We start from the raw sequence: 72,089 nt of genomic DNA, 5'->3' as shown, positions 1-72,089 counted from the left end.
AAGGACATTGACTACAAACTACTTTCTAGTTCGGTTATATGGTAATTATGGATCAAACACTGTTTTTTAGATTACTTCATGAAGTTCATGAGGTTCTTATGAAGTTTTTCCTAAAAAACGCATGATAGAGCAAGAAAAAGTGTTTTGCAAAAACACCCAAAACAAAGTAAGAAAACAAGGAAAGCAAGATAAAGGTGCAGTGCTTACCAGATGAAGAGGCAAGAACTGGAGATGAGAGCAGCAGCAATGGAGAACACGAGCTCAGAGGTTGAAGAAGCAATGGAGGTTCAGAGAGAGAAGTTGAAGAATGAATGGCGTAAGTGATTCTCTAGCCAAGGGTTGTTTTGTGGAAAGAGAAGGGGCAAAAGGCGGGAACTGTTCAAATTGTGCGAAGTACGAGGGTGGCGTGACAGCTGCGATAGGCTAGTAAGGGCGTGCCACGTGTCCTGGGAAGGAGAAATGATTCAGTTGCTGTGATTGAAGAGACGTTTTGACCGGACAGCTAGAGCCCGGCGAGAATTTAGCTCGGTTGGATAGGCTAAAGGGTTTTTTTGCTCGGTTGGATAGGCTAAAGGGTTTTTAGCTCTGTTAGAAAAGCTAAAGGGTTTTGCCTCGGCTGGAAAGGCTTAAAAACCTTAGCTCGGCTGTGAAAACAGGTAATCCCTATCACGCTATGCAGATGAAATTAAGGGGCAATTGAGAGGGTAATTTATATGAAAATTGGGCCGAGCTGGGTAATGGGCCGTCATGGGCCGCAATACAAAGGGCTGAGTAAAAAGGCTGTAAAGTTAGTCCGGTCCAAAAGCCCCAAAGCTAGTCCGGCCCGGAGGAGACTTGAAGTTAGTCCGGTCTAAAGACACTTTGAAGTTAGCCCGGTCTCAGAGTTAGCCCGGTCGTGGTGTATTGTGGCTAGAACGATCAGAACCTACTATTCGGTAGCTCGGTCTGATCATACCATGGTTTGTACATGAGAGAACCGAGATAAGGTGCAGCGAAAGGAAGAACCGAACTAAGGATAGTTCGGCCTACTCTGCAGCTCAGCATAACCATGATTACTTCGGTCATATTGGAGTTCGGCCATGGTAAAAACCATCTCACTTGGTTTAAGCAGTGAGGGGGGTGTTGAAGGATAAGCGTTATCTTTCAGGAGTATGAATCCAATGAGGACTTTGCATGGAGGAGTAGAAGTCCTACTAGGATTGTGCAACACAAAACCTATAAAAGCTCACAAACATCACCTTTGGAGAGATAAAACAACTTTGCTTTCTGAACACACAGAGCTTTTGTCTATTTGTCAAGCTTACTGACTTAGGCATCGGAGAGGTTTCCAACACACACCCGCTGACTAGCTCACGTTTGTATTTTCAGGTGATAAAGCGACGACGTACAGAGGAGTGCAGACTTGATCAACAGGATTATACGAGAAGGTTTATTCCTTTCCCGTACAGACCCGTATTGATAATTTGAATTGTCTATCTCATAGGCTCCGCAATGAATGCAAAAAATTAATTATTACTGGACAACCATAACAGATAAACGATACAAATAATCTGTACATATATAGATTGAAACTTTTTTTTAAAGCCCATTTTAAAAAGTAGGTTAAAAGTTAATCTTTTAACTTTAAAAAAAATAGAAAAATAATGTGATAAAAAAAATCAAAAAACTGATTTTTAATTTAATTACAAAATGGAGAAATGAGATAAGAGGTAGGTTATTATCCGTGCATGTGAAACATAAATCTCAGTTATGCCGAATTTGCAGACAAATCTATAAACATAAATCTCATTCACTTTGCTTATTTTTAGTTTTTCAAAGACACTTTTCAGAATAGACAAGTGATATAGATAATTTATACATGTATAGATTGAAACTTTTTTTTAAGGCCATTTTAAAAACTATGTTAAAAGTTAATTTTTTAAGGGATTTTTATTGATAAATCCCATTTAGAAGTGTTTTAACCCAAGAAGTCCATGAAGTAATTTTTTAACCCATTTAGTCTCATGTATGTATAGTTTTATTCCATAAAGTTTTTTTTCTTAATTTACACTATTTTCTTGGACACTTATGCCCCTTATATTTAATTTTGATACCCTTGTAAATATTTTTTGAACGGTTAACAATTTTATGATGTGAACATTCATATTTTAAACTTCGCATTGGTAGGAATGTAAAATTGGCCCGTGGGCGGCCCGAAACCCGCCCGCGAGCTGGGGTGGGCCCGGCCCGTTGACAATGTGAATATTCACATTGACATGTTAACATTCATATTAATAGGAGTGTAAAATTGGCCCACGTCCCGTGGCGGCACGAAACCCGCCCTCAGCCCATAAACAGCCCGGGGCGGGCCTAGTCCGGCCCGTTCACAATGTGAACATTTACATTGATATGTTAACATTTGCATTAATAAGAGTATAAAATTGGCCCGTGGCCCATAGACGGCCAAGAGCCCACCCGCGGCCCGGCCCGCCCTGTTGACAATGTGAATATTTACATTGGCATATTAACATTCACATTGATAGGAGTGTAAAATTAGCCCACGTCCCGTGGCTGCCTGAAATCCGTCCACGGCCCGTGGGCGGCCCGGGGCGGGCTTGGTCCGGCCCGTTAACAATGTCAATATTCATATTGATATGTTAACATTCACATTGATAAGAATATAAAATTGGCCAGCGGCCCAGGGCGGGCCCGACCCGGCCCGTTGACAATGTGAATATTCACATTGAGATGTTAACATTCACATTGATAAGAGTGTAAAATTGGCCCACAGCCCGTGGGCGGCCCGAAGCCCGCCCGTAGCCCAAGGTGGGCTTGGGCCGACCCGTGACATTGTGAATATTCACATTGACATGTTAACATTAACATTGATAGGAATGTAAAATTTGCCCGATGCCCGAAGCTTGCCCGCGGCCCGGGGTAGGCCCGGGCCGCGGGCATGGCTCGACCCGTGACATTGTGAATATTCACATTGACATGTTAACATTAACATTGATAAGAGTGTAAAATTTGCCCGCTGCCCGAAGCTTGCCCGCGGCACGGGGTAGGCCCTTCCCGGGCCGTTGACGATGTGAATATTCACATTGACATCTTAACATGCACATTGATAGGAATATAGAATTGGCCCGCAGTCCGTGGGCTGCCCGAAGCCTGCCCACGGCCCAGGGCAGGCTCGTTTGGGTCCGAGCCCGAGCCTGAGCCGATGGGTCGAGCCTCGGGTCGGGCCGATGGACCTAGGCCTAGCCTCAGGCTTGAGTCGAGCTTGGGCGGGCCTAGCCATTTTTTTTTAATTCTTTTTAATTTTTTCTACAAAAATTTTATTATTTTCTACAAAAATATTATTATTTTCTACAAAAAAAGACACTAGGCCTTGGCGTGGGCCGGGCCTCGGACCAAGCCTTGAATGGTCTTTAACCGTGTCGATGGGCCGGGCCGGGCCGAGCTTCAAAGTGATGACCCAGCCTTAGCCTAGGTGTTATCCCAGATAGGCAACCCAAGAGGGGGGGTGAATTGGGTTATTAAAAATTTCACAATATTAAAAATAACACAATATTCAGAATTTTAATAAATAAAAAAAAAACATAATAATAATTATCAATATAAAAGTAGAAGAGATAGAGAGAGAAAATCAAACACTGCGATTTATAGTGGTTCGGCACGCCAGGCCTACGTCCACTCCCCAAGGAACCTCCTTGAGAATTTCTTTACTATCAATTGAATAAATACACCACCAAGCTTGTGGATTTGGCACAGGACTTACTCTTATCTATTGAGCCTCACTCAACAATAAATGCCTTACCCTTACAAAATCTCTCACAAAAATAAGGAATAAGAATAAGTGGTAATTGAACCCACTTTTACAATAATTCTCTCACAAAGAGTAGATATGAAAGTGTAAGAACAAAAGCTAGACTTAGATCTGAAAGTGAAGGAGAATAATACAATTTGGAGCTCACAGAAAATTTTCTCTTCAAGTTGTTTTTTTCTTCTCCACATCCAACACTTCTATTTATACATAAAAATATACCCGTTGGACGCTCCTTGCTGACGTCATGGCTTACATAAGCACGCTCCTGACGTCATGGCTTACATAAGCACGCTCCTGATGTCATCGCTTACATAAGCACACTCTTGATGTCATCGCTTACATAAGCACACTTCCTTGATTTTGAATAGTCAGCAAAAGATAAAAAAAAAATAAGACTGATTTTTTTTTTTTGTTATTTCAAACATGGAGCCACCATTTTTGTAGACAATTTAATACAAAGTTCACAACTTTCAAACAAACAAATAATTTTCTCCATCTAGTTTATAATATATATATATATATATACACATATATATATATAACTCCATCTTTTTCTTCTTGTTTGATTATAATATGATATAATCAATGTAAAAAATTTAATAGCGCACGTGATGTATTCTATTTATATTATATGCAATATATATAATGTTATATATGTTCTGATCAAATATTTGCACACACAGAAAAATCCCTTTAAATAATATTTATGATGGATCTGAAAATATATGCCCTCTTTAAAATATTGTATATGTTGTAGAGATTTTAAACTAAATATATTCTACCACTCCATATTAATTTTGTCAAAAGAAGACAACTCATTAATATCATATTTGTCAAGATAATACAACCAATCAATCATTTTAATCAATTTTAATTTTGTCAAAAAGTGAATAGTGATCAGCCTAAATTTTCAAAAAGTGAATAGTAAAGTTTTCAAAAATATTTTTATTTTAATTTTGTCAAAAGGTGAATAGTGATCAACCTAAATTTTCAAAAAGTGAATAGTAAAGTTTTCCAAAATATTTTTATTATAATATTTAACAAATATATATATTTTTAAAGAAGATAATATTTTGTGTCAAATAATATGTATATTAAAAAAATCTAAATTATTATAAATAATATTTTAGACATCATCAAAATTAAATAATATGATTAACAATCTCCCCCTTTTTGATGATGGCAATATTTGTATGGATTTGATACAAAATAAAATTGACAAAATATTTGATAACCCTGCAACATATAAGTTTCAAAATCACATATAATTTTCAAAATCATATTTTTTTCTCCCCCTTTGACATCATCAAAATAAAGATGAAGATAAGAAACAAGCACATTTGATACAATAATCTGAATGGCCAAAAATAAAATAAGGGGCCGTCTGTCTTGTCGGAATCATTGTGGGGATTTTGGAGCATCTCGAGCGCAGGAAATATTGACAAATAAAAGATTTGAGCAGATATAGCAGATATGCATCGAGTAATGGATCAATGGAGTGTATAAAAAGTGACACAGATCATATACAAAATCATCAAGTGTTTGAGAAAAAGAATTGTTTTAGCTTCTTTTGTAATCATGTCATTCCTTACCTTGGTTATCAATGAGTCGGACCTGCATGAGGTGCCTGTAATGCAGGCAAATGAGAGAGTACCAGTGACGCAGGCATATGCTATGCCTGTAAATGAGGGTTCTAGTGTTATTGGTAATCGAAATGATTTCGATGCTATTAATAACACTATGGCTCTTAGTACACAGGCTATGACTGCAGTTTCCAATATGGCACGACGATTACAAGCAAGAGTACAAGAAAATCAGCAATGGAGAGATGATGTGTGCTTGTTAAAACAACAAGTAGTGAATATGTGTAAGGAGAAGAAAGAGTTAAAAAGGAAAAATGCACAGTTGGAGAATGCAGTGCATTATTATGCAACGGTGATAATGCCAAGACTCACAGAAATCGAAAATAGAGAAAGGCATGTAAAAGAGGCTCATGAAAAATTATTGAGAGAAGTGAAAAAGAAAAAATCTGTGAAGCCTTCTGAAAATTTACATGTAATCGAGTAATATTTTCTTTTTCTGAAATAAAAGTGTGAGCATTTCTTCCTTTATTTATTTATTTATGTAATTTTTATTTATTTATTTATTTTTATTTATTATTATTATTTTTTTTTTAATGCTGTCGTTGCACACAAAAAATTTGTTTGTTGGTGCAGATAAAGAGTATGGCAGATAAGGAGTAAGAAAAATATGTATATATACTCCCCCTAAAATTATGCACAGAATCTACACATGCCCATTTTTTTTTTTTTTTTTATAGTTTTATAAAGAAAATATATGAGTCTCCCCCTGAATTAATGCACTAAAAATTACATAAATTTGAAGAGACAAATTACCAATCTATAATACCAAGGGCCATTAAGACCCGGCCATAAACAATTACACAAAGTGCATTAGCATAAAAGGAGAAAATAAAAATAAAAACAATTTCTTCAGACAAGGTAGAGGCAACCATTATTAAATTCAAGAGAATTTGGAGCACATACAACAAGTAAAAAAATATAACACAGTGCAACAAGAATTTTAACATGTTGATCGGTGATAACCTTGATGAACGGAAGAAATTGAGGTGATTGGATAGATCGGTGACGAATTTGTGTAGATCGGCAATGGATCTTGATGGATCAGTCACGGATCTTGATGGATCGGTGATGGAACTTGATGAATCGGTGAAGATGGTGTTGCAGATTTCCGGTGGAGAAGTGATGGAGTTTGGAAGATTGGTGAGGGATTTGGATGGATGGTGATAGTGATGAAAGTGATTGATGATTTTGTGGATGGTGGAGTTGGTTGTAGGCTATGGTGAGGGTGGAGATGGAGTCGGCTAAGAGTAGAGGAAGAAGGGGAGAGCGAGACAGCAAGAGAAGGAGAAAAAGAGAGAGTAAGGGAGAGAGTGGGTGAGAGATAGAGACGGAACGGGAGAGAGAGAGAGAGAGAGAAAAATTATATATATAAATATATGTATATTATTATTGTTATTATTTTTATAATAATAATTATTATTACAATATTTATTTTATTTAATTATTTTAAAAAAATCATTTTTTAATATAAACATTATATTGGAGTATTCATCATACCAAGTTCTGTTCTAATATAACAAAATTGTTCTTCATTTAGAGGCTTGGTAAATATGTCAGCTAATTGACAATTTGTAGGCACAAATTCGAGTTCAATGTCACCTTTGAGTACATGATCTCTTAGAAAATGATGCCTTATCTCAATGTGTTTAGTGCGTGAGTGCTGAATAGGATTTTTTGAAAGGTTAATGGCACTTGTGTTGTCACATTTTATTGGAATATGATCATAGTGAAGTCCAAAATCGTGAAGTTGTTGTTTCATCCAAAGCAATTGTGCACAACACCCAACGGCGGCAATGTATTCTGCTTCAGCAGTTGACAGAGCCACTGAGTTTTGTTTTTTGCAAAACTAAGAAGTGAGTGAGTGTCCAAGAAAATGACAAGTGCCACTAGTGCTTTTTCGATCAAATCTACATCCCGCAAAGTCGGCATCTGAGTAACCAAAAAGTTCAAAGGTAGTTCCCGTAGGATACCATAATCCCAAATTTTGAGTGCCGACAAGATATCTGAAAATGCGTTTGACTGCGGTGATGTGTGACTCTTTCGGTGCGGATTGAAAACGTGCACACATACAAACACTAAACATTATGTCGGGCCTACTTGCAGTAAGATAGAGTAAAGAACCAATCATACCTCGATATTTCTTTTCATCTACAGGTTTACCTTGCTCATCTTTGTCGATTTTTATCGATGTGCTCATTGGAGTTGCTGCAGGCTTTGAAGATTCCATTTCAAACCTTTTGAGTAGATCTTTGATATATTTCGTTTGATTTAAATGGATTCCATCATTAGTTTGTTTAATTTGTAGACCAAGGAAGTAATTTAATTCCCCCATCATACTCATTTCAAACTCACCCTGCATGTCTTTAGCAAACTCTTTACACAAATTTTCATTAGTAGCACCAAAAATAATATCATCAACATAAATTTGAACAATTAGCATATCTTCCTTTTTGATTTTTATAAAAAGTGTTGTATCAATTTTTCCTCTACAAAAATCTTTGTCAAGTAGAAAATTACTCAATCTTTCATACCATGCTCTAGGAGCTTGTTTCAAGCCGTATAAAGCTTTTGAAAGTTTGAAAACATGATCCGGGTATTTATGATTTTCAAAACCGGGAGGTTGTTCAACATAGACTTCCTCTGAAATGTACCCATTTAAAAAGGCACTTTTAACATCCATTTGATATAATTTAAAATCTTTAAAACACGCAAAAGTAAGTAACATTCTAATAGCTTCAAGTCTAGCAACTGGTGCAAAAGTTTCATCAAAATCAATTCCCTCTTCTTGATTATAGCCTTGAGCTACTAATCTAGCTTTATTTCTAGTAACAACTCCAGATTCGTCCATTTTATTTCGAAAAACCCATTTTGTACTAATAACGGGATGATCCTTAGGTCGAGGGGTCAAAAACCAAACTTCATTTCTTTCAAATTGATTTAATTTTCTTGCATTGCTAAAATCCAGTTTTCATCATTTTCAGCTTCTAACAATGATTTTGGTTCAATTTGTGAAACAAATGCTAAGTTACCACAAATATTTCTAACAGAGGAACGAGTTTTTATACCTTCCGCCGCATCACCTATGATGAGGTCTTTGGGGTGGCCATGAGCATACTTCCATTCTTTAGGTAGATTTGAGTCATTTTTTGGAAGAGCATATATTTCTTGAAGTTTCTCCATTGTCATTTCTTCGTCATGTTCGCGTAATGGATTTTCTTCATTTTCCTTTTTGTAAATGCTTTCCATGCTTGGTTGATTTTCCACAATATCATTACTTACAAGATTCTTGGAAATAATATCGTTAGATTCATCAAAAACAACATGCACAGATTCTTCAACAAGTAGAGTTCTTTTATTGAATACTCTATAAGCTTTACTAGACATAGAATAACCAAGAAATATAGCTTCATCCGATTTAGCATCAAATTTTCCTAAGTTATCTTTATTGTTATTTAATACAAAGCATTTACAACCAAAAGCACGCAAGTGACTAATATTAGGTTTTCTACCTTTCCAAAGTTCGTAAGGAGTTTTCTTAAGAATGGGTCTAATCATGGCACGGTTTATAACATAGCATGCAGTGTTTACAGCTTCCACCCAAAAATATTTAGGCAAATTATTTTCACAAAGCATAGTACGGGCCATTTCTTCAAAAGTTCTATTTTTTCTTTCAACCACACCGTTTTGTTGAGGAGTCCTAGGGGCTGAGAAATTATGATCTATTCCTAAGTCATCACAAAACATAATAAAATCCTCATTTTCAAATTCTCTACCATGGTCACTTCTAATACTACAAATATTAAGATTTTTCTCATTTTGAATTCTTTTACAAAGTTTTGAGAAATTATAAAAAGCTTCATTTTTGTGTGCTAAAAATAATACCCATGTATATCTAGTATAATCATCAACACAAACAAGGGCATAAGATTTTCCTCCTAAACTTAATGTTCTAGATGGTCCGAATAGATCAATATGCAAGAGTTGAAGCGGTCTAGTAGTTGAAACGATATTTTTGGATTTAAAAGAAATTCTAGTTTGTTTTCCAAATTGACATGCCTCACAAAGTTTATCTTTTTCAAAAACAATTTTGGGTAAACCTATGACTAACTCATTTTTTGAAAGCTTGGAAATTAAATCAAAATGAGCATGTCCTAATCTTCTATGCCAAAGCCAACCATTATCATTTATAGCAGATAAACATTTAATGTTAAAATGAGAAGATAAATCATGTAAATCAAACACATATACATTCTCATGTCTATAACCTACAAATAAAGTTTTGTTTTCTAAGGTATTTTCAATAGTGCAATGAGTTTTCTCAAAAATAACTCTATAACCTTTATCACATAATTGACTAATACTAAGCAAGTTATGTTTTAAACCTTCAACAAATAAAACATTTTCAATAATAGGAGAGGGATTTTTACCAATACTTCCTACACCAATGATTTTACCCTTACTATTGTCGCCAAAAGTCACATATCCGCCATCCTTTGGTTGGAGTGTGGCGAACATAGCTTTATTTCCAGTCATGTGCCTCGAACATGCACTGTCGAGATACCATCTATCGTTACTGGATTTTGTCTTGAAACATACCTACAAAAATTTGATTTCTCTATTGGTACCCATTTTTTCTTGGGTCCATAAAAGTTAGAATTTGATACCCTTGAGATATCCTTAGGAACCCACATCTTTTTTATTTTAGCAAAAGGATTTCTTTTAATAGGACATGAAGGTGAAATATGACCTTTTGTTCCACAAAAATGACATGTGAGATGAGAGTGATTAGAAGATGCATATACAAAACCATTTTTGGCAGTTTTTACTTTTGAAAAAGGTTTATATCCAATTCCGGCTCTACCAAAAGTACGGTTTTGATTTTTAAGAATTTTATCTAAAGTCTCTCTACCTTGAGTGAACTTTGAAAGAGTAGTTTTCAAGTCTTCAATATTTTCTTTCAAAATAATTTGCTCATTTTTTAAAGACTCGTTTTCTTTTTGCAATACAACTAAATGTTTTTCAGAAATTGAAGACCCTTTTTGAGTTAAAATCTCATTTTCCTTTTTCATTTTCATGGCTTCATTTTCTAAAACATTTATCTTGGAAGTCAATGATTCATTTTCTTTTGATAAACTTGAAATTACTTTCTTTTGACAATTATTTTTCAAACTAAGTTTCTTAAATTCTGCATGTAATTCATCAAAAGCTAATTGTAATTCATCAAATGTAAAGGATTCGTCATTTACCTCATTTTCATTTCCAAGTGCCATTAAACATAGGTTAGCAACCTCGTTTTTGCAAACTTCTGTTTCTGTGTCGCTTTCATCACTATCTTCTCCCCATGCTGCAATCATATCTTTCTTTTTGTCCTTCTTGAATTTTTTCTTAAGTTCTGGACATTCTGATTTGTAGTATCCAGGTTTGTTGCATTCATAGCAGGTTACTTCAGATTTTTTGTGATTTTCTCCTCTTTGAAAATCCCTGTTGTTGAAGTCTTTTCTGAAAAAATTTCGTACACCTTGTTTCTTTCTCACAAATCTTTGGAACTTTCTAGTGATGAATGCCATTTCCTCATCCTCATCTGAATCATCTTCCTTATCCTCTTGATGCTTCGAGGTGGATTTGAAAGCTATTCCTTTTTTCTTGTTGTTGTCCTCCTCTTCCTTTCCTTCTTGCATTATGAGCTCATGAGTTAAGAGAGATCCCATTAACTCATCTAGACTTAGCTTTGATAAATCCTTGGCTTCGGTAATGGCAATGACTTTTGTCTCCCAACTTTTTGGCAATGACCTAAGCACTTTTCTTACAATTTCAGCATTAGTATATATTTTGCCAAGAGAAGTTAAACCATTAATAATATCAGTAAAACGAGTAAACATTTGAGGAATACGTTCATCAGGCTTCATTTTAAAAAGTTCATAATTATGGACTAGCAAACTGACTCTAGATTCTTTAACTTGTTCGGTTCCCTCATGAGTCACTATAAGCTTGTCCTAAATTTCTTTAGCGGTTTTACATGTGGAAATTCTATTGAACTCGTTGGCATCTAAAGCGCAGTACAACATGTTTGTAGCTTTGACATTAATTTGGGCCATTCTAGTATCTGATTCATCCCACTCATCTTCAGGTTTTGGTACCCTAAGTCCATCTATAGTTTTGGTAGGAATTTTTGGACCATTACAAATAATTTTCCAACATTCATAATCATTAGATTGAATATGTATGGTCATCCTAGTTTTCCAATAGCTAAAATTTGTGCCGCTAAATAGAGGTGGCCTATTAGATGCTTGTCCCTCGGGTAAGGAATAACTAGGGGTTGCCATGATCTACTCTAAGACGGTTAAGTCACAAAAACTAGAGTCTAGGCTCTGATACCAATTGTTATCCCAGATAGGACACCCAAGAGGGGGGGTGAATTGGGTTATTAAAAATTTCACAATATTAAAAATAACACAATATTCAGAATTTTAATTAAAAAAAAACCAGAATAATAATTATCAATATAAAAGTAGAAGAGATAGAGAGAGAAAATCAAACACTACGATTTATAGTGGTTCGGCACGCTAGGCCTACGTCCACTCCCCAAGGAACCTCCTTGAGAATTTCTTTACTATCAATTGAATAAATGCACCACCAAGCTTGTGGATTTGGCACAGGACTTACTCTTATCTATTGAGCCTCACTCAACAATAAATGCCTTACCCTTACAAAATCTCTCACAAAAATAAGGAATAAGAATAAGTGGTAATTGAACCCACTTTTACAATAATTCTCTCACAAAGAGTAGATATGAAAGTGTAAGAACAAAAGCTAGACTTAGATCTGAAAGTGAAAGAGAAGAATACAATTTGGAGCTCACAGAAAATTTTCTCTTCAAGTTGTTTTTTTTTCTCCACATCCAACACTTCTATTTATACACAAAAATATACCCGTTGGACGCTCCTTGCTGACGTCATGGCTTACATAAGCACGCTCCTGACGTCCTGGCTTACATAAGCACGCTCCTGATGTCATCGCTTACATAAGCACACTCTTGATGTCATCGCTTACATAAGCACACTTCCTTGATTTTGAATAGTCAGCAAAAGATAAAAAAAAATAAAACTGATTTTTTCTTTTTGTTATTTCAAACATGGAGCCACCATTTTTGTAGACAATTTAATACAAAGTTCACAACTTTCAAACAAACAAATAATTTTCTCCATCTAGTTTATAATATATATATATATATACACATATATATATAACTCCATCTTTTTCTTCTTGTTTGATTATAATATGATATAATCAATGTAAAAAATTTAATAGCGCACGTGATGTATTCTATTTATATTATATGCAATATATATAATGTTATATATGTTCTGATCAAATATTTGCACACACAGAAAAATCCCTTTAAATAATATTTATGATGGATCTGAAAATATATGCCCTCTTTAAAATATTGTATATGTTGTAGAGATTTTAAACTAAATATATTCTACCACTCCATATTAATTTTGTCAAAAGAAGACAACTCATTAATATCATATTTGTCAAGATAATACAACCAATCAATCATTTTAATCAATTTTAATTTTGTCAAAAAGTGAATAGTGATCAGCCTAAATTTTCAAAAAGTGAATAGTAAAGTTTTCAAAAATATTTTTATTTTAATTTTGTCAAAAGGTGAATAGTGATCAACCTAAATTTTCAAAAAGTGAATAGTAAAGTTTTCCAAAATATTTTTATTATAATATTTAACAAATATATATATTTTTAAAGAAGATAATATTTTGTGTCAAATAATATGTATATTAAAAAAAATCTAAATTATTACAAATAATATTTTAGACATCATCAAAATTAAATAATATGATTAACACTAGGGTCTCGCACTAGGCTTGAGCCCGGGCCCAAAAGAGCCTTTCCCGGGTTGCGGGCGGGCTTCGGGCAGCCTATGTTCTTTTTTACTATTCCATTAAGTCCTATTTGAGGTAAGAAGACCAAAATAGGGGTGAGCATGGTCCGGATTGGACCGGATTGGGGTAAAACCAGGACCAATCCGTTATTTACGGTTCTTGAAAATTTGGAACCAATCCAATCCGTTTAAATCATGGAACCAATCCGAACCAACCCATTTAAATACAAATTGGATTGGTTTAGGACCACGGATTCACATAATTAAATAACAAAAAAAAAAATATATATATATATATATATACATATAACACTTTAATTTCATAAAAATATAAACATACAGCTATATTAGTTCCACAATAGCAACATCTTTTTCTATAATAGCGACATACTGTTCCAGAATTTAAACAATCATAAGAAAACTGGTTTCACCGTAAGTATTTAAACCATTACAAATTAAAACTAAAAATTAACAAACAAAAGTAATAAAAGAAGATATTATACAGTTTTAGGTTTGAGTTTAGATTTTATATAGAATAAGAGAAGATATTATGGGGGAGGATGTATAATAAAAATATAGACTATTGGTATACGGTTCGGATTGGTTCCAATCGGGAACCGTGGGGTTCAATCCGGAACCAATCCATGGACTACAGATTTTTAATTCTTCAATCCGGAACCGAACCGCAGATTCAAAAAATCAATCCAAACCTATCGGATTGGACTGGATTGGATCGGATTACGGATTTCACGGATTCTTTGCTCAGCCCTAGATCAAAATATCATTTTCATCTACTTATATTCCATTTAGTCCACATTATTTTCTTATGTTTCAATGAGTCCTATTGGAGACATAATTACCAAAATACCCATAATGTGAATGTTCACATCGTCAATTTGAATGTTCATATTATCAATGCGTAGAGGCCCGGGCCGGCCCATATCGAGCCTCGTGGGTGTCCGAAAAAATTTGAATCGGGCCGGACCGGGCCACGGGCCAAAAAATTAGGCCTAGGCCCTGGCACAAGGGTATTCGAGCTTTGGACGGGCCGATGGATCGAGCCTCAGGTTGGGCCGGTGGGCTTGGGCCTAGCCTCGAGCTTAGGTCGGGCTTGGGCGAGCCTGGCCATTTTTTTTTAATTCTTTTTAATTTTTTCTACCAAAATTTTATTATTTTTCACAAAAAAAGACATTGCGCCTCGGGCGGGCTGGGCCTTGAACCGAGCCTTAAATGGGCCTTAAGCGGGCTGATGGGCGGGGCCGGGTTTCAAAGTGATGGCCTAGGGTCTCGAACATGCTCGGGCCCGGACCCAAATGAGCCTGTCCCGGGCCATGGGCGGGCTTCGGGCAGCCCACGGGCTGCGGGCCAATTCTATATTCCTATCAATGTGCATGTTAACATGTCAATGTGAATATTCACATTGTCAACGGGCCGGGCCTACCCCGGGCCGCGGGCAAGCTTCGGGCAGCGGGCAAATTTTACACTCCTATTAATGTTAATATTAACATGTCAATGTGAATATTCACATTGTCACGGGTTGGACCAAGCCCGCCTCGGGCTGCGGTTAGGCTTCGGGCCGCCCACGGGCTGTGGGCCAATTTTACACTCTTATCAATGTGAATGTTAACGTGTCAATGTGAATATTCACATTGTCAACGGGCCAGGTCGGGCCCGCTCTGGGCCGCTGGCCAATTTTGTACTCTTATCAATGTGAATGTAAACATGTCAATGTGAATATTCACATTGTCAACAGGCCGGGCCGGGCCCGCCCCGGGCCGTGAGCGGGTTTCGGGCAGCTACGAGGCGCGGGCTAATTTTACACTCCTATCAATGTGAATGTTAACATGTCAATGTGAATATTCATATTGTCAACGGGCCGCGGGCCAATTTTATACTCTTATCAATGTGAATGTTAATATGTCAATGTGAATATTCACATTGTCAACGGGTCAGACCAAGCCCGCCTCGGGCCGCGAGCGGGTTTCGCGCCGCCACGGGACGCGGTCTAATTTTACACTCCTATTAATATGAATGTTAACATATCAATGTGAATATTTACAAGGCCCGGCCCGACTCGAATTTTTCCCGGCACCCACGAGGATCGACATGGGCCGGGCCCCTACACATTAACGATATGAGCATTCACATTGACGGTGTGAACATTCACATTAAGGGTATTTTGGTAATTACGTCACTCATAGGACTTATTGAAACATAAGAAAATAATATGACCTAAATGGAACATAAGTAGATGAAAATGGTATTTTGGTCTTCTTATCTCAAATAGGACCTAATGGAATAGTCAAAAAGAATATGGGTTGGATGGAATAAAACTCTTAGAAAGTGGATTTATCAAAAAAGCTCCCATTTTTTAACTTATTTTTAAAATATTTTTTTTATAAAAAATAGAAAAATAATGTAATAAAAAAATTAAAAAACTGAATTTTAATTTTAATTACAAAAGAGGCCTTAGTTTGGAGAAATGAGATAACAGGTAGGTTATTATCCCTACATGTAGGGGTGCAACTCGGGCGGGTTCGGTCGGGTTGGGAGTCTGCCCAAGCCCGACCCGAATTGTATTTGGCAGTGCCCAAGCCCGCCCAAGCCCGACCATGAACCCAAGCATTGCTGCCCAAGCCCCGCCCAAGCTTTGTATTTTGAACTCGGGTTAGCCCGAATTGCCCGAGTCCAGAAACCTGTAGGTAGATCTAAGGGTAGACATAAAAGATGCTAATCTAATGGTAGAAGACTAACCAAAAATAAATAAAAAATAAAAATTAAGACTAACTCTTTTACTTAATAGAAGACTAACAAAAAAAAAATAAAAAATAAAAATTAAGACTAACTCTTTTACTTAATTTATATATATTATATAATTTATTAAATTATATAATTTATATAATATATTAAATTCAATTCGGGTTGCTCGGGTTGGCCATTGGTTCTGCCCAAGCCCGGCCCGAATTGCAATTCGGGCATCAAAAATTTGCCCAAGCCCGTCCAGATTACAAGATATAGTTGCCCAAGCCCTAAAAAAACTCGGGCTGGGCTCGGGTTGCTCGGGTTGAGCCCGCCCGAGTTGCACCCCTACCTACATGTGAAACATAAATCTCGACTATGCCGAATTTGCAGACAAATCCATAAACATAAATCTCATTTTGTGTATTTGGTTTGTGTTTTTTAGATTAATTTTTTAAAAATTGAATTTTTTTCTACATTTTTTTTAGTAAATATTTTTAAAATTTTAAAGATTTTTTAAATTTTTTTTAGATGTCCTTTATTTAGATGTATCTAAAAAATTAATAAATACAAAAAAATATACTAAATTCTCATATTTTTGATATTTAATGAATTTTTAAAATTTTTTTTTCACATAATTATATTTTTTATGTATATTTATATTAGGAGATTGTTTGAGAAGTGCTAAATTAGTATACTTTTTTGACTTTTTATGAAAACATGTGAAATATAGGATGTGTTTGAAGTGATGTTGTAGAGAGTTGATGTGATTCAAATAAGAAGTGATGGATAAAATAATTGTGACTCAAATAAGATAATATGTTAAAATAACATGTACTATTTTAGCACATACCAAACAACTTCTAAAATTTAAAAAAATTAATTAAAATATTTAAAAAATTTAATAAAAACAAAAAAAAGTAGGAAAAAAAAATCTGTAAAGTGTTTTGAAAACCAAAAACAAGGTTAATTTTCAACTGATTTATGTTGGAAACCCTCACGGCCCTCGGCGGCGGCGCCTCCTCCGTACACGGGTGCTCCTCTCCTGCAACATCTTCTCTCTTGGAGTTTCTCTGTGTTTGTGTGTGTTTGGAGTTCCTCCTCTATCTTCACGTCTTTCTCTGTCTGTATAAGTACTGTATCTGATCTGGAGAAGTGAGTCAGTAGAACATACAGCTGAACTGATCGATCAAGGGCCAAAACTTTGTAAGTGTCTACTTTCATGACGAAATTTGATTCCTTGTATGCAATGCAATTGCGAAAATTTGTTTTCTTTTCTGTATTCTGGACGTGCATTAGGTAATATATATATATATATATATATATTGTTTTGTTTATGAAGTTAGGTTTTTGTTTCTATTGTTTTAACATAAGTGTGTAATGTGGTGAACAAAGTAGGGGTTGTGTGATTGATGTATTAATTAGGGGTTTTGTTTCTATTGCTAGTTGAATGAATTATGTAGAATTGATGTAATTTTGTTTTATGTTTTTGGTGTAGTTACTGCAAGTTTCAAGCTTTATTTAGAACTTTAGAAACAACAAAGAGTCAGTACTTGCTGTGAGATTACACTGGTTTATTTTTTTTAAACTTTCTTTTTTCCAGGCCTTTTGATCGAATAATTTCTGCGCAAACAAATACTATGGCTTGCATTTTGTATAACGTTGGGACTTCAGTGAAATTTTTTGGCAGTCATCACCACTGTTCATCGAGGCCATTCTGGGGCATTCACCGGTGCTGCGACTTCAGAAATTCATCATCACTTTTCTATGTGAAGCCACTTAATTCGAGCTCTGTGAATCTTCATGGTCCTAGGGATTCTCAACTCTTCAACAGCTCGCGATGCTTCTCTACTGTCTTCCGCAGCATTTCTTCAGATAACGGCATGCCTGGTAAGAACAAACCCTAACAATTCTCTCTAGCAAAGTAAATAAAATCAAAACATAACTAAGATAGATTATTTAAGGATTGTTTATGCTTATTGTTCCCTATTTTCCCTTCATTTTGTTAGAAACCAAACAAAACATATTAATTTAGACCCATTTTCTCCGCATTATTAGTGTTTTTTTGGGAGGTCAGTATGTTTTGGCTGGAGTTGGTTATTATTATTATTATTATTAGTGATGGAGTAATTTTTTCTGTTTTATTAGTTATGCTGATGCTGAGCGGAAAATGTCAAGGACTCTTGAATTCATGGCTCGGAATTTGACTCCCCTAGAAAATGCATTTTGGTCAAGAATTTTTGTTGCTTTTTGTGTGTGTGTGTGTTAAATATGAAATGCATGAAGAAGTTTGAAAACTAGTGAAAATATACAATGGAGAAAACTTTGAAGTTGTTTGTTAAAATTATAAGAAGCAAGTTTTGGTTACAAAACTTAGATAAAAGATGCATCTTTTGAAAACAATAGATTAGATCAGAACGTCTGTTGTGCTAAAGTTGTGTATGTATACATAATATATGCTTTCCATTTCTTGTTTATCTTTGTGACTGTTTCTATTAGTAATCAATCTACCGTTAACTGCATTGTGTTCCTTCTCTCTCTCTCTAAGAATAGGGGTGCACAATTTACTAATGATGGCTTAGCTACTTGGCCATGTCTTGCCATTTACTTATCCATCTCTTTAAAATTGGTTTTTGCAGAAGAAAGGATGGTTGTGTTGGTCATTGGTGGAGGGGGAAGGGAACATGCACTTTGTTATGCCTTGAAGAGGTCTCCCTCTTGCGATGGCGTCTTTTGTGCACCAGGAAATGCTGGGATTTCCAGCTCAGGGGATGCCACTTGTATTTCCGACCTTGACGCCTCTGATAGCTTGGCTGTGATTTCCTTTTGTCAAAAATGGGGTGTAGGATTGGTTGTGATTGGACCAGAAGCTCCTCTTGTTGCAGGTCTTGCAAATGACCTAGGGAAGGCTGGAATTCCTACTTTTGGCCCTTCAGCAGAGGCTGCTGCTTTGGAAGGTTCCAAGAATTTCATGAAGAATTTGTGTGACAAATATGGAATTCCCACTGCTAAGGTTGCCCCCCATTTTAATCTTAAAGCAAAATAGAAGATATTGTTTGCTTCCTTTCTTTGTCTTTCGTATAAAAATCTAATCAAGCATGATTTACCTTAAGTAGTCACACTACTTTGTCTAGTATGCGGATGCCAGAATTTTATTCATTTTATATGAAAATAGACAACAAAAATGATCCATTATCATTATGGTGTTGAAATTTTGCTATCTAACATTGGAAAAGGGGTTGATTATTATTGGATAGTAACAAATGATCCCGGTCTCTACTGAATTACCCATGTTGCCAGCTGTAGGTGGTAACATTTTGTTTTAACAATATAAAGGATTTTACTTCAACATTTTTGTGATTTGTCTGTATAGATTGGAAAATTCTTTTACATTTGCTTTGATTGATTTGGTGCAGTATCAAACTTTTACGGATCCATTTGCTGCAAAGAAGTACATAAAAGAGCAAGGTGCACCTATAGTCGTCAAGGCAGATGGATTGGCTGCTGGAAAAGGAGTTATTGTTGCTATGACGTTAGAGGAGGCTTTTGAAGCTGTCGACTCAATGCTTGTAAAGGGTGTTTTTGGATCTGCTGGTTGTCGTGTCATTGTTGAGGAGTTTTTGGAAGGTGAGGAGGCATCGTTCTTTGCTCTGGTTGACGGAGAGAATGCCATTCCTTTAGAATCTGCTCAGGACCATAAACGAGTGGGAGATGGTGACACGGGGCCTAATACTGGTGGAATGGGAGCATACTCTCCAGCGCCTATCTTAACAAAAGAACTCGAGTCTTTGGTCATGGAATCTATAATTCTTCCTACAGTAAAAGGAATGTCTGAAGAGGGGTGCAAATTTGTTGGGGTTCTCTATGCTGGACTCATGATTGAAAAGAAGTCCGGATTGCCTAAGCTAATAGAGTACAATGTTCGCTTCGGAGATCCAGAGTGCCAAGTGAGTAAACTTTAGTCTATTGCTAATTGACATTCCATTTATAATAATTTTGTGATTTAAAGAATGCTGATGACCTGTTGCCTACTTGTTTGACACTTGTGTAGGATTGAATCTGCATTATGTCACGGCCTTGGTTATTTCCAAGCTATCCGTGTGGCACTTAGACAATCTCAAGCTTTGCTTGCTGATGCTAAGTCAGCCTAACTCACAAACTTATAGGAAAGAGAAGTAAGAGGAACACAGGAGAGTTTGAGAGAATGCCTTGTATTCACTTATGAGAAAGCTTTACAATTCTTGGATGGTTTGGAGCAAATGAGCTCCTCCCCTATTTATAGGCACTCTTGGCCTTTCCTAGAACACTCTAGAAGCGACGAGGAAATACATGGAGAGGCTTCCCTTGGAAGCCTTTCTTACAAGCTACAAGAATATTCTAGAATTTTATAGAAATATCTATACAAGATGTTTACAAGTGTCTTGAATACTCAAGGATGTTCTAGAATTTTTCATGTTCTCTCAAGTGTTGGAATGAGCTAGGAAGTTCTAGATCCTTCCATTGATCTCCATGCTCCCAAGCTCCCATATTTTCTCAGCTTCCAGAATATTCTATTAGCCTCCCTTCCTTGAGATTTCCTCTTGGTAGGCAATTTTGTGTAGGTAATTTGGTAGGACGTGAGACTTAGCTGGCATTCATTATTTCCCATAAGTCTTAGTTCTCATATATGTATACACTTAACAGTTTGTTGGGCCGTGTTTGTTGGTCATATAGGAAGAGTGAGTATTGTTTGCTTTGATCGTCGTCCAACTTCAAGAACATTTCCTTGAATTCTCTTCATTTAATTTGGGTAAATTATACTTACCACCCTTAAACTTCACCCTTGAACATGTGGTCTCTCTAATTTCAATTGTGACGATCAAAACCAAATATATCAACTAAATATATAGTAAAATACCTTTTTTACCCTTGTATAAATGCATTATTCCATCCTCATTAACTAAATATAGCAATCCAACCACTTAATTTGTGTTCTCTGTATAACACTCTCTCTAAAGTAAAAAACCACCACAACCACCCATTTTCTTTTTGTGAGGTATGACTACCACCACCACCTTCTCCACCTCCATCTCCACCTATACCTACTCTTCATCTACAGGGTTACCTACCACCAACTTCACCCACTGTCTACAATAAAACCACACCACCAACAATTCCGACATTCTGTTTATAGTAAAACAACCGACGCCACCACCTCCCCTTCCTTCTCTTACTATTTTCAGTCTCTACAAAATGACCTACCACTGCCTTTAACCACTTTCTCTTCGACAATAAAATCCCTGCCACTACCTTTATAATAAGAAAACTACCATCACCCTCAAGAGAATCATGATTGAACAACATTTGGGTCTATGGAATGGACCATATTTTGGTAGACACATATATTTGATGGATAGTTTTTATGTTAAGCATAGATATTGTTATGGTATATTTGACCCCGGGTCACTAAATTATGTTGGTGGACTTTGGTCATCATGGATATTAATTTATTACTCATTTTGCTATTTTCCAAGCATAATAGACTTTTTTATTTCTTTCTTTTGTTAGGAAAGGGTTAGTGTAGAAGGGTTGGCGAGGATGGTGTACTTTTAACAGGATTAACTTATTTCAAATGACATGGGAAAATGGAATGGAGAAGAACTTCTTTGAACAGTAAAGAGGGAAACAAATAAAGATAGGTCGGGTCTCCCTTATTGTCCATCCAGGGTGTTTCTCCAGTTTTCAAAATGATATTTTAAGCATGATGATGCCATTTCCTGTTAGCGATATGCAACTGTAATTTTGAGGCTTCATGTAGCGGCCGTCTATTGGGTGCATTCACGTGACCATGTCTACATTAAAAAAAGAAAAAAAAGAAAAAAAGGCACACAGAATTTCATTGTGTTCATCATGTAGCATAGGCATATTTACTCTTCAATAGAACAGTGGTCATAATAACAAAAATTAATCCAACCTTTTTAGTAAACGTTTGCTTTTTATGATTCACAGGTATTGATGGTTCGTTTGGAATCTGATCTGGCACAAGCTTTACTAGCAGCTTGTAAAGGTGAACTGAGTGGAGTGTCTTTGAACTGGTCTTCGGGCTCTGCCATGGTAGTGGTGATGGCAAGCAATGGCTACCCTGGGAGCTATGTGAAGGGAAGCGTGATTCAAAACCTTGAAGAAGCAGAGCAGGCCGCTCCGTCTGTTAAGATATTTCATGCCGGTACTGCACTTGATTCAGATGGCAACTTCATTGCCACCGGGGGACGTGTTCTTGGAGTCACTGCCAAGGGAATAGACCTTCAAGAGGCCCAGGATAGAGCTTACCAAGCTGTCGAGGAAGTGAACTGGCAAGGTGGGTTCTATCGCCAAGACATTGGTTGGAGGGCGCTTCCACAGAAACAATTTTCCCCGAAAACATGACAATAGTGTTTTATGTGTTTTGCGAGTATTTACGATGTGAAATGAATCGAGGTTGTCCCATTTAAGAATCAAATTGTGTATTGAGGAATATATGAAAAAATGGTTGTTCTATCTAGACACTGCCAAAAATCTTTGCGAGGAAGATCTGTTTCATTTATAAAATTTTGTTTGTTTTGGAAAAAAGTAGAGAAAGTGATGTGATAATTTATAATAATTTTTTTATTATTGGTTATTTTAGTTTATTGACAAACGAGGTCTTAGTACAATACAATACGAAAGAAAAATGAATTAATTTGAAGGGAGTGTGAGAAAATTTCTTCTTTTTTCCCTGTCTATTCAATTTTATTAAATTGTTCATGTAGTTAACAAGGTGAGATTATTGTTGGAATTTTTTTATTTAAGAAGGTAGAAAGACAAAACTAGAAACGGAAGGAGTTCAGCAAAAAGAAAGTCTTGTTCGATATGAATTTTTGACATCAGCTAGTTCAGAGAGAGGGTGGTGGCCACCTCCTTTGGTTTGAAGCTTTCCGTTGTTTTTGTCAAATATTATCATTACTTAGAAAATATGAGGAAGAAGAACTCCGAAAATATGAGGAAGAAGGAATATATTTCTGTTATATTCAAAACTTCTTATCTTACAAGACCAAATGACACTCCTTATATAGGAGATATTACAAACATCATTATAACCCATTATATGCCACTTACATATTATATATTACCACTATCTACCACTATCATATTATATACATGCCACTATCTGCCACCAACACCACTATCATATTCTATACATGCCACTATCTTATTATATACATTAACACAAATTTCCAGCACTCCCCCTCAAGCTGGTTTGAAGATATCTTCCATAGCCAGCTTGCTAGTCAGCTTATCAAATTGCTTCTTGTGTAGTCCCTTCGTTAGCACATCAGCTAATTGTTCACCTGTTGGAAGGTAGGTCATACAGATTATGCCAGCATTGATTTTCTCCTTGATGAAATGTTTATCCACTTCTATATGTTTTGTGCGATCATGTAGAACTGGATTATGAGCTATAGATATAGCTGCTTTGTTGTCACAATAGACCTTCATAGGTGTCGGGTGAGAAAGCTTTAATTCTTCAAGAATTCTTTTAATCCACATTACTTCACAGATTCCATGGGCAACAGCTCTGAACTCTGCTTCTGCACTACTTCTAGCTACCACATTCTGTTTTTTACTCTGCCATGTAACTAGGTTCCCACCTACAAAGGAGCAGTATCCGGATGTTGATCTCCTGTCTGTAACACTTCCTGCCCAGTGTGCATCTGTGTATACTTCAACTTGACGATGTCCATGTTTCTTGAACAGTAAGCCTCTCCCTAGAGTTCCTTTCAAATATCTTAAGATCTTATAAACGGCCTCAAAGTGCTCTGCCCCTGGTGAGTGCATGAACTGACTTACCATGCTGACTGCAAAGGCAATATCAGGCCGCGTATGAGACAAGTAAATCAATTTCCCTACAAGTCGCTGATATTGTTCCCTCTCTGACTTCTTCAGCCTTAGCAGATTGTAACTTCAAGTTAGGCTCGATCAGAGTCTCCACCATCTTACAACCAAGCATACCTGTTTCTCCAAGGAGATCAAGAACATATTTTCTCTGATTAACGAATATACCTTCCTTGGATCTTGCAAATTTCATTCCGAGGAAATACTTGAGGGCTCCCAGATCCTTAATGTGAAATTATTTTGCGAGTTTCTCTTTGAGGGCTGCTAACTCTGCTTCATCATTACCAGTTAAAATGATGTCATCAACATAAACAATCAAAATTGCAATTTTACTGTTTTTTGAATGTTTATAAAATATTGTGTGATCTGCTTGACTCTGCGAGAAGCCACAACTGATAACTGCCTTCCCAAAGCGTTCAAACCACGCTCTTGGTGATTGTTTGAGTCCGTATAATGACTTGTTCAATCTGCATATTCTGTCGCTTCCAAGTCTCTGCTCAAATCCCGGCGGTAGGCTCATGAACACCTCCTCTTCAAGATCACCATTGAGAAATGCATTTTTAATGTCAAGTTGATGTAGAGGCCAATCTGAATTTACTGCAAGAGATAACAGTACTCTGATGGAATTTATTTTAGCAACAGGAGCAAACGTCTCCTGATAGTCGATCCCATAAGTTTGAGTGAAGCCTTTAGCCACCAGTCTCGCCTTGTATCTCTCAACGCTTCCATCTGCGTTACATTTTATCGTAAACACCCATTTACACCCAATTGTTTTCTTATCTTTGGGTAGATCAACTATCTCCCAAGTACCACTTCTCCTTAAAGCATTCATCTCCTCCATGACTGCTAATTTCCAATTCGGATCATCCAATGCTTCCTGTATATTCCTTGGAACAAACAAGTGTGAAATCCTAGATGTGAAAGCTCTATGGTTCTTAGACAGTCTTTGATAGGAGAGGTAATTTGCAATAGGATGTTTAATGCAATTTCGGACACCTTTCCTAATTGCTATAGGAGCATCAAGGTCAGAAATAGAAGGAATAGGATTACCTAAAATTTCGATGCCAGAACTCGGGTGGACATTCGGGTCATTAGGATGGACATTCGGGTCGTTATTCCTCAGATGAAATCGCTTCCTAATATAAACCTGAAGCTCAGGATTTAGATCATTTTGTAGTACTTCTCCCCCTAAACAAGAATCTTCTTGACTAGGCACCGTAGAACTTGGTTCTCCTAAGTGATCATTATCAGACAGATGTGGTTTTTGTGTAGGATAAATGACATTGGGGAGCGGGATAGAAATATCCCAAAAACGGTCTTCTACTCCACTTGTCTCCCCCTGAAGAGAAGTGTTGGGGAAATAGGATTTTGTTTCCACAAATGACACATCCATACTCATATGAAATTTCTTGGTTTGAGGATCGAAACACTTATACCCCTTTTTGTTTGAGGAATAACCCAAAAAAACACATTTTATAGCACGGGGGTCAAGTTTTGAACGAAATTGACTGGGAACATGAACATAGGCAGTACATCCAAAAACTTTGGCGGGTAAATCAGAAAACAACCTCGTGTCAGGAAAAAAAGTTTTGAGACAATCAAAAGGTGTTTTGTATGTTAACACCTTTGTAGGCATCCTGTTTATCAAATAAGAGGCTGTTAAAATTGCTTCACCCCATAAATATTTAGGAACATGCATGTAAAATATTATAGCACGTGCTACTTCAAGTAGATATTTATTTTTTTGTTCTGCAATGCCATTTTGTTGAGGGATATCCCGACATGTAGATTGATGAAAAATCTCATTTTTTTCCAAAAATTCACCCAACTGCTCATTGAAATATTCTGTTCCATTATCAGAATGTAAAATACCAATTTTGGTTTGAAATTGGTTTTCAATCATATTGTAAAAATTTGTGAATAAATTTTTCACGTCAGATTTTTTATTCCTCAAATAAATCCAACATAAGCGGGTTTGGTCATCAATAAATGTAACAAACCATCTTTTACCAGAAAGAGTAGTGATTTTAGAAGGGCCCCAAACATCACTATGAATCAAATAAAAAGGTTTGGAAGCCTGGTAAGGTTTTGGCAAATAAGTAGAGCGATGAAATTTTGCAAAAATGCAACTTTCACAATGAAAAGAAGAACAATCAATCCCTTTAAATAATTCTGGAAATAAATGTTTCAGATAAAGAAAACTAGGATGTCCTAGCCTATAGTGCCATAGCATTATTTTTTCTCGAACAGAGATTGAACTAGTACTATTAAAGCTCTGAGCTTTTTTATTACTAACAGGTACTTCATCAAAGTAGTAAAGACCTTCAAGCATCCTAGCACGCCCAATCATCATCCCCGAGTTCTGGTCCTGAAATTCACAATGGGATTCAAAAAATGTAACATGACAATTAGAATCCTTAGATAGTTTACTGACAGACAAAAGGTTACAGGCTAAGTTGGGGACGTGAAGAACAGCATTGAGATTAATTTTCTCAGTTAGTTTAATAAATCCTTTTCCTGCAATAGGTGAAAAACTACCATCGGCTATTCTGATTTTGTCATGACCAGAACAAGGGAAATAGGTACTAAATAAATGGGAAAAACTAGTCATGTGATCGGAGGCACCAGAATCTATGATCCACGGAGAGAAGTTTAGGCAAGAGAAGGCTTTAGGATTTCTACCTGTTTGTGCCAACAAAACACTAGGAGTACCGGATGAGGAGTTGGATTTTATCGGCTTTAAGAGTTGATCAATCTGCTCTTTGTTGAAGGGACCTGAATCGGCTTCATTAGCGGTAGGAAAGCCACGATTCTTCTCTCCTTGTTTGCTGCTTTTCCAGTTGACAGGTTTGCCATGGATCTTCCAACACGTTTCGCGTGTATGGCGAGGCTTGTTGCAAAAATCACACCAGACCCGTGGCTTATCATCAAACCTGCGCTGGTAATTTGCAGCCTTGTTGGCCGCAGCATCGCTAATTAAAGCAGAAATTTCAATTGATTCACCAGTACCTTTGTTCTTAAGCATGACGCTCCTTCGGCTCTCTTCCCTTCTGACTTCGGCAAATACTTCGCCAATGGATGGGAGAGGAGGTCTGCCAATAATTCTTCCTCGCACTTCATCGAACTCAATGTTGAGGTCGGCAAGAAACTTGTAAATACGGCTGTCTTTCATAGTTTTCTTGTGGTGGTTGCAGTCGTCAACCGATTTCCATTCGTATGTGTTGAAGATGTTAAGATCCTGCCACAACCTTTTCAACGAATTGAAATATTTGGTTACGAAATCATCTCCTTGACGAATCTCTCCCAACTTCAAAGTTAATTCGAAAACTTGAGATTGATTTCCTAGGTCAGAATACATCTGACTAACATTATCCCACAATTCTTGTGCAGTAGTATAGTACATGTAATTAGAGCTTATATCCTCCTCCAGGGAATTGACCAACCATGTCATAACCATGGAGTTTTCAGCGTCCCAACTGTCGAACAGCGGATCATTAACAGCAGGAGCCTTCTTGTCACCAGTGATGTAACCGATCTTTCCTTGCCCACGGATATACATCCGGACAGATTGTGACCAGCGGAGAAAATTATCACCATTTAGGCGGATGGTGGTGATTTGGACAGAGTGAGAGTTCGACGTTTTCACCGGAATGGCAGCGGCAGGAGTTGAAGTGGTTTCGGACGTGACTTCCGACATGGCTATGACGGTTTTAGGGCTGCTGTGTTTTTTGTTGCTCTGATACCAACTTAGAAAATATGAGGAAGAAGAACTCCGAAAATATGAGGAAGAAGGAATATATTTCTGTTATATTCAAAACTTCTTATCTTATAAGACCAAATGACACTCCTTATATAGGAGATATTACAAACATCATTATAACCCATTATATGCCACTTACATATTATATATTACCACTATCTACCACTATCATATTATATACATGCCACTATCTGCCACCAACACCACTATCATATTCTATACATGCCACTATCTTATTATATACATTAACACAAATTTCCAGCATTATTGTATGTGGTTAGTAGTTTTTTTTGGGTGAATATGTGGTTAGTAGTTGCTGATTGAATAGAATTGAAAGTGCTAGACATATGCGGAAATGATGTACCTTTGAGCAATTACAATGGGAGGTTGTTCTGATTGTGAATGTTGCTTCAAAATGGCAAGTGACTTTATATATCCTAGTTAGTCAAATCTATTATATTTACATGGAGTCGCCGCCGCCGCTGCCACCGGCGGTGGTGGTGCGGTGAGGATGTTGCCGCCTAATCCAACGTCGTCGATGTCGTCTTCATTGCCGAACCACCACCATCAGCACCGGAAGGGCTTTCCTCTGCAACTACAAAATCGTCGATGTCGTCTTCAAGGTATCTCTTCAATTAATTGTCAATGTGTAAATTTTAAACTTGGCCATCCTCATTTCATGTCTTTTGCTTGTTTCTGCTATAAATTTGAGATCGTTACAAGTTTTTGAGGCTTAATTTGCAGAAGAAGAGCATGGAATCCATGTTAGTTAGGGGAAGTTTTTATCTTTATCAGATATCTTTTAACCTCCCATTTGTAGCTTTATTCCTTGAAAACCCATGTGTATTGTTTTGGATGATTCTTTTAACCTCCCATCAGACCACCTTTAAAGTAGTTGATTTGGTGAGTTTGACCTCCTTTTTTTTTGTTTTTATTTAAAGGTTTGATTGTTTGATGGTACTTGATTATTGATGTTGATGTTTTTATTTTTTTTAATCAAATTATGTATATGGTTCATAGGATGATTATGCAGCAGATGATGAAGAATACGATGAGAAGTTGAAGAAAGAGAGTTTGGCATTTTTCTTTTTAGCTACGTGAGTTTTTAATTCCTACCTGCCTCTTTAATCACATACAGACATGATGTATATATTTATATGTAATTGTTTGTAACTTTGTGCGTAGGTGTAGCTATGTATTAAATTTATTTTCTTGTTTGTTTGTGATGTAGATATGGAGACAGTGAGCCAACAGACAATGCTGCAAGGTTCTATAAATGGTTTACAGAGGTAAATTTGAATAATTTCAGTGTATATTAATATTAAGGTTCTTTGAGAAAGTAGATTTGGGGGGGTTCATTGTTTGTGATATATGATTTTTCATAGGGTAAAGAGAGGGGAATAGCTTCAGAATCTTACTTATGGAGTGTTTGGCCTTGGCAACAGACAGTATGAGCACTTCAATAAGGTCTTAATTGAATTTCATCTCATCTTTTTATCAACTTAATGTATATCTATGTGTACTTGTAGATGTTGCTAATTGGCTAAAAAGTTTGAATTTGTATGTTGTTGGGAAACAGATAGCAAAGGAGGTGGATGAGCACCTTGCTGAGCAGGGTATGTTTACACTCTTCTAGTGACCTTTTTTGTCAATTTATGGAAACACTTGTTGTAATGCTTATTAGTTTGTGATGTGTACTTATTGTGCACTTGTTACCTTGAGTTGGTGTTTAATAAATACGTGTACTTATTGTAATGCTTATTAAGTGTTTAACATGTTTAATAAACCCTTGAGTTGTTGATTTTCCCTTTTGTCTGTTACTTTCAACAACAGGTAGGTTGGTCCGATGGCAATGGAGCCCGAATTTGGAATTTCTACTCCGCGAAACCCTTCTCAGGTTTGATTGAGCCTCTCTTTCTAAATTATTATTATTATTTCTCTGCATTCTATAGTTTGATTTGTTTTCTTTAATTCTCTATTACCTTCTACCGCTGTCTATTTTGTTGGGTTGGGTTGATTTATGCTTGTATTTGTTTATTTAGATCTTGCTTCTCTGCAAAGAAAATAGAACATTTGGTATAAGTGAATGATGCACAATAAATTTTCCAATTTTTCTCCACAATACAACATCCAAATCCAAACATAACAATAGGGTTTAATGCTTGTTTACAACCAACCTTTATCTTTTACCTTCTTAGAAAACGTCATATTGTTCCACAGGGTCACTAATGATACACTCTAATCGCTTCAGATGACATTTTGCCCCTTCTGCTAGTCGTTCCAATTTAAAATGGAAACTCAATTCTAATTATTTCTTAACAAAGTCTTTGAGTTTGAATTTCTTGTTGGTTGGGATCTGACTGTTGTCTCTAGGCTCATCAGTTTGTCATCACATTTGGATTTATTTGGTTAGTTGGTGGCACAATTTATTTATTTATGCACACAGTTAGAATGCTTGCACTGGAACAGGGTGGCTGGTACCATTGTGTTTCATGTTGTATGCTTATGATACAAAAGTTTTGTTTTAAACATTGTCAATTCTAAACTTTGACATGTGCAGGGTATAAATTCAATAAGGGAATCTGCACAAGTCTAGTTTTGTTGTCACTACTAGTTTTGAAAAGGATTACTTCTGGTAATCTGACTTTCTAAATCAGCAACTAAAATCTGCAGGGGTGGTGGTGGTGACTTGTGCACTCATTGTTTTAGTGCCTGGGAAAAAAAGAACTAAAAGTCAGATCTGTAAGATTTTCTTTTATTTCGCACGCGCGCACACACTTACACACACACACACACATATATATTCCTGTTCCAATTTTGAATGGTCTGCTATTGTTTCTGTTCTTTAGTTTTCAAATTATTATCTCTTCTACAATTTGTTGCTAATTTACTTGTGTATGTGTGTGTGTCTAGAAAACTTTTATTTGTGAAAGACGTCACTCTTTAGCAAGTTGATTGGCAAACTGTTTTCAAAATTGTTTTTAGAACTGATATGTACAATGATGGTTATTTTTTCATTATTTTTATTTTGAAGAAACATGAAAAATGAAATCCACACCAAACAGGATTTGAAGGGACTATGAAATGAACACTGATTCTGCAGAATAGAACTTCTTTCTGCCTTGAACTTTTATTAAAATATTTTTGTTTTCTGTACTATTTCCCAATAAATTCTTTTATTTTGCACTGAATTGACACAATTCTATGTTGAATTGCAAAAAAAAAAAGGCGATCACTTACTTGTCATTCTGGCTTCAACTGCTGCTGCTGTGATGAATGAGTTGCCATCACTTCCTAATGTTGCTGATTGCCCATCTGAATATCACGTATGAACTGCTTCCTTACAGCTAATTAATACTTTGTTGGAATAATGAGGAGTGTGAGAAAATTTCTTCTTTTTTCCCCGTCTATTCAATTTTATTAAATTGTTCATGTAGTTAACAAGGTGAGATTATTGCTGGAATTTTTTATTTAGGAAGGTAGAAAGACAAAACTAGAAACGAAAGGAGTTCAGCAAAAAGGAAGTCTTGTTCGATATGAATTTTTGACATCAGCTAGTTCAGAGAGAGGGTGGTGGCCACCTTCTTTGGTTTGAAGCTTTCCATTGTTTTTGTCAAATATTATCATTGTATGTGGTTAGTAGTTTTTTTTGGGTGAATATGTGGTTAGTAGTTGCTGATTGAATAGAACTGAAAGTGCAGGACATATGCAGAAATGATGTACCTCTGAGCAATTACAATGGGAGGTTGTTCTGATTGTGAATGTTGCTTCAAAATGGCAAGTGACTTTATATATCCTCGTTAGTCAAATCTATTATATTTACATGGTTAATTTGCCTCCTCTTCTTCTTCTTCTTCATTCATACTTAAAAAATTGTTTTTTTTTTTTTTTTTTTTGTGTCCTTGCTGTTAATTACTTTGTCTGCTTCCTGAGAGCTGATGGTGCACAATTGATCTTTGGGCCATATTCTTCTTCTTTTATTTCCCTAGGTATATTCAGAGCTCTTTGGATTTATTCATAATGCTACTTCTTTCTTGAAACCTACTTCGTTGCTTGGCATATGACTTCTTGTTTATTGTTTGTTTGAGTTTACAAAGATAATATAGACTACAAAGTTCTTTTAATCATATTCAAGTTGTTCAATTCAAACTAACATAAACTTTTCTTCCCTTTTTTGGCTCCCTTTTGCAGTGGCTTAACACAATCAAACTACAAAGAATTGAACATTTTATAAGAAAAATATAAAGATCAAGGTCTGTTAGTTATTCAACTCCAGTTATTTGCATGTTTCCTTTCTATAATTTCAAAGAGTTAGGGGTCTTAATCTTAGGAATCAACTAATGCAATGGAAAAGGTCCGAGGTATGCTTTTTATGCTTCCATGAATGTCTCATTTCAGCATCATTTGTTTCCTTAGCATGGTTGTCAATATTACTAAGCTATACTGATGGTTCACTACTGATGGAGAATAAAAACGAGTCGGTTGAAAAAAATGGAAGATTAGAATTTTAGTTTATTTGTGAATTTTAATTTATTAATGAAGCTGAATTTGTTTAGGATTTTATTTTTAGTTTATATTTGTTTCCTTATTGGAATTTATTCATTTGGTTTGCCTATATATTGCTTTGGATGAACCATAACAGCTAGAATTAAAAATTGTTTATGAAGATGCTGATGAAATTTTGAAATTAAAAATTCTTTTACTGTGTTGTAGCATTCTGGTAATTGCTTTTTTGTACATGGATTTTTATGGAATAGGCCAAACGAGGGGTTTTAGTTTTCCTTATTTGTTTTGAATTGTTGTGTTTTTTCAGTGCCACTGTTTTGTCAAAGCTGGATACTCATGATCATGTCATTGACAAGATGGAACCAAATTATTGATGCTTGGATTGAGGAGTTGGATGATGGTTTTGTAAAGATGTACTTTGATGATACTTTTTGTATGAATGATTGAGATAATTTTTATGCACTATTTCCCCATCTCCGTATAATGTTTTACGGATGTGTTGATTACAATATATTGAATATGTAAAAATTGTGATCCTGTGTCATGCTATATTTGAAGTTGTGTTCTTAGTTAAATTCTTTAACCCTGTGGTGTGTTATGCAGAATCAGTCCCACACACCCACAAACACCCCCCCCCCCCCCAAAAAAAAAAATGTAAAAGGTTATTTGTGACGGAATTGTAAGCGGCCGTCAAAGTTTTTGTGGCGTTTTTAAAACGCTGCCTAATGTTTTTAGCTATGTTTTTCAAACGTTGTAAAGCTATTGCGACGGCTGTATCAGCGACGAAAATATTAAACGTTGCTGTAATCTTTTATGGCGTTTTTCAGGCTTTTAAAAATGCCGCTAAAACTCAAAATTCCTGTAGTGTAATTAGTGTTGGTACACTAATTAATATACTAATTGGTGTATGTGGTCCACCGATTTTTATTTCCTTGGAAGGTAATTGTAAGATTAAAAAAAATAATATTAATTAATTAATGCTATTTAATTCTGTTTACTTTGGAGAAAGTGTAGTTTATTGCCGTATTTTGCTTTATGGCCGGCCCAATTATAGCGACCACTGATCCAATCTGCTTTTCTATATTTTATTTTTAAAGACACATAATTTCTAAAGTGTTGCATTGCATCCAGGTGAATCCGCACACGCATCAGCTGAAACTCAGTGATTTTGGTAGTGCAAAAGTTTTGGTAAGTCTTTCAGGCAACATCGACTAACTATGGTTGTATCTTGTTTCTTTGCCTGAATTTAGTTGTTATATTATTGCGTCAGGTGAAAGGAGAACCCAATGTTTCCTACATCTGTTCTAGATACTACCGCGCTCCAGAACTCATATTCGGTGCCACTGAATATATGACTGCTATAGATATATGGTCTACAGGTTGTGTGATGTCTGAATTACTTCTTGGACAGGTAGTTCGTCTGATATGCGTGTTTTCTGTATCATTGATATGCATGTGACTGAACAGCTTCTTATACAGCCTTTGTTTCCCGGAGAGAGTGGAGTTGATCAGTTAGTTGAGATTATCAAGGTATTTATAATCTCATCTGTTTTCTATTAATCTGGCCCTAAAAATTTTATCAGAATTTGAGGCATTGGCTTGAATATTGAATCAGTTTGTCAATCATTAGTAGATGCAAAACTGATTGATAGACAGAGAAATTCAGAACCAAAACATTTAATATTGGTTCCATGTTTTAGATTTCTGCTTCATATTTTCTTCAACGTGGTAATGAAATTGATTCCTGAAATTTTATCTTCTTCTTTGGATAAATGTCTTTTTCAAAAGTAGATATTTCTGCTGATGTTTGTTCACTAACATCAAGCATTGCAAATTTGTAATCTCATATGAGATTTTCGTCTTATATGTGTATTTAAAAAAGGAATCAAGGAAAAATAGACTTTTATTGTTGTAAATACAGAAAACAGAAACATATAATGCTTAAGCTTGGAATATTCTAACAAATAGATTGCATCATCTTTCATTTATTAAAATTCTGAAAACAGAGATCTTTATGGAACTATCCCCCATGGAAATAAAGGATAATGATTGTTACACAGGTTTTGGGAACACCTACCAGGGAGGAGATAAAATGCATGAATCCAAACTATATTGAATTTAAGCTCCCGCAGACAAAGCCTCATCCATGGCACAAGGTATACCCAATTTATTTTCCCTTTTTCTTCACTTTTATATGATGTTTATAATAAATTATCTTTAGGGTTGGTTTGGGAAGTGGGTTGGCTTTTTGGCTATTTTAGCCTGGGCTAAAAAGCTTGGTTTGGAAAGAGCTTTTTGGTTTTTTTGACTTTTTTTTGTGAGAGAAGAGTGTAATGATTATGGGTTAGATGTGATGTTTTGTTTTTTGTGGCTAAAATAGCCTATTTTGTCTTTTGTGGCTAAAATAGCCAAAAAACCCCATATTCTTCTTCCCAAACGGTGCCTAAGTTGAAAATATCTTCTACAAATATGATAGTTATTTTTGGGTGGAGCTAAAGTTTGGAAGTTAGGACTAATGTCTTGATTGTTTGGTACTTGTATTCATGTGTTGTTATGGTCCAACTGATGGCATCATGCCATAATGAGGCCTGAAAAATGTGTTGGAGTCTAATTAATACATAGTTTGGAATATGGCAACGTGAAATCTTTTTATGCCTTGGAGTGTGGAGGGGGTTTGTTTTTTTCTCACTTCCCTTTGATCTGGCTGGGCTTATTGGTAGGAAGTTGAAACCTGAAAATTTGCAGAGCAAAATGTCATCTGGGGAACTAATAAATCTGTCAGTCTACCAAAATGCCTGCAAATGTTTCAAAAAGAAGTATGGAGACAGGCACGGCATACTTAGGTGCCTCGCAACATCGTGAACTACAGCAGGCCTAAGTTTGGACAAGGACAGCTATTTGGTTTAACTTGAAAGCTTTACAAGGGCGAGAAGAGGCCAAAATGGAACATGGATTGAGGCATCGAAAAAAGACTTGATAGGTTAGCTAACTGAATGCCATCTTAAAATTAAACTCCCAGAAAAGCTAAAACAAGTTCATCTAAGGATCCCGTGTAGTTGCAATTGAAAGCACTCTGTTTATTTGCCTCAGGGTATGTGCTTGGGTTATCCTGTGTGCATGTATGGTGCCAATGATGTGAATTCCTGGTACTTGCCCAAGGCATGATATTATGACCACGTGTGACTATTTTCATGTATTGTGGATCAATGTAATATTAGTGAAGTGAGATGGCAGTCCCATTATTAGTTTCTTCTGATGATTTTGAGATACCATCGTACGGTAAATGTTTGTGTTATTCATCATTTGCTGGTTGTACTAGTGCTCGGTTGGTGTTCTTTCAAAGTTTGACCATGTTTGGGAAATGTGGGCCACTACAGTACTCAAACTTGGTAATGGGACTGTTTGGCGCAGCTTATATGAGCTCTTTTATTTTTTTTTTTATATATGTATTTTTATTCTGAGAGTCTGTATCAAACTGTTTGTTGCAACTTTTACTTATAGCTTATTAGGTAGGCAAATGAAAAAGCTAGGGGAGGGGCACTTTTGGCTTCTGTTTTTTTATTATCGACTTTCAACTTACAAGGGGAGTCTTGTTTATTTTTTGGCGGGTAGGGATGACTTCTTCTTGGTTGCCCTGTTAAGGACATTTGTTAAATGCTTGTAGACCTGGGTGAAATCAAAACTACCTCAATTTAAGTGAAGTGAGATGTCGGGGATCCTATGAGCTAGATAGCAGGTCTGGTGATTGGCATTCAGGAAGTGGCAGTGATTTGTATAGGTTTCACACATTAAGAATGTGTAGTGTGGAAAGTGAACAATTTATCTGTTGTGGCGCATGGAAATCGAGGATATCTTGTTTTGCTTTTAGGAAAAAGGATTTTAATGATTTAACTGAAACCTTGTATGTTGTGTTTGTGTATGCATGTTCATTCTAATTTTTGTCAATATTATCCGGTTTATGAGTTGGCACAATTTTGATGATGTATGCTCCGCTTTCTGCTTTAATTTCTGAGCTTATTTGGATTGATTTTATTTGATATCCTTCTGGATGATAGATTCACCGTGACTTTATTCTCATATTGCAGGTCTTCCAAAAACGTTTGCCTCCAGAAGCTGTGGACCTGGTTTGTAGGTTTTTTCAGTACTCCCCCAATTTGCAATGCACTGCTGTAAGTTCTACCTTCATTGTAATCGCTTATCATTATATATCATCTTATATATGTAGCTATGTAATTAAACACTGGTGGTGAAGTAGCTTACCGTAGTTTCTGTGGTCGGACTTCAGCTGGAAGCTTGCACTCACCCGTTCTTCGATGAATTGAGGGACCCCAACACTCGCCTTCCGAATGGCCGTCCTCTTCCTCCACTCTTTAATTTCAAACCACAAGGTCAATTTTGACTTGATACCTAAATCAAAAAAACGTTTGTCATATTGCTATATATCCTGCTTCATTTTTTTTTTTTTGCTCCTCGGCTTCCTTTTTCTTTTCTTTTTTTTGATACTGAAGATATGTCTACATTTACAATTATGTTGAAATGCAAGTCTTACAATAATTGAAATGACTTGTATTTAATGTCTCAAATTTCTTAACCTTTAAACTGTTGTAATTTTTTAAGCATGCTTCTATCCTCTACGACAGAGTTATTAGACATTCCACCTGATACTCTCCATCGGCTTATACCAGAGCATGCTTGAAAGCAGAATTTGTTCATGGCTTTGCATACCTAGCATCAGTTGTTTTCAGTAATTTTTGCATATTTGAAATTGCCTCTGGAACGGTAGTATGGTCTTGTAGACATCTGTAAAATTCCACTTGCCCTATGTATCTATATATTAATGCTTGACATTCCGATCAAAAGATTTGCATTGGAGTTCCCAGGACAATTGTGAGACGCGAGGCTTTGAGTTTGTATGTCAATGGAGGTGGTTTCTTTTGATCTTGTTGAGGCATATTTTACAAGGAGCCTTGTTACTAGGGGATGCAGAAAAAAACTTAATGCTGAACTACAAATGATAACTATTTTTCCTTTTTCTATTTAACCGCGGTAAAATATTTTCAAGCTGCCCTAGCATCACTGCAGCTAGACAAGTTTTACTTTCTTTCCTTTATTTTTTAAGCAACCAAACAAGGGCAATGGGGAGGATGCCCAACCAGTTTATGTCCTTTATTTGAAAATGTTGGTGTCACATATTTCTCTTTTCTCACAACTCACGAGGTTATTTGAATTTTTCTACACCGTGTGAAAGGAAAATGTGTAATACTAAAATTTTGATGCTTATCATTATCATGTTTTTAAATTTTAATTTTGCAATAATTAGGGATGGGGATTGTAGCATTTGTACATTCAGCTGCCACCTATAATGAGTGTAGGATGTGAGAAGAATCGTCAAAGATTTCTTCAATAAAGAAACATTTTATCTACCAAATCAACTTTTATCTCTTTATCTCCTAACCTAATTAAAAAATATATGTAAAATTGTTTTTTAAGAAAAATAATTTCCATCAAAAGTAAAAGAAAAAAATAAATTTAAATTAGAGAAATAATAAATTAAATAAAAAATAATTATAAATTTATAAAAATGCCGTAAGTTTATACTCAATAAAAAGTTACTAGTAATTATCATTCAACCTTTCGGTGTGTTTTTGGACCTTCACTTACAAAATTAATCCATTATACTCCTTTCGTTAGACCTTCATTCCTGCCAACTCATTCCTCTATAGTCGGAATTGGGTTCCTGCTGGCAGGCTATTGCGAGGCCTATTAAGGGCGTGTCTCGAGTCTTTTTTGATAATTCGAACCGTTTATATGTAAGGTTCGTCGTGTAGATTATCTACACAAAAAATCAACTAATTTGGACATTTGTAGCCTTATAATAATAACACATTTGTTTTTGAAAAAATAAATGGTTATCATAATTTTTTAAACACAACTAGGACTTAATCAATAGGTTATAGATATCCGATTAATTTGATTTTTTATATGAATGATATATTCGACAAACTTTACAATATTAACGGTTCAGATAATCAAAATATACTCGGTAAATATCTCTATAGACCCTCACAGTAGGGCTGCTATGTTATATGGCGCAGCAGTAACCCTCAACTGTAACAATCTCGATCCATGATTAACGTTAATACGTGCTTAATTATGCCTAATAATAAATTTCAGTGAAGTTTTGCATCATATGTTGCCTTATTTGTGTTTATATCTGTTTAGCGTAGACAGATCTGTTCATGTTTCTTTTCGGTTTGCAAATTGAAGGCCTTATCGGCATTCAATTAAAAAATTGACTTGATTTATGTGTTAATTAGAATTTTATGGTAGGTTCTATTGAAATTTGATTTGGAATGAAATAATTAGAATAATTAATGCTCAAGTGCTTAGTGGTAAGCCCAAGTAATTAGTTCACTAACCAAGCCTATATAAGACTTCTATGTGCATCTCAACTCACCTTTCTTCATCAATTTTGTTGTTACAAATGTGAGAGAGAGAGGGAGAGAAGAAAATTGAGCTCAACTAAGGAATTTGCTAGGAAGAGGAAGAATTGAACTTAGAGATTCAAGAATCAAGCTTTTAGCTCTCACATTGACAAGCCTAGGTAAGAATTCAACACTTAGATTGTACAATCATGATGTGTAGAACATGAACTCTAGAGAATTAAGTTGGTTGTCTCAAGGATTAAGTTGAAATTAATGAGATTGAGCCACATCTTGCATAATCTTGCATGCATGCATAATTCTCATAATTTGACAAGTTGATTTCAAGAATTTCCCTATGCATGTCTTGAATCCACCTTAATTTTGAGAAGTCATCAAGTTTCATGTTGTTTTGTAGCATTTGATCATGTTTTGAGAAGATTAAGTTCAAAGAAAATACATGCATGTCATGTTCATGGATCATTCATAAGTTTTAAGTTGAATTTTGCATAATTGGCAAGCCATTAGGCCATGATTTCTTGAAATGATCCTTAAATCATGTTGTTTTATGAGTTTCTATGTGTTTCCTAAAGTTTTTGGCCCAAAATGTTGAGCTTTGAAGTGTTTAGTTTGAGTTTGAAGCTTGGAGATCAAATCTGGAAATTCTAGAATTTGCATCTACGCTCGAGTGTAGGAGTTCACGCTCGAGCGACCACTCCGAGTGCGTGTACTTCCGCTCGAGCGACTTGAATCACGCTCGAACGTGAAATGCATGTACCTAGAAGTTCATATGTTTTGCAGATCGCTCGAGCGAAGGTCTGAGTCTCACGCTCGAGCGGAGATCGAGCATTCGTCGAGCGTGAAAATTTAGCAACCAGTACTTTTGTCTAAAGTTTGCAGACCGCTCGAGCTAAGGAAGTTGCGCTTGAGCGGACCCTCACATCTTGCATGTCCACTCGAGCGAAGAAAGCCACGCTCGAGCAGAGACCCTATTTTCAGCAAGTCTGGAAAAGTGTTTTCAAGTACATTTTTACATCCTTATTCTATCCTAGGCATTCATAGGCCATGATTAAGACACCATAATGAGGATAATAAAGTAGAAACACACCAAGACAAGTAGGGGATTAAGTTAACATTTCCAGGTGTGTAATTCAGTATATGTACGTTCTGTAATTGTGTAGGTCACGCGTCACAAGGAAGCTGAATTTGCCTACTCTATTTATCTACTTGCAGCACCTGTTATCTGTGAGTAGAGATGGCAATTTAAACTCGGCCCGATGGGGACCCGACCCCCAATCCCAATTAACACGGGGTTTCCCCGAAAAATACCCCCGACGGGCTGGGGACGGTATTAAAAAAAAAATCCCCGATTATTTTCAGGCCGGGAATGGTGATAAGTGATTCGGCCCCGGCCCCGGCCCGACCCCGTTCCCCGTCCCGTTTCTCCCCGCCTCCCTCTCCCTCTCTCCCTCTCTCATTTCAAATCTAATATAATATACTCACCTAATATAATATAATATTATATCTATACTCATCATCTCCTGTGTTGACTGACGGAAACAATTAATAATAAACCTAATATAATATAATATTTATCTATACTCATATAATATATACTAATCTCTCTCTCCCTCTCTTCTCAGAACTCATCTAACAATCCCAAAACCAGAACATTCCTCTCATCTCTCTCATTTCAGATCTTTCTCTCTCCCATCTCAGATGTGTGTGCTGTGTGTTTATTTCAGATGTGTGTGCTGTGTGTTTATATATATATTATATATATATATGTGTGTGTGTGTGTGTGTGGTGTGTCTGTGTGGGGTTTGGTGTGTGTAAACAAACATGTAAACAAACATATCTGGCCCCTCTCTTTCACTCTCTCACACGCTGCATCTCTCCCACACCACCGGCTCCTTCTCACCGACAGCTCCCTTACCGCCGGCTTCTTCGCTCCTCATCGCCGACTCATCTCTCTCTCACGGATCTCCTCCCTCTCTCTCTTGTTTTTTGCTTTGTTCTTTAGATCTAGAAAATGGTAGAGATGAAGATGAAGATGTTGATGAAGATCTGTTGATGTTATTGTTGTTGTTCAGATCTGAAGATGAAGATGGTTTCTGGAGCAATGTGTGTGTGTGTGTGTGTGTTTTTTTTTTTTTTTTTTTTTGGCCGGGGATTTTCGAGGTCGGGGAAACCCGATCCCGTTAGGGGACGGGGGTGGGGGCGGTAGTGGGTTTCCCGTCGGGGATCGGGGCCGGGGACGGGGGATTTCCACCATCGGGGATCGGGGACGGGGAGGGTGATCCCCGGCCCCGCCTCGCCCCGTTGCCGTTCCTATCTGTGAGTAATAACTTAGTAAAGCTACGTTCAAGTTAAATTATTTTCTATCTATGAGATAAGATCTATTCAACGATATGTCATGTTTTATACTATGAATGATTGTCCAAGTCTAACAAGCATTTATGACATTATGTTATGATTCAAGTAATGCGATGATTCAAGTATGTACAATTTCTCGGTACCGGAGGTTTCTTATGGAACTGACAAGTTATCCGTTCCCAGTCTGGAGGTTCCTTTAAGGAACTGATAAGTTATTCTTACCCGACCGGAGGTTCTTCTATAGAACTGACAAGTATGATTTGAGATATTCTGTATGTGATCTGTCAGCGCTAATGGATGTATTATGTAAGATTGTATTATGTAAGATTAGGCATGAACTCTGAATTTTATATATGCTCATAATGAGAATACGAATGTGAACTTTGGATCAGAAATGGTTATGGGACATCATTCATTTATCCATTTACTCTGTTATTATTCACTGGGCCTTCGCTCACTAGTGATTTATTATATATGTAGGTGAGTAGGCTCGTGATCAGGCCTAAGATGATGCCTGAAACGTTTGTCCGCCACCTTTTGTGCCTTACGAAGAGATTCCAGATCAAGTCATGTTTTGTGGCTGTGTTAATATGGATGTATAAGACTGTTCCTTTTGCCTTATGAACAAGTTTTCTTTTATTTGTACACGAAGTGATGTGTAAATACTATATCTTTTGTCGTCACTCGTATGTTATAAAAGTATAAGATTATCTGTCTTATGTATGTCTTCACAGCTCGATGAACTATGTATATTTTATGTATTTACTTCCACAGCCCCTAATTACAAATCTAATTGTTAAGAGGCCTTCGGTAATCCAAGGATTACTGGCCGGTTACGTCGTGAAACAAACCTATAGGGGTGGGTTTGGGTCGTGACAGAGCCTCCTCTAGTATCCTCTCTTCCTGATTACTTTAGTTCTAGCAGTCCCTTTTTGTAGCTTCCCTAGACCCTTCTACCTTTAGCGCCACCCCCAGCCCTTTTATTGTCACAATCTACAATATTTCCTTATTTCGCAATCTCTCATTCCTACAAATCATGTTGCCTTCACTCTTTATCATTTTGCTCATTCATTTTCCCATCCATATGTTTCTCTATCTCCCTCAATCACTAGACGATAGGGAGGGTTGGGGTGGTGTGCGAAAGGTGAAGGGACTATGGGGGTCAAAAAAGTAGGATTTACGAGAGTTAAAGGATGTCAGGTAGGGATTGCAATGGTGGGATATTACAAGAGCGGCGGAAAGCGGTTGTTGATATTGGGAAATAACTAAAAAAGACTAAGGAATAAATGGGGTGGCATGAATAAGGATGAGAAGAGGTGGGCAAAGGTAGAGAAGGTTGTCAAAGTTGGTGATGACGGGGAAAGGGTGTTATCTAGAATTGATGATTATGGGTTGAAATTTTATGTTACGATAAAACTATAATTAAAAAGAACAAAAAATAATTAAGAGAGTGAGCGTTTAAAAAAAAGGATAATTTATACTAATTTTCCTTACAATTAAATATATATATAAAACAAATTTTATAAATTTAATATAATTATATTAAACTATTTTAAATTTTAAATAATGTAACATTAAATTTTATTTTCATTATTAATTACTTATATTTTACTTGCATTCACATAATTTTTTTATTTGCTTTTCCAAATCTCTCCCAAAATCTATTAACCAAACGCACCCTTAGTCATACATGTGAGGGATAAGTTCCCCTTCATACTTCTTTATACTCTTTTTATGGGTTTTAGTTCGGACCCGTATTGATAATCTGAATTGTCTATCTCATAGGCTCCACAATGAATGCAAAAAATTAATTTTATCAGAAAACTATAACAAATAAATGATACAGATAATCTGTATATGTATAGCTTGGAACTTTTTTTTAAGGCCCATTTTTAAAAAGTAGGTTAAAAGTTAATCTTTTAAATTTTTAAAAAAAAATAGAAAAATAATGTGACAAAAAAATCAAAAAAACCAATTTTTAATTTAATTACAAAATGGAGAAATGAGATAATAGGTAGGTTATTATCCGTACATGTGAAACATAAATCTCAGTTATGCCGAATTTGCAGACAAATCTATAAACGTAAATCTCATTCACTTTGTTTATTTTTAGTTTTTTAAAAACACTTTTCAGAATAGGCAAGCGATACAGATAATTTGTACTTGTACAGATTGAAACCTTTTTTTAAGGCCATTTAAAAAAGTATGTTAAAAGTTAATCTTTTAACTTTCTAAAAATATATATATATATATATAAATAGAAAAATAATGTGATAAAAAAAATTAAAAAACTGACTTTTAATTTAATTACAAAAGAGGCCTTAGACCTCGTTTAGCAAGTGACTTTTTTAGCTAAAAAGTCAAAAAGTCACTAAAAAAATTAAAAAGTCAACAACCTATACCAAAAAGTCAAAAATTTCATTTTCTCTCTATTTTTTTGCATTTTTTTTTTGTAAAAAGTCAAAAAGTCATCCCAAACATATTAGTTTTTTTTACATTATATTTTAGTCAAAAAATTAAAAAATCACTAAAAGAGCCTGTTCCCAAACAAGGCCTTAGTAGGGAGAAATGAGATAATAGGTAGGTTATTATCCCCACATGTGAAACATAAATCTCAGTTATGCCGAATTTGCAGACAAATCCATAAACATAAATCTCATTCTGTGTATTTGGTTTGAGTTTTTTAGATTAAGTTTTTTAAAAATTGAGTTTTTTATTTTTCATGTTTTTTTTAGTGAATATTTTTAAAATTTTGAGAATTTTTTTTAAATTTTTTTAGATGCACTTTATTTAGATATATCTAAAAAGTAAAAAAAAAAATTGTGAAAAAATATTTAAAAAAATTAATAAATACAAAAAAAATATGAAAAATATACTAAATTCTCATTTTTTTTTTGTATTTTTGATATTTAGTGAATTTTTAAAAGATTTTTTTTCAAAAAATTATACTTTTTATGTGTATTTATATCAGGGGTTGTTTGGAAAGTACTAAATTAATATACTTTTTGACTTTTTATGAAAACATGTGAAATATAGGGTGGGTTTGAAGTGATGTTGTAGTGAGCTGATGTGACTCAAATAAGAAATGATGTAACCCAAATAAGATAATTATGACTCAAATAAGATAATGTGCTAAAATAACATGTGCTATTTTAGCACATGCCAAACAACTACTAAGTGAATCTAAAATTTTAAAATATTACTTAAAATATTTAAAAAAAATCTATCTATCTATTATATACAGAAAATGAGATTTTTAACTCACAAGTCTTGTGGGAGTTCCAATATCCCAATCCTAATTTTCTAGTTTTTTGATTTAAAAAAAAAACCCAGTATTTATTAATTTCTCCCAACCCCATGCCTTTTAAGAGATTTGGTCAAAACCTCCTCATAATTAAACTTTAATGCATTAAAGACCAGTATAAACAAAATTTCTTGAAAATTTCAACACATATGATTATTATTAAAATATTAAATTTTAATATAATATAACTTTTTATGTAGATGTCAGTTTGTAATAAAATTAGTATTTTTAGAATTTTTTCATCAAAATCTATCAACTAAAATCCATGTTGACTATGAACTTCTTTATAAAAAAAAAAAAATTATTACCATTCAAATTGATGTGAACAGTAACAGTAACATATTACTCTGTTTGATAGTAATTTAGTAGATTATTAACATTTTACTCTGTTTGATAGTTACTATATTTACAAGTAAACAAACAAACAAATAGAATAGAATGTTTAACAATAGACATTTGAAAATTTGCAACAAGGTTTTTAACCCATAAGTCTTGTTTAATAAAAACAAAAAAAAAGGAAAAAAAAATTTGAAAAGTGTTTTTCAAAACCAAAAACAAGTTAATTTCCAACTGATTTATGTTCGAAACCCTCACGGCCCTTGGCGGCGGCGGCACCTCTTTCGTACACGGGTGCTCCTCTCCTGCAACATCTTCTCTCTTGGAGTTTCTCTGTGTGTGTGCTTGGAGTTCCTCTTCTATCTTCACGTCTTTCTCTTTCTATCTAAGAACTGTATCTAATCTGGAGAAGCGAGTCATTAGAAGATACAGCTAAATTGATCGATCAAGGGCCAAAACTGTGTAAGTGTATACTTTCATGACGAAATTTGATTAACATATTACTCAATTTGACAGTAATTTAGTAGATTATTAACCTTTTACTCTGTTTGATAGTTACTCTATTTGCAAGTAAACAAACAAGAAAATAGAATAGAATGTTCAACAATAGGCATTCAAAAATTTGCAACAAGATTTTTAACCCACAAGCCTTGTTTAATAAAAACAAAAAAAATAAGAAAAAAAAAATCTGAAAAGTGTTTTTCAAAACCAAAAACAAGTTAATTTCCAACTGATTTATGTTCGAAACCCTCACGGCCCTCGACAGAGGCGCCTCCTCCGTACACGGGTGCTCCTCTCCTACAACATCTTCTCTCTTGGAGTTTCTCTGTGTGTGTGTGTTTGGAGTTCCTCCTCTATCTTCACATCTTTCTCTTTCTATCTAAGAACTGTATCTGATCTGGAGAAGCGGGTCATTAGAAGATACAACTGAACTGATCGATCAAGGGCCAAAACTGTGTAAGTGTCTACTTTCATGACGAAATTTGATTCCTTGTATGCAATGCAATTACGAAAATTTGTTTTCTTTTCTGTATTTTGGACGTGCATTAGGCAATATATATTGTTTTGTTTATGAAGTTAGGCTTTTGTTTCTATCGTTTTAACATAAGTGTGTAATGTGGTGAAAAAATTAGGGGTTGTGTGATTGATGTATTAATTAGGGGTTTTGTTTCTATTGCTAGTTGAATGAATTATGTAGAATTGATGTAATTTTGTTTTATGTTTTTGGTGTAGTTACTGCAAGTTTCAATCTTTATTTAGAACTTTAGAAATAACAAAGAGTCGGTACTTGCTGTGAGACTACACTGGTTTATTTTTTAAAAACTTTCTTTTTTCCAGGCCTTTTGACCAAATAATTTATGGGCAAACAAATACTATGGCTTGCATTTCGTATAATGTTGGAACTTCAGTGAAATTTTTTGGCAGTCATCACCACCGTTCATCGAGGCCATTTAGGGGCATTCACCGGTGCTGCAACTTCAGAAATTCATCATCACTTTTCTATGTGAAGCCACTTAATTCGAGCTCTGTGAATCTTCATGGTCCTAGGGATTCTCAACTCTTCAACAGCTCGCAATGCTTCTCTACTGTCTTCAACAGCATTTCTTCAGATAACGGCATGCCTGGTAAGAACAAACCCTAACAATTCTCTCTAGCAAAGTAAATAAAATCAAAACATAACTAAGATAGATTATTTAAGGATTGTTTATGCTTATTGTTCCCTATTTTCCCTTCATTTTGTTAGAAACCAAACAAAACATATTAATGTAGACCCATTTTCTCCGCGTTATTAGTGTTTTTTTGGGGGGTCAGTATGTTTTTGCTGGAGTTGGTTATTATTATTATTATTAGTGATGGAGTAATTTTTTCTGTTTTATTAGTTATGTTGATGCTGAGTGAAAAATGTCAAGGACTCTTGAATTTATGGCTTGGAATTTGACTCCCCTAGAAAATGCATTTTGGTCAAGAATTTTTATTTATTTATTTATTATTATTATTATTATTATTATTATTATTTTTGTGTGTGTGTTAAATATGAAATGCATGAAGAAGTTTGGAAACTAGTGAAAATATGAAATCCCCAATGGATAAAATTTTGAAGTTGTTTGTTAAAATTATAAGAAGTAAGTTTTGGTTACAAAACTTAGATAAAAGATGCATCTTTTGAAAACAATAGATTAGATTAGAACGTCTGTTGTGCTAAAGTTGTGTATGTATACATAATATATGCTTTCCATTTCTTGTTTATCTTTGTGACTGTTTCTATTAGTAATCAATCTACCATTAACTGCATTGTGTTCCTTCTCTCTCTCTCTCTCTTTGAGAATAAGGGTGCACAATTTACTAATGATGGCTTAGCTACTTGGCCATGTCTTGCCATTTACTTATCCATCGCTTTAAAACTGGTTTTTGCAGAAGAAATGATGGTTGTGTTGGTCATTGGTGGAGGGGGAAGGGAACATGCACTTTGTTATTCCTTGAAGAGGTCTCCCTCTTGTGATGGTGTCTTTTGTGCACCAGGAAATGCTGGAATTTCCAGCTCAGGGGATGCCACTTGTATTTCCGACCTTGACACCTCTGATAGCTTGGTTGTGATTTCCTTTTGTGAAAAATGGGGTGTAGGATTGGTTGTGATCGGACCAGAAGCTCCTCTTGTTGCAGGTCTTGCAAATGACCTAGGGAAGGTTGGAATTCCTACTTTTGGCCCTTTAGTAGAGGCAGCTGCTTTGGAAGGTTCCAAGAATTTCACGATGAATTTGTGTAACAAATATGGAATTCCCACTACTAAGGTTGCACTCCCATTTTAATCTTAAAGCAAAATAGAAGACATTGTTTGCTTCCTTTCTTTGTCTGTCTTGTAAAAATCTAATCAAGCATGATTTACATTCAGTAGTCATACTACTTTGTCTAGTATGCGGATGCCAAAATTTTATTCATTTTATATGAAAATAGACAACAAAAATGATCCATTATTAGTATGGTGTTGAAATTTTGCTATCTAACATTGGAAAAAGGGTTGATTATTATTGGATAGTAACAAATGATCCCGGTCTCTACTGAATCACCCATGTTGCCAGCTGTAGGTGGCAACATTTTGTTTTGACAATATAAAGGATTTTACTTCAACATTTTTGTGATTTGTCTGTATAGACTGGAAAATTCTTTTACATTTGCTTTGATTGATTTGGTGCAGTATCAAACTTTTACGGATCCATTTGCTGCAAAGAAGTACATAAAAGAGCAAAGTGCACCTATAGTCGTCAAGGCAGATGGATTGGCTGCTGGAAAAGGAGTTATTGTTGCTATGACGTTAGAGGAGGCTTTTGAAGCTGTCGACTCAATGCTTGTAAATGGTGTTTTTGGATCTGCTGGTTGTCGAGTCATTGTTGAGGAGTTTTTGCAGAGTGAGGAGGCATCGTTCTTTACTCTGGTCGATGGAGAGAATGCAATTTCTTTAGAATCTGCTTAGGACCATAAACGAGTGGGAAATGGTGACACGGGGCCTAATACTGGTGGAATGGGAGCATACTCTCTAGCGCCTATCTTAAAAAAAGAACTCGAGTCTTTGGTCATGGAATCTATATTTCTTCCTACAGTAAAAGGAATGCTTGAAGAGGGGTGCAAATTTGTTGGGGTTCTCTATGCTGGACTCATGATTGAAAAGAAGTCCGGATTGCCTAAGCTAATAGAGTACAATGTTCGCTTCGGAGATCTAGAGTGCCAAGTGAGTAAACTTTAGTCTATAGCTAATTGACATTCCATTTATAATAATTTTGTGATTTAAAAAATGCTGATGACCTGTTGCCTACTTGTTTGACACTTGTGTAGGATTGAATCTGCATTATGTCACGGCTTTGGTTATTTCCAAGCTATCCGTGTGGCACTTAGACAATCTCAAGGTTTGCTTGATGATGCTAAGTCAGCCTAACTCACAAACTTATAGGAAAGAGAAGTAAGAGGAACACACGAGAGTTTGAGAGAATGCTTTGTATTCACTTATGAAAAAGCTTTACAATTCTTAGATGGTTTGGAGCAAATGAGCTCCTCCACTATTTATAGGCACTCTTGGCCTTTCCTAGAACTCTCTAGAAGCCACTAGGAAATACATGGAGAGGCTTCCCTTGGAAGCCTTTCTTACAAGCTACAAGTATATTCTAGAATTCTATAGAAATATATCTATACAAGATATTTACAAGTCTAAGTGTCTTGAATACTCAAGGATGTTCTAGAATTTTCCATGTTCTCTCAAGTGTTGGAATGAACTAGGAAGTTCTGGATCCTTCCATTGATCTTCATGCTCCCAAGCTCTCATATTTTCTCAAGTTTTCCAGGAGCTTCCAGAATATTCTATTAGCCTCCCTTCCTTGAGATTTCTTCATGGTAGGCAATTTTGTCTAGGTAATTTGGTGGGACATGACAATTAGTTGGCATTCATTATTTCCCATAAGTCTTAGTTCTCATATATGTATACACTTAATAGTTTATTGGGCCGTGTTTGTTGGTCATATAGGAAGAGTGAGTATTGTTTGCTTTGATTGTCGTCCAACTTCAAGAACATTTCCTTGAATTCTCTTCATTTAATTTGGGTAAATTATACTTACCACCCTTAAACTTCACCCCTGAACATGTGGTCTCTCTAATTTCAATTGTGACGATCAAAACCAAATATATCAACTAAATATATAGTAAAATACCTTTTTTACCCTTGTATAAATGCATTATTCCATCCTCATTGACTAAATATAGCAATCCAACCACTTAATTTGTGTTCTCTGTAAAACACTCTCTCTAAAGTAAAAAACCACCACAACCACCCATTTTCTTTCTGTGAGGTGTAACTACCACTACTATTACCACCACCACCACCACCACCTCCTCCTCCTCTTCCTCCACCTATACCTGCTCTTCCATTTACAAGTTACTTACCACCAACTTCACCCACTCTTTACAATAAAACCACACCACCAACAACTCCAACATTTTGTTCATAGTAAAACAATCGCCGCCACCACCTCCCTTTCCTTCTCTTACTATTTTCAGTCTTTACAAAATGACCTACCACTGCCTTTAACCACTTTCTCTTCAACAATAAAATCCCTGCCACTACCTTTATAATAAGAAAACTACCATCACCCTCAAGAGAATCATGATTGAACAACATTTGGGGCTATGGAATGGACCATATTTTGGTAGACATGTATATTTGATGGACAGTTTTTATGTTAAGCATAGATATTGTTATGGTATATTTGACCCCACGTCACTAAATTATGTTGAGGTGGACTGTGGTCATTGTGGATTTTAATTTATTACTCATTTTGCTATTTTCCAGGCATAATAGACTTCTTTATTTCTTTCTTTTGTTAGGACAGGGTTAGTGTAGAAGGGTTGGCAAGGATGGTGTGCTTTTAACAGGATTAACTTTTTTCAAATGACATGGGAAAATGGAATGAAGAAGAACTTCTTTGAACAGTAAAGAGGGAAACAAATAAAAATAGGTCTGGTCTCCCTTATTGTCCATCCATGGTGTTTCTCCTGTTTTTCAAAATGATATTTTAAGCATGATGATGCCATTGCCTGTTAGCGATATGCAGCTGTAATTTTGAGGCTTCATGTAGCGGTCGTCTATTGGGTGCATCCATGTGACCATGTCTACATTAAAAAAAAAAAAATGCACACAGAATTCCATTGTGTTCATCATGTAGCATAGGCATATTTACTCTTCAATAGAATAGTCTGCATGTTCTTATTGGTCATAATAACATAAATTAATCCAACCTTTTCAGTAAATGTTTGCTTTTTATGATCCACAGGTATTAATGGTTCGTTTGGAATCTGATCTGGCACAAGTTTTACTAGTAGCTTGTAAAGGTGAACTGAGTGGAGTGTCTTTGAACTGGTCTTCGGGCTCTGCCATGGTGGTAGTGATGGCAAGCAATGGCTACCCTGGAAGCTATGTGAAGGGAAGCGTGATTCAAAACCTTGAAGAAACAGTAGGCCGCTCCGGCTGTTAAGATATTTCATGCCAGTACTGCACTTGATTCAGATGGAAACTTTATTGCCACCGAAGGACATGTTCTTGGAGTCACTGCCAAGGGAATAGACCTTCAAGAGGCCCGGGATGGAGCTTATCAAGCTGTCGAGGAAGTAACGTGGCAAGGTGGGTTCTATCGCCAAGACATTGGTTGGAGGGTGCTTCCACATAAACAGTTTTCCACAAAAACATGACAATAGTGTTTTTTTGTGTTTTGCGAGTATTTACGGTGTGAAATGAATCGAGGTTGTCCCATTTAAGAACCAAATTGTGTATTGAGGAATATATGAAAAAATTGTTGTTTATCTAGACACTGCCAAAAATCTCTGCGAGAAAGATTTGTTTCATGTATAAAATTTTGTTTGTTTTGGCAAAAAGTAGAGAGAGTGATGTGATAACTTATAATAATTTTTTTATTATTGGTTATTTTAGTTTATTGACAAACGAGGTCTTAATACAATACAATACGGTTATTGTAGTCAAAGAAAAATTTGATCATATTTTGAAAGTTTTGAACTTGCACCTTTACATGCATGATATGTAATGATTTGTTTTCACAATTTCAAGTTTGAGTTTTGAATAATTGACAAAGCTTTTGGACTTAATTTTGTGACATAATTTTGAATTCACCTTGTTTTATCAGTTTACTAATGTTTTCTCAAGTTTTGGGAGCCAAAAGTTGCATTTTGAGACTTTGAATTTGAGTTTTGCAGTTTGGAGGTGAATCTGGAAATCCTAGAATTTGCCCTCTTCTCTCGAGCGACAGATTCTGCACTCCAGTGGCCACTTTTGTTTTTGCATACTCGCTCGAGGGTAACAATACCGTGCCTTTTAAGCAAGGCCCTTGTCCTGGGGTAATAATACCGTGGTCTCATGGCTCTTGTCCAGGGGTAATAATACCGTGGCTCAAGTATATTACAAGTTCCCGGTACCGGAGATTCCTTATGGAACTAACAAGCAAGATAACGCTAATGGATGTACCATGTATGATTAAGCATAAATTCTAATTTTCGTATGAAGTTTGAACAAGAATATAGACATACATCTGTTTTTTATTTGAACTCTGATTTCTGAATTTGTTATGGATATCGTTCATTTAAACCCTTTACTCTGTTATTATTCACTGGGCTCCCACTTACTATTTATATTATGTATGTAGGTGATCAGGCACGTGACTAGGCCTAGAGTTGACGGCCTGAGATTCTCTTTTGTCAGTCAACCACCGCGCCTCCCGAGGAGGTTCCTTTGAGAAGTCCATGTCAAGGCTTTATTTGGTTTTGTTCTGTTTATCTGTACTCGGGCTAAGTTCTCTTTTGACTTTATCTGTGTAAATGGGTGACGCAAGACTATTGTATTTATGACGTCACATGTGTATTTATATATATATAAGTTTGTTTTGAAAATTTTGTCTCATATATGTTAGCACAGCTCAATAGATTATGTATGTTTACATATAGCTTCCGCAACCCCTAATTATATGTTATACTGTTAAGAGGCCTTCGGCAATCCAAGGATTACTAGCCGGTTACGATGCTAAACCTATAGGGGCGGGTTTGGGTCATGACAGCTAAGGTGCATAAATACATCATTGTCTATTAATCTCAATTAGATTGGCACATACAAAATAGAATAATAATTTATCTCCTAATTTTATTCACTTAATTCCACATTTAATGATGTGGAACTAGGGAAGTTAAAGATGAGAGGAAAAGGGGTGTGGAACCACTTCATATAAGAGTGTGCCACATCATTGGAGGTAAAATTAAATAAACAAAATTAAAGAGATATAACACCATTGTACAAAATTCTATAACTTTTTTTGACTCAAAAATTTCAAAATTCTATAACTTTTGATATAGATTTCTATTATTTATAAAATTTGTATTTTTGAAATCTTTTCATCTAGTTCTATAAAACAAGATCCATGATTAATATAACTCTTTATTTTATTTTATTTTATTTTATTTTATTTTTTAAAGTTGACGAAATTTCATTGACCTAAGATAGGTTAGTGAAATTTTTATAAATCTTGTTTGAAAAATTTTGTCAATAAAATTTTTAAAATATAAATTTTACAAAAACTGGAGATGTAATAAAAAAGTTATTAAATTTTAAAATTTTGAAATCACTTAAACGATGTAAAAGGTTAGATAAAGAAACCTAAGCTACAAAAATAATAATACTGAGGGATTTTAACTAGGAAGAAAAATTATCTTAGATCCGGTGACATTGTTGTGCAGTCCGTGGGGCTCTTTTCGAGTCCTATTTTAATAATCTGAACTGTTCAAATTTAGAAAATATCGAGAACAATGTTGTTGTAAGAAATCAAATTGATCGGATATCTATAATATTTTCATCAAATATCATTTGTATTTAGTTTGATACATACATATTCATTTTTTATATAAAGATGTGATTTGATGAATCGGTTATTGTTATCCGATTAATTTTATTTTTTACAGATATATTGTTGTCGATATTTTTTAAAATTTAACGATTCAAATTATCAAAATAAAATTCAAAATGAGTCATACAAGCCTCACAAGAGTGATACTACATCCAATTATCTTGGACATTTTCTATTACCCAAACTATATAGAGAATGTATTGCCAATTTTCTCCACCCAAGCCTGAATCCAATTTCAAATTATATTATTCAAGCCCCAAAATTTTCAAATTAAATTGTTGAGCCCGCCCAAATTCCACAGATATCTATAAGAAGGCGAGACCTATCCATGGGCTGAACTTAAAAAGTCTAAAAATGTGGGCCTGTGGGCCGAACTCCATCAGCCTTTATCAGGATGAGAAACCCTAATCGCCAAAACCCTTTATTTAAACGTTGTTTTCTGTTCATTGCTTTGCCAATCTCGATCTTATTGAAAGCGATGATTTCCTTTCACCTTCTCGATTCATAGGTTTGTAGATCTCTTGATTTCAGTTTTTATATTCGCCTACTGCTTAATATGTTCGATTATATTCATAATCTGTTCTTTTTTGACGATTCGATTAGATTATGATACTCACAATTAGCTTTTAAATGTACAATATATTTTTGATTGTTTGAATTTGTTTACTCTGTCCTTGTGTTGCAATGCACAAGGAGATATAAACAGATGCAGAAAGTGAGAAGGTTGGCTTGCCAGCCCATTGCATATCTTTCTTTTATTGCCTTGCCTTTGCGTTCAAATGGGTAATTGGGTGGTCTTACGTTGGAGTGCTTTTTATTTTCTTGTTTTATTCGTCTTTTAATTACTTCTGGTTTTCATGTGGGCTCAAGAATAGTAGTGTTCTTAGCTCCTTTTTCATCAAATTTGTAGGAATAAAATTTGGTTAAAAGCTTGATTTGATTTGGAATACTCTAATTTGTTTTTTTCTTGAAAATTTCTAAATATAAAATCATGTTTTAATCATTTTTTATGAAGGAAAACATCTTGAATCTTTGCTCTTTTTAAAATTTCATCAAATTTTAGTAAAAATATAATTGTTGAGAATTTGGTGAATAGTTTGGTTCATTTTTGATTTGGTGAAAAATTGCCCATATTTGACCAAATGGTTAGAACACATTTTGGAAATGCTCTAAGAGCATCTCCCATGTTTATTTTTTTTTCTTCATAAAATTTAAAATTTGATGAAATAGTGTTAAAAAATCATCTCTAATCTTTTCATCAAATGTTTATCAGATTAAGAGAATTTTTCATTGAATTGAGATTTCAGTAAGTCCAAATTTGATGAAAATTTAAAAAGATATAGCATTGAAGATGAATTTTATTTATCAAATTTGATGAACGGAAAAATCTCTGTTGAGAAGGGAATTTTAAAATGATTTTCATGAAAATTTGATGAAAGAATAATACATGTCAAATCAAATCTTTTACTCCAATATCTAATCAAATTAGATAAAAATGGTAGTCACGGTTAGAGATGCTCTAATTTGAAAAATAAAAAGTTTGAATTATTTTATAAACTTTGATGAATGATGTATTCATTCTTTCAAATGCTATTAACAATTGTTAACATAAGTTGTTAACATTCTACACCTGGAAGCGTGTTTCAAATAGTAGTTTGGTCTTTGGTTTACACCTAAACCAAATGAAACCAAAACCATGCTCACCACCAGTTGTAGGATGGGAAGGCATGTGGTGTAATTAATCTTATCCTACACTGAGTTTTATGTAGACTACAAACTCTGCTTGTTATCTGATGTCATCCCTTCTCCTATACAATGTGTTACCTAGGTTGAATGGGTTGTTTTTCGTAATCTTTTTGGGTGTTAATTTCTCTATTTTAAAGAATTATGATGGCGGAATAGTTTTTGCATTATTTATTGGGAAAATAACCAATTAGTTAGGATAAAAAAATAAATATCAATTTGATGTAAAAATTTATGAGTTTAATGTATCAAAGTTTTCTATACTGTAAGAGGGATGTTAGAAATTATGAAAAAAAAAATCATAGAAAATGATCATGAAAGATTCTATACTCTTCGATTACAAATATAGTTAAACATCGCATACTAATCAAAGGATAAAAAATTTTCATGAAACATTTCATGATTCTTAGTATTATTCTTTCTTGTAAGAGTAATGCCAGGATCATAAGAAAAATATTATGAAGATAATCATGAAAGATTCTCTATCCTTTACAAATACAATAAAACACCACACTAATCAAATGTAAAATTTTTATGAAACATTTCATAATATTTTTTTTATGATCTTGTTATTCTTTTTGTAAGAGTAATGCTAGGATCATGGAAAAAATATCATGAAGATGATCTTGAAAGATTCTCCACTATTGGATCGCAAATATAATAAAACACCACACTGATCAAAGGATGAAAAATTTTCATGAAACATTTCATGATATTTCTTCATGATACCTAATATTATTCTTTCTGTAAGAGTAATGCTAGAATCATCAAAAAAAATATAATGAAAATGATCCTGAAAGATTGTTCACCCCAAAAATAATAGAGATCCCATTTTTTTTTGACCTTCACAATCGCTACATGTTAGTGATGAGTGATAGAAGGAAAAAAAAACAAAAACAAAAACAAAAAACAAAATCTAAATAAAAAAGTTGGTTAATCCCAATACATTGGGGTGGTAGGTCTCAACCTTTTTCCTTTATTGTATTTATAATCCAAGGGTAGACAAGGAAAAAGGTTGAGACATTTTTTTTCTTGACCGCACCACCCCAATGTATTGGGATTGGTCAATTTTTTTTCTTTTTTTTTTTCTTTTCCTATCACTCATTGACATGTGCCTGTGGGGGTTGTGGGGTTCAAGGAAAAATGGGGTCTCTATCATTTCTGATACAATAAAACACCACACACTAATTAAATGATAAAAAAATTTCATACATCATTTGATGATATATATATATTTTTTTATGATTTCTAGTATTATTGTTACAAATATAATAAAATATCTCACACTAATCAATATAATAAAATATCACACAATAATCAAATGAAGAAAAATTTTCAGAAACATTTCTAAAATAATTTTTTTCCTTACTTTATTCAATGATGAGAAAAAGCAGACGGGCGGTCAGAACCTGATGCCGTGTTGAATGTCTGCAAATTTCCACTTTTGGAATGCCTCTGAGATCCTGGACTATGCTGTATTTTACGTGCAAGTTCGTAGGTTTAAGCTTCCAAATTGTTTTGAACACTTTTTGTTTGTGTTTGATATTGATTTTGTGATATACCGTGCCTGTTTGGTGCAGCTTAAAAGCTGCTTATTTCAGCTTTCAGCTTAATTTAAGTTATTTTGATGTGTTTGGTTTAACTTATAGCTTATAGCTTATAGCTTTTTGGAAGTCAGAAATCAGCTTATTCTTTGAGTGGGGCAGGAGATGCTTAATTTATAAGTCAGAAATCAGTTTTTGTTCATAGTTATAAAGTATAAGCTGTTTAGGCATAAGCTAGGCATAAGCTATAAGCACTTTCCCACAGCTCTACCAAACAGGGCCATTATATTGCTATTATAGTATACTTGCATTGTTTGACTTCAAGCTTAAGTTTTTTTTTAGTATACTTCTTAATATGCTTGCTACTATGATGAAATTGCTAAAATTATGTCTGGACATATGAGTTGTCTGTGAGCGCCAGCCCTGGGTTAAGACTGGTGAGACATGTGCTTAGGTCCCAAAAATTAGCTCCAAAAAAAAGCCCCAAATTTATTAGTTTTACACTATATTAAAAACTTAAAATGACCCAATTCTATTTAATTAATTTAGGTCATTTTAAAAGGGTTTCAAAAAATATTTGGCTCAATTGATAAAAGGCCCAATTAAAAAATATATGTAAGTGTTAGTTGTTAGTCTAATTAAAAAAATTAAATATAAAATATATGTATATGTATTAGTTGCTAGCCTAATTTTGTGTGGCTTATTTTTTTTCTCTTTGTGGCCCAATTGTGTATTTTTTAGTATTTTTTTTAAAAATATTTTACACAATTTTTATTTATTCATTTGTTTTATAGATACATTTAATTTAGATATGCCTAAAAAGTATAATATTTGTGTTTTTTTTTTTTTGAAAAAAGTTACCAAATACAAAAAAATATAAAAAAATACGAATTGCAAACTTAGACAATTATTCTTAAAAATTCTAAACCAAAAATAGTGAATTTTTTTTTTTTGATAAATATCTAAAAAGGCCCTGAAAAATTATTCCGTCTTAGGCCCCTGGAAACTCAGGGCCGGCCCTGATAAGTCATGATTTTACTTTGGTTTTCAAAGTCATTTGGCTGGCCCTGAGATTCCAGGGGCCTAAGGCGGAATAATTTTTCGGGACCTTTTTAGATATTTATAAATAATAATAAAAAAATACTATTTTTGGTTTAGAGTTTTTAAAAATAATTGTCTGAGTTTGCAATTCGTATTTTTTTTTTATTTTTTTGTATTTGGTAACTTAAAAAAAAAAAAACACACAAATATTATAGTTTTTAAGCGTATCTAAATTAGATGTATCTACAAAATAAATAAATAAAAATTGTGTAAAATATTTTTTAAAAAAATACTAAAAAATACATAATTGGGCCACAAAGAGAAAAAAAAATAGGCCACACAAAATTAGACTAGCAACTAATACATATGTTTTATATTTTATTTTTTTAATTAGACTAACAATTAACACTTATATATATTTTTTAATTGGGTCTTTTATCAATTGGGCCTAATAGATTTTTTGAGGCTCCTTTAAAATGCCCTAAATTAATTACATAGAATTGGATCATTTTAAGTTTTTAATATAGTGTAAGACTAATTTTTGGGACTAATTTTTGGGGCCCTAGGCACAGGCCTCACCAGCCTTAATCCAGGGCCGGCCCTATTTATGTGTTGTCATTATTATGTATAATTGAATTTCTCATCATGCCTTAAAATGTAATATAGATTTGTTTCCTGTTTAGAAACTAGATTAAGAAGATGAAGTATTGCAAAGTTGGAATTGGACTTAATTATTTCAATTCTATGATTTGGATGATGCATAATTGTGCTAATTGTTTTCCCTCTTTTAGAAACCGCGCCAAATTAAATATGTGATTTTATTATGTCTGTTATCTATTCTCCAATGTCTAAGCGACCAACCAGAGTGGTGGCCTGTGGTTGTTGTCTGAGGCAGTTTCCAGCAGTGGTGGCTGATGGCGGTGATGCATGGTGGGTGGTGGTAGGGTATGGAGTAAGGAATGAAAACTTGTGAAGTGTGAGTTTTTGCAGTACAACAGTGTCATACTTTCTGATTAATATTCTATATATGTGGAGAAGTGTGAATTTTTTATATTGCACTTCTGATCTTATTTTAAAGTTCTTATGTTATATATATATATATATATATGATTGCACGTCTGATCTCAGGTGTTTAGTCATCATTAAATAGTACACTGATTATTGAGTAGGCTTGTGCTGTGTTTTGTTTGTGAACATTGATTTTAGGTAACGCTTGTGCTGTGTTTTGTCTCTGATTTTTGAGTATGCTTGATTATGAGCCTTCCTGTAATTTACTATGAATATATTTTAAAATTGGGTTAATTACACCAAGACCCTATCACTTTACCTTATCAATAAACCTGTACTGTACATATTGACCTTACATTTATAAACCTTGTATATAAATGTACAAATACATACAAATAAATACATCCCTTTTAAGAGCGGTTTAGAGGGGTAAAAATGATACATTTTGATAATTGAATTGAAAGGGTTAAAATGTATGAGTTTATAGATGAATGGGTTAAAGTGATATTTGTTAACGGTTTAGTCTCAATGGGAGGTTATCGGTTCAACTCTTTCTAAGGGAGAATTGAATTAGGAAGCAAGCACTTAATGCTTTGCAAAGGAGGAGGCTAACTTTCATAAATGCTAATTTAATTTAACAACTAATAATTGATTTTTGCCAATAAAAAAAAAGAAGTTAAGGGACAGTCAGTATAATTAACCCTAAAAAATATGGTTTTAAGGATGTTGTATGTTTAGTAAGGTGCAGCATTCACCATTTGAAGAGTGTACTTTGTTTTAGGACTTATTTTCAAAAGGATTGTTGAATCAAAGTTTTTATTTATTTATAGTTGAATCGAAGTATGAAAGGGAGGGACGGTTGAATTGAAGTTTGAAATGGATGAAGAAATTGAACTTGTAGACTTGCCTTATTGTCAAAGCCCACTTCTGTGCTGTTAGATCATCAATACAAGTTGAGTGCTTACATTTTTCTGTACATTTTTGGAAGACAATATTTACAGTAGCATTTCAAGATACATGTAATGTTAACCCCAAATCGCTTGTGTATGGATGTAAATGAATGTATATATTGTGATTAAACTGTGTTTTTCTTTTGTAAGTTTGTGTTATATGAACGAAAAGTATTATGTGAACAAGAAGGTATGTGTCATTTTGCGCTAATTAGGGTTCTTTTTGTTTTTAAAATGTATGTAAAATAGAATTTCAAGACTAATATAAGGTTTTTTTTTTTTTTTTTTATAAATTTTTTTTCAAGATAGTGTCTTTTTTGTCACTATATGAGTTAATCTAGCTATATATATATATATATATAATAGCTTTTATAAATTAAATTAAAATCAAATATTCTTATTAATAATTTTATTCAATAGAGATTAGTTTCATTAAATTTAATTTATGATTTTTTTTTAAAAAAAAAAATGCATACACCTTGATATTTTTAGTTAATGGTAAACTTTTTTAACATGACACGGACAAAAAATGGCACGACACAATAATATGAAGTTAGTTTTGAGATAACTCTAAGAAAATGAAATGACACGCGACGCCTGTCCTTATATATGACTAACGAATTATCGATAAAAAAATGACTAATAGTTATGTAAAATATTAAGCGATGTTAGTGTATTTACACCAAAAGTTTGGGATTAATTGTATTTTTTCAAACATCAAGAGAGGTGAGTGTAATTTATCATAATTTTTTTTGTTTTGTTTTTGTTTTTATGGGGGATATATATAAAAAAAACTTTATAAAATAAACAATTTAGGTTATCGTGAAATGGCACCTATGGTAAGCCTTAAAGACGCAAATAAAATCATCCAATCTACATTATGGATTGGAAAAAAATCCATTTCCTAATTGAATACCCTAAAAAATAAAAAAGCCATAGTCTGTCTCCAAAATATAGGGGCTGCAAAGTCAATGTTGCTTCCAAAAAAAAACAAACAACGAATGTATAATGAGATTACTTATATATAATGATATTTAATATTTTTACTTAAACAACTAATGGGTCAATTGATCCGTTTATTTTTTAGACCACAACTGTGATAATTTTATCCCGTGTTATGTTAATTAATTTTAATTATGATTGTGACTGTGTCCTTAGTGTGTTTGGTAACGTTTACGTTTTCAGTTTATATTTACAAAAATTTTATAAACTGGTTTTTGTTTATTTTTAGAAAATTTTGGTAATTGACAAAATGTTTAAAAAAATTTAAAAATATAAAAAAGAGTGAGAAATGGCAAGTGGTGGCAAGTGGCGGCGAAAGACGGTGGTGGAAAGTGGTGACGGTGGGTGGTGGGTAGCTGGTGGTGGTGGGTGGTGGCGGGTGGGTGGTGGTGGTGGGCGGGTGGGTGACCGTGGCGGGTAGTGGGTCGTAGCGAGTGGGTGGTGGTGGTGGTGGTGGTGGTGGCGGGTAGTGGGTGGTGGTGGTAGGTGGGTGGCGGCTGGTGGTGGGTGAGTGGGTGGTGGTGGAGGGTAGGTGGCGGGTGGTGGTGGTAGGTGGATGGGTGACGGTGGCAGGTGGTGGTTGGTAGCGAGTGGGTGGCGGTGGCGGTGGCGGGTAGTGGTGGCAGGTGGGTGGCGGATGGCGGGTGGTGGTGGATGATGGGTGGTAATGGTGGGTGGGTGGGTGGGTGACGGTGGTGTGTGGTAGCGAGTGGGTGGTGGTGGCAGGTGGGTGACGGATGGCGAGTGGTGGTGGACAGGTGGGTGACGATGGAGGGTGGTGGGTGGTAGCGAGTGGATGGTGGTGGTAGTGGTGGGTGGTGGGTGGTGGTGGCAGTTGGGTGGCGGGTGAGTGGTGGGTGGTGGATGGTGCTGGTAGGCAGGTGGTGAGTGGTGCTGGCAAGTAGGTGGCGGGTGGTGGTGGCGGGCGGTGGATGGTAGTGGTGGGTGACGAGTGGTGGCGGGTGGATGGCAGGTGGGTGGTGATGGTGGTGGTGGCGACGAGTGGGTGGCTGGTGGCTGATGGTTGGTGGGTGGATGGTAGGTGGTGGTGGCGGGTGGTGGGTGGTGGTGGCAGGTGGGTGGTGAGTGGTGGTGGCAGGTGGTGGTGGGGGTGGGCGGTGGGTGGTGGTGGCGGAAGATGGCGGTGGAAAATGGTGGCTAGTGTTGGGTGGTAAAAAAAAAAAAACTCAAAACTCAAAACGGAAACACCTTTTTTGTGTTTTCATTTTTTGGCCAAATTTATAAACTGAGATCATTGATTTATAAATCAAAAATTTTACCAAACAAGTTTTTATTTGAGTTTTTAAAATTTTTGTAATATAAACAAAAAACTGAAAACGTAAGTGTTACCAAACGGCACCTTATATATAATGATATTTAATATTTTTACTTAAACAACTAATGGGTCAATTGATCCGTTTATTTTTTAGACCACAACTGTGATAATCCTATCCCGTGTTATGTTAATTAATTTTAATTATGATTGTGACTGTGTGCTTAACATGATTTTGAATGCTATTTATATGATTATACGTGTTTTTTGAATTTCTATCTATTCACCGTAAGAAAATCTGTTTGATTCTCTGCTATAAAAAAATTTAATTGAAGGCCGTAGAGGCGTCAGAAAGCAAAATTGACTGTGTTTTTATGATTAGCAAGATTTTTAGAGCTTACAACAAAATTTAATTAGAAATCGATTTGGATCAAAATAATTAAATCGAACTGATTAATTAAGCACAATTACTTAGCTATAGTCAAATTTTAAGACAAGCATATATAAAGAGCTAATTACCCTTATACTCACCATTTGTGAGCTCAAAAATTCTGGATATACACTCTAGAGAGAGAGAGAGGGCCGGTTCTAGTGAGAGAAGAAGAGGAAAAATTGTAGAATTGTTCAAACCATGAGGATTTTGAAGGCTAGGCTCAAGAACTAGTTAGAAATTAGGAGATTGGAGCTCCTAGGTGAGTAATTGAACTCAACGTCATGAATTTAAATTCATAATTGAGTGAATTCAAGCAAAATATGTAATCAAGAGCAAGAATTGAGTTGATTATGATGAATTTGGAGTCAATATGACAATGCATGTAGAGAATTTCTATGAAATTGCATAATCAAGCATGTAACAAGTTAAATATGAGAAATTGACTGCTAAATCATACATGCAAGCATGGTTTTGTTAAGCTCCATGAGTATGAACATCATTTGTACCATTTGAAATGGAATTTGAGTCAATAAATTATATGCATGCATAATTCATGAAGATATGTAACTTGATTTCACGAGCTTGATTTCATGACCTTTGAAGAATTTGAAATGGCTTGGGAAATTTGGGACATGAACCATGATTTTTGGTCAATCGAATTCGAATTACCCATGTTTTCATACTAGGCAATGTTTTCCCATGCTTTGGTATCAAATTGCAAGTTTTGGAGCCCTTGGGGTTGAGTTTGAGCTTCAAATAGAGTTCTGGAAAACCCAGAATTCGACCTGTCTGCTTAAGCGAGAAAAGTGTCGCTCGAGCGTGGAAATCGAGCTCTCAGAAGTTTTACAAAATCTTACAAATCTGGCGACCGTCAAGCGGGAATTCACACAACCAGTACTTTTGCAGACCGCTCAAGCAATGGAAGTTACGCTCGAGTGACCACCCTTATTTTTGAATCCCGAAAGAAGCTGCGCTCAAGCAGAGGGCCCTATTTTAGAAATTTTGAAAAGACGTTTTATGTTTTGTTTTCCATTCTTTTTCACTTCTAAGCACTCTTAGGCATGCATAGAGTACACTAAATGAATTAAAGAGCATGGAAGAAGACTGAAAAACATTAAGTAAATTAAAGAACGGAATGAATTGTATTATGACCCAATGTGTTATGAATTATGTAGGGTCAAGCACAAAGACGAATCAAGTACCGGAATACTGTGAGTAATATCTTAGTAAAGATATTTTTATGTATACATTGTTTTCTAAATGTTACCTACGTGGTAAATTTCTAACTCTATGAATTTGTACTATGAATGAGTATTCTATTCGCTTAATTCGTAATAAAGTATGTGAAGTGATTGATATATGAGTATGAAATGGGCCTAAGGCCGTTTGGCATGTTTGACGAGGGCACAGATTGGGCCTAAGGCTGTTTGGTATATTTGATGAGAACACGGATTAGGCCCAAGGCCGTTTGGAATGCTTAACAAGATAGATTAAAGGTCATCTTATATACAAATTGGACCAAAGGTCGTTTTGAATATGAGTATGGATGTGATCACGGTCATATGCGCATAATTATGAATATAAGAATGGTGGACCTAAGGTCGTTTAGTAATATGATATGGAGGACCGGTGGTCCTTGGTACATGGATCCATTAGACCTAAAGTTGGTCTATGAATGGGTATTGGACCCGAGGTCGTTTTGTATAGATAGACCTAAGGTCGTTTTGTTTTATATTGAGTTGGACTCGAGGTCGTTGTGTATATGGCTATGATGTATTGGACCCGAGGTCGTTTTGCTTTGTTGTGATCTACAAATCTGTATGTGAATGGGAATAGTAGTTCAAATGTTTAATTTATAAGTATGACTCATTGTGAATGAAATTCATTCATTAACCTCTCTACTCTGGGATTATTCACTGGGCATTGGCTCATTCTGTATTTATATGTATGTAGGTGAGCAGCGGGACTTCCAACCCTAGCCTCAGTGAGCGTTGAGAAACCAAGTTTTGTGAGGTCAACCAAGGTCGCCTCATGCAGAGGACTTACTTTTGTTTTCGTTCTCTTATGGTCAAGTATGACCAACGTTGTGTATAACCTTGGAACTTGGTGCTGAAACTGTAAAATGATCCTGGATATACGTAGTACATACATAACGTAAATATTGCATGGTGTGAGTTATTTCACGTATATGAGAAATTTTTTGATTAAACCATGTATGCACAGTTTGTTGGACAATTCTTGTATGTGATGCTTCCACAGTTTGGCCTCCTATTATTAAATATGGTTTGATTTCTGACTGAGGCCGTAGGTAATCTCATGATTACTGGTCGGTTATGACTCTAATCCATAGGGGCGAGTTCGGGTCATGACAACAACATATAAATTATTCATTAAAAAAATTAGGTTAATTAGATAGCTGTAATCACGTTAGTTTTGTTTCTCAAAAAAAAAAAAATGGTTTACTTTTCAAATAATATTTGTCGTTCATTTTTTTTGCAAACTTGGTTATGGTTATCAAATTGACGCAATTTTTTTCATGAATAATCTACTTGTGGTCTAAAAAATGAACAGTTTGAATCATTGAGATGAAATTCCTGATAAGTCCCACATGCCCAAACATGCCCAAAAAGGATATTTGTCATTTTTGTAAAATATTGGACAAAATCTATTTTACCTCATTGTAATATGGCTTGATAGCACTTTATCCCATCTATCTTTTAAAAATAGCCATATGTCCCTGTAGACCGCCCGAACTCCGCTTTGCGCGCGAGGGTGCGAATTGTGTTCATAGCTACTACAGTTCGAACTCCTGTTACGACTCTGAATCTAATCTCACAAAGTGCAATGTGAGATTGATAAATCACCACAGAGTCTAAATCCGGCAAATCGTTTTGGAAAATCAATTTTAATCAAAAAAGCACCAAACATGGACTGCTTTGCCAGATTTCAGAGTCGCCACCTAAATATTTTATTTTTGGGAAATTTAGGAAACCCTGACTCGTGCTTAAGGCCACGTGTCCGTCATTACCAAAGTTGCCTCGGCTCGGGAACTTGGGTACGAGAGGGGAAGGTCATGAAATGAGCACTCTCGCTCGCCCGATCAAAGGATCGGCCTCTACTAACGTGATATGTTATTTTTGAAAACACGTGTTCTTATTCCGGTTTATTAGCTAGCTTACTATGTGATGCGCACAGCACACAAGTATAGACTAAATCACTCGATTTGGAACAAAACATCTCATGTTTGTTTTGGAAAATGGTTTGGAAGTGCTACTCACAAGTAGGCTAAAACGCGGATTTGCCACCCTAAAGTGGGCTTAAAACATGATGATTTGCCACTTCAAGTGGGCTTAAAACTCACATTTTGATGAATTGTCCCAATTTAAGCAATGAAGCCTTCATCCACAGGTATTCATGTAGTTAAACACTTAGGCAGTTAGCCTCATGGCAAGCATGCTATCATGGCAGTCACTTACACACATGTAAGGATGCTAAAGCGTAATAGCTTACCTAGTACTCCGAGCCAAAACAGAAGCTATGTTAGAAATCAATGCATGACCCTAACTATGTCAAGAATGCCTAATGCAACACATGCAAAATGCAGCTAAGATAAGCTCGGCTATTCTAAGATGTCAAGTGAATGTAACTAGATAACAGGTATTTAAATTGGTATTGAAATACAATGCAGTTTGTATGATGCGCCGAGCCCGGTACATGCAAGACGAATGAATGGATGCACGCATGCAAACATAAGTATGCTAATTGAAACATGTCCTAAACTAACCATCGAAAGCTGATAAATAAAATGGAGAAAGAAATGGGGTTGGAAGACATGCAAAAGGTAACCAAACCAACCCAAAACAGAGCTATATCATGGCAAAACAAGGCCTAAGACATGCTGAAATGGAGCCTCAAAGAGGTAGAAGAACATGCTAACTTGGTGAGCCATCAACACAAGCACACAAGATACAAAAGAGGGGGACCACCCCCACCTATTTTGGGTCTCAAAACACACTTTCCACCACTGAAATTCCTCTGGAATTCAGTGGTGAAGAGGCCAAACAAAGGTGATCCAAAGGCCTAAAAGAGATGGCTCAAAACAAGGCCAAATAAGGCATAAAAGGGGGTAGACCACCCCCCAACACCAAAGAGGTCTCAAACAAACACTTTAAGTACTTGAAAATGAAGCTTTTTGCAGTTTAAAGTTAAGCCAAAAGAAGCATGCAAATAAGGCCAAATAAGCAATGAAAACAAAGCCTAAAATGGGGGTATAGACTCACCCTCGAAGAACAACTTCAAAGCACTTCAGCAACTTTTCTAAGCTAAAACCAGCTCTTGAGTGCAAGCAAAACCCTCAGGTACCTCAGCAACAAGATTGTAGTGTTTCACCAGGTGCTTTTAGTGCAAAAGTGTGAAGAAAAGGCACTTTCAAGCACAAATATAGAGAGATGGGGAGAAATATATATAGAGAGAGAGGTATGTATTACTCCAAGCAATTTTCTGAACCCTGGAAAAGGAGAGAGAGCCTCCCTCTTATAGAAATTCAAGCCTTAAGCTTGTTGAACAAGCTAGAGACTTGAAGTAATCCCTCCATACACGTGTATGGAGGATGCCTTCTGTGCCCAATAACTGGCATAGTTGGCAAGAAAAATATCTGCAAAAAAAGCAGGATGGCCGCTGACCAGTTAAAGTGGTCGGCCGACCACCACAACTAGTGGGCCGACCAGAAAAAGTGGTCTACAGGAACAAAAACTGGTCAGCAAGGGAGATGAAGGGTCTACATAGAGAGTAAAGGGTGGTGGCAGGCTGCCGACCACCTTAGATGGTCCACAGACCACCAAGCCTAGCTGGCCGACCACTAAAAGTGGTCTATAGGGAGAGCAACTGGTCTACACCCCTGTTCCACCCTCCAGGCAAAGGATAACAAGGTTTGGTTCACAAACAAACCAAAAAGGAAGCAAGACGCAAGGTGAGGCACTCAGTCGGAAGCCCCGAAAACTAGTCTACGAGTACAAAAGGTGGCCTACGAGAGGGAAAGGTAGTCTACGACCACAAAAAGTGGCCTACAGGCCTCTGTCTCTCTCTAGGCAAAGGCAGCAAGGCATGGTCCAAAAACCGGGCCAAGAGGAGAAAGTTAAAAGGTCCCGAGACAAGGTGCTCGGACGAAGGCTCCGGAAACTCAAAACGAGCACAAACATGCGCAATCATCAAGCGCTCAAACGATGACGTCTGAGTCTTAAGGTCGGTAAAAAATGGGGTGTCTACAGTCCCCCATGTGATTTTGGACTAAAATATAACCATCAACACTGTTAACTATAGATGTGAAATAACTATAATACCTTCAAACCCTATATATATATATATATTTGTTATTTTCTTTCTCTCTCATCTTTCTTACACATAATTTATAATGTCTAATATTAATTCAATTAAATCACAATTAATTATAAATTCTTAATTATTTATTGTAATTCTTAAAATTTTATTCTAATTTTAATTTAATTATATTTTAGATCACAATTAATCCTAAATTCTTAATTATTTATTGTAATTTCTAACATATTAATCTAATTTTAATTTAATTATAATTTAGATCGGAATTAATCCTAAATTCTTAATTATTTATTATAATTTCTAACATGTGAATCTAATTTTAATTTAATAACATTTTAGATCAATTCTTAATTGTTGTGTATTTTATATTTTATTTAATTATATTTTAAATCAATTTTTGATTATATTTTATATTTTAGATCAATTCTTAATTATATTTTATTTTATTTTTATTAACATACTAATCTAATTTTATGTTTGGAGAAATGGGGGTAAAATTATCCTTTTGTTCTATTAATTCCATTCTAATTTTTCAAAAAAACAAAATTCACTCTAAAAAATGATGTATAATACACCTTCCGTTTGGATAGAAAAACTAACGGTAGTACTTTAGTCCAAAATCACTTGAAGACTTTTTGACTGTATTTGAACGAAAAAGAGGTAAAGTGCTTCAGATCCAAACTACAAGGGGATAAAATGAATTTAACCCTAAAATGTAACCCCTCAAAAAGAATTTCCACGCCTTGGTGTTATTTTATCACATTAAAAAATAGAAGACACAGGCCATAATCCAAGGTATAGTGTACATTGTAGAAGAAGTTATATTTTATATGAAAGAAGTTATACATTTTGTGAGATGAAAGTTACGTTGCGGTTTATTTTTTTATTATTTATTTTTTGTTTTGTTTATGAAAGTTATAATTTTGAGGTTGTAATGTGCACTTAAAAGTCATGTATAACTAAAGTAATACTTCTTGTGAGAGAAGTTATAAATTTTGTAAGAAGCAAAAGGTCATATTTTTTGTTACAAAAGTTACACATTTACGGAGGAAAGTTATACTTTTTACATAAGGTGCATATAATGTGCACTTACGCATCATATCATTCTCCTAAATCCAATTCTTAAACCTAAATCTGTAGGTGTTAAACTCTTAGGCTTTGTTCGTTTGGCATATTAGGTTGGATGAGATTATAAGTACAGTAAGTTGAATGAGGAAATTATTAGTGTGGTAATTTTAGATGAAAGATGTAAAATAAAATATGTTTGTTTATGTACTAATGTGGTGGTATTAGTTATTTGGGATTAAATTTATGAAATTACAAAAGTATTCATTGTAACTTTGTTATTTTTGTAATATGGAGGTAAATTTGTCTTTTCATCCTCAATCCCATGGGATTGGTTTAGCCATCTCACCCTTCCCATGGGAAAGCTAATCCCACCATGTGAGGAGATCTATAATCCCACTAGTTCCATTGCATTTTTGTCTACCAAACATGAGTTATGTAGAATTTAGGATTGTTAGTCCAAGATCCTCATCTATGAAGCCAAACAAACATGGCTTTAAGGCCATAAGGACATGTAGTTTTTGTTAGACAAATTTACCCTTGTGTGTATTTTGTGCTAAATTTTTTTTTAAGATCTCAGAAGTTGAGTTCTACAAATTCATTTTTAACAAAATTGATATCTATGAATTTTTATTTTTAAGATCTTTCAAATAAGATCAATATTGATGATGAATTTTTTTTTTTTAAAAAAAAAAATTGATAGAATGATTTTTCAGCTAATCAAAATATCGAAATAATATTTTTTAGAAAGTAAGTGCTTGAAACCGCATTCGGCAATTCTGAATGGATAAATCTCGAAATACTAAATGGAATAAAAAAAAATGATCATACAGAGTACAAAGTTATGACTTATGATCATAAATTACACTCATATCTTTTAAGATTTAGGGAAAATATAGTCAATTTCACATTTTTGGCATAATTACATTAACTTCCTTTTTATTATGATTAAAGCTACCGAAACTAATACTAGACATTGAAATAAACAAATATAAATATATATTTTAGTAGGAAAAAAGATGATAATATATATATATATATATATATGACTAAAGAATTACTGATTAAAAAAAATTAAGTATTATGTGAATTAAAACTTTGAAGGAGGTTAATATAATTATGTTAAAAATATGAGGCTAATTATATATATATATATATATATTCAAATCTCAATGAAGATGAGTGTGAGTGTAATTTACCGTTGAAAATTTATTTATTATATGGAAAAATTGCAATTTTATTCAATTAAATAGAGAAATTATTCACAAATAAATAATATTATATTATTTTAAATATAAAATAAATTATATAATTACATAATTATGTCAAAATTAAAAAATGAAGTAGTAATATAAATATAACGGTTTCGGTTTAGACCCGACTCTTTTCATGATTTTAGATCTGGAAGTCCATATTTTTAACTATTGTTTATAACCTCTTACTCTTATTGCTAGGTGAGTTTAGTTGTTTGAGAGTTATTGTTGTGTTTGAAACATGTTGAGAATTCGTTTTTCAAAAGAGTTATTGTCCAGTTTTTTGCTTATTTTTTAGAGCGGTTTTTGAGATCTTGCAGTATTTTTCCAGGTCTGCAAAACTTTTGGAAGTATGGTGTTATTCGCTTGAGTGGTCTGGTCTTTTGCAGTCTGTAAAACTTCTGGGAGGGGGTCATTATGCACTCGAGAAATGTTCTTGGTCGCTCAAGCAGTGTCACTTATTATGTCAGACGCTCAAGTAGTGTTTTGGTGGCTCGAGCGATCTGTACGTATATTAAATTGGGTAAAGGGAAATTTTATCACTTTTTCACTTCCCCCCTCTCTGTCTCTCTCTAAAACATTCCAAATCCTAATTTCTTTACTCTTTCTTTCTAATTCTTGCCTTAAAACCTCAAATACACCCTCATCCCTTGATTTCTCCACCATAGCTCCTTGGAGAAAAATGCAGAGCTCATCGAAAGTTTCATTCCAATCAGAGAGGATCTTATTTTCGATTCCATCAAAATTTTACCCTTACTCTTTTCCTCTTCTAATCTTGAGGTAGGGATTTATTCAACCTTTAGTATGATTCTTAGCCTAGTTATTTGCTCTTTGAAAAGATTTAGTGATTTGGGAGTTTTGGGTTAAATCTATAGTTTTGTTTTGAAATGTAAAAGAGGGTTTTCAAATGGGTTCTTAAGAAAGGTTGTGGGGATGTGTTTATGGTTGAGATATGTTGAAATGTTGGAATTACTTAATGTGATTTTGAAAGTAAATGAGTTTTTGTTCAAAAATCATTGATATTTGGTTTATGAAAGAAAAGGGAAAAGATGTTGGGTTTTGAAATGATAAAATGAATGTATTTGTTGATGATGATGGTGGAGTTGGATATGTAATATCGCACATATTTTGAAAATGATAAGATTATATCTGTAGGAGAGGGTTCAAGAAAAGAGTTGGAAAATTCGAAGATCCTCAAAGATCCTTGAAGAACAACTTCGAATTCTCTAGAAGAAATGTGAGAGGCTTAGATTCTTCAATAATCTCAACTTAGGAACACAACAACAAAGGAGATGATGGAGATAAGAGATTGGGTGAAGAAGAAGGCAAAATGGCTAGAGAATAGAATAATGGCAAGGCTCTCCCATGGATCTCCCACTTTCACTCTCAAGGTTGATAATGGAGAAGGGAAATTAGTTCTTTCCCAAGAGTTAGAAATCTCCAAAATCCATCCCCTGTAAAGCTATGGGTGGGTGCTATTTATAGGCACCTCATGATGTAGGATGGAGCCCATGTGCAAGGCACATGGGGGATATTCTCTCTAACCACCTTGTCCGAGGAGGTGACCTCTCCGAGGAGGTGACTTCTCCGAGGATGAGAAAACCCCGAAGAGGAGATCACTCCCTCGGCGAACCCTTCTTCTTAGCCACACCTAACCAATGATCCCCAATCATCCCAAAGGGTCAGGGGTAGTCCCAGAGGACGTCCTGCCGCAAAATATTGCCGAGTCTCATGGACCCCCCGGGGTCGTGCCACCTCGACCCGGGTATAGGCTAGTTTAACCGAAGAGTGAATTTGTCTCCACTCACCGTCCTCGGGATCGGGTCCTTTGTTCGAACTCCATTACGCCCATGGTTCTGGTGCGTAGATCCCGGAAAGCTCCGAGCCCGCAAGTGTTCTGGGACTCATTAACGGAGCGACTTCTGGATTGCGTCTGAATCCGTTCGAAGCCAAGTGATTCGGACCTCTAGGTTCGTGGATCCGAACCCTTTCGAGTCCGAGTGCCTCAGATCTCTAGGCTTGCTTAATACCCTTTCGAGTCCGGGCCCGATTAAGTCTCTAGGTTCGTGGATCCGAACCCTTTCGAGTCCGAGTGCCTCGGATCTCTAGGCGTTCTTAATACCCTTTCGAGTCTGGGCTTGAGTAAGTCTCTAGGTTCGTGGATCCGAACCCTTTCGAGGCTTAGAGCGATTCAATCCGTTTGATGGCGATAAATCTGGGCCCACCGATTCTTGGACTTGCGATAAATTCGGGCCCACTAATCTTGGGCTATTGGGCCTAAATAATTTTAGTGGGCTCAAATTAGCCCCCTCTTACAT

General features: G+C 35.3%; 2 protein-coding genes, 1 long non-coding RNA gene, 1 other non-coding gene and 2 pseudogenes across 30 annotated transcripts; all 6 read left to right on the top strand.

Moving 5' to 3' along the window:
• The first annotated feature begins 17,017 nt into the window (after nt 1-17,017).
• Nucleotides 17,018-32,821, top strand: LOC114307815 (phosphoribosylamine--glycine ligase). 26 transcript variants are annotated; one of them, XM_082873743.1, is made up of 15 exons: nt 17,031-17,296; nt 17,694-17,980; nt 18,730-19,103; nt 19,507-20,037; nt 28,761-28,837; nt 28,972-29,029; nt 29,126-29,207; nt 29,320-29,356; nt 29,574-29,637; nt 30,414-30,482; nt 30,969-31,066; nt 31,216-31,368; nt 31,442-31,517; nt 31,932-31,993; nt 32,554-32,821. In XM_082873743.1, exons 2-7 carry the CDS (start codon nt 17,731-17,733, stop codon nt 29,192-29,194), a joined length of 1,359 nt encoding a protein of 452 aa, XP_082729869.1. In that variant the 5' UTR covers nt 17,031-17,296; nt 17,694-17,730; the 3' UTR covers nt 29,195-29,207; nt 29,320-29,356; nt 29,574-29,637; nt 30,414-30,482; nt 30,969-31,066; nt 31,216-31,368; nt 31,442-31,517; nt 31,932-31,993; nt 32,554-32,821. The 26 variants fall into 26 exon arrangements, with proteins under 26 accessions (XP_028109034.2, XP_082729869.1, XP_082729871.1 ...); XM_082873745.1 differs by having other exon boundaries at nt 30,301-30,482; XM_082873739.1 differs by having other exon boundaries at nt 31,216-31,517.
• On the top strand, nt 32,555-37,740 carry LOC114307816 (shaggy-related protein kinase delta). Its single transcript, XM_028253239.2, has 8 exons — nt 32,555-32,659; nt 33,378-33,434; nt 33,517-33,657; nt 33,726-33,776; nt 34,307-34,402; nt 36,332-36,415; nt 36,532-36,634; nt 36,887-37,740. The coding sequence occupies exons 3-8, from the start codon at nt 33,598-33,600 to the stop codon at nt 36,940-36,942; spliced, it is 450 nt and encodes a 149-aa protein (XP_028109040.2). The 5' UTR covers nt 32,555-32,659; nt 33,378-33,434; nt 33,517-33,597; the 3' UTR covers nt 36,943-37,740.
• Nucleotides 37,741-45,786: 8,046 nt separating this feature from the next.
• LOC114307749 (phosphoribosylamine--glycine ligase, chloroplastic pseudogene) lies at nt 45,787-47,491 on the top strand (annotated as a pseudogene). Its single transcript, XR_014333844.1, has 2 exons — nt 45,787-46,309; nt 47,100-47,491. The product of XR_014333844.1 is annotated as a phosphoribosylamine--glycine ligase, chloroplastic pseudogene (transcript).
• Nucleotides 47,492-47,724: 233 nt separating this feature from the next.
• Nucleotides 47,725-48,680, top strand: LOC114307776 (phosphoribosylamine--glycine ligase pseudogene; annotated as a pseudogene).
• A 4,811-nt stretch (nt 48,681-53,491) lies between these two features.
• Nucleotides 53,492-59,597, top strand: LOC114307818 (uncharacterized). The gene is made up of 2 exons (XR_014332310.1): nt 53,492-53,633; nt 59,292-59,597. It is a non-coding gene; the product is annotated as an uncharacterized LOC114307818 (long non-coding RNA).
• On the top strand, nt 54,847-54,926 carry LOC114307893 (small nucleolar RNA R16). Its single transcript, XR_003645276.1, has one exon. It is a non-coding gene; the product is annotated as a small nucleolar RNA R16 (small nucleolar RNA).
• Nucleotides 59,598-72,089: the final 12,492 nt, after the last annotated feature.

Source organism: Camellia sinensis, chromosome 6 (assembly GCF_055761805.1).
Source record: "Camellia sinensis isolate YWXY chromosome 6, ASM5576180v1, whole genome shotgun sequence".
In the NCBI taxonomy this organism is placed as follows: Eukaryota; Viridiplantae; Streptophyta; class Magnoliopsida; order Ericales; family Theaceae; genus Camellia; species Camellia sinensis.
Note: the sequence above shows the minus strand (reverse complement) of the source record. Positions and strands in the feature narration are given on the sequence as shown.

What these genes read in the sequence shown, in the direction of transcription:
- LOC114307815 (XM_028253233.2), top strand. Translation starts at nt 17,731, where the DNA reads ATGGCTTGCATTTTGTATAACGTTGGGACTTCAGTGAAATTTTTTGGC. An exon ending in TTCAGATAACGGCATGCCTG is followed by an intron (nt 17,981 to 18,729) that starts GTAAGAACAAAC and finishes TGGTTTTTGCAG; the next exon opens with AAGAAAGGATGGTTGTGTTG. An exon ending in TCGGAGATCCAGAGTGCCAA is followed by an intron (nt 20,038 to 22,078) that starts GTGAGTAAACTT and finishes TATGATTCACAG; the next exon opens with GTATTGATGGTTCGTTTGGA.
- LOC114307816 (XM_028253239.2), top strand. Translation starts at nt 33,598, where the DNA reads ATGACTGCTATAGATATATGGTCTACAGGTTGTGTGATGTCTGAATTA. An exon ending in AGTTAGTTGAGATTATCAAG is followed by an intron (nt 33,777 to 34,306) that starts GTATTTATAATC and finishes ATTGTTACACAG; the next exon opens with GTTTTGGGAACACCTACCAG. An exon ending in AGCCTCATCCATGGCACAAG is followed by an intron (nt 34,403 to 36,331) that starts GTATACCCAATT and finishes CTCATATTGCAG; the next exon opens with GTCTTCCAAAAACGTTTGCC.